This window comes from Typopeltis vanoorti, chromosome 10 (genome assembly GCF_054136105.1).
Source record: "Typopeltis vanoorti isolate ZY-2024b chromosome 10, IOZ_Tvanoo_1.0, whole genome shotgun sequence".
In the NCBI taxonomy this organism is placed as follows: domain Eukaryota; kingdom Metazoa; phylum Arthropoda; class Arachnida; order Uropygi; family Thelyphonidae; genus Typopeltis; species Typopeltis vanoorti.
Genome location: NC_143558.1, coordinates 56,371,199 through 56,432,146, shown reverse-complemented (window position 1 = coordinate 56,432,146; position 60,948 = coordinate 56,371,199). Strand labels below are relative to the sequence as shown.

Genomic DNA, 60,948 nt, shown 5'->3' with positions numbered 1-60,948 from the left:
TATGTTTTACAGTTCTGTAATACATAAGGATACTAAGGATATGAAATGATGAATCTTGGGAGAGAAAAAAAAAAAGTTAGAACTTTCAACTGTTATATACTCAAAGTAGTATAGTTAAATTACCAGCTGCACTGCACCCATAAAATCGCAAAAATTACAGAAGTCACTTTTAAGATGAGAAAAGACTACTTAATATATTCCACAGCAATTTTAAAAAATTTATTATACAAGTATAGTTTCAGAAATGACTGTCAAATGAACAGTAAGTTCTGAAAGTTGTACATCAGGTTTAAAAAAAAAAAAAAAGAAGATTGTCTTTTAAGTAGAAATCACAATAAATTAAACACCTTTTGAAGGTCTCAAATTGTGAACACAAAGGATTTTTTTAAATTTTGCAATATGTGAATTTCAATAAACATTTTATTATTTTTATAGTAAGAAAGCTAGTCTGATGGTAATATTTTGATATGAAAGATTTAAATCTTTAAGATCTTGCTAAAATCCAATTCTATGCAATAAAATTTATCTTTTTAACTAAAAATTTCCTATGCTCCAATTCTTGCAGTACATGAATACCAGTACCTTGACTGCTTCAACAGTAATGCAAGACTATTATTTCTAATCACTTGTTAGAAAATAACTGTATATTGCACAATCTTTAACCAATGATTAATAAATTTGCCTGAAAATTCAATTTAACAGTGCTATTATCTTCATCTGTTTTCTATGGAGATGGCCATATATAAGAAAGACTGATAATAATCTCATTAAGAATTTTCTACTAACTTGGAGAAAAAAAGAAAAAAAAACTGAAACAAGTCATTTACCTTATTAGAGTATATGATTAGTTTTTAAAATATATGATAATATTTGGTGATGACAGATAACCACTGACCCACACAAAGAACAGTTCCACTGTAATATGTTGAACACATACAAACATGTACTAACACATGACACTTATTTATAGAATTTAACAACTGTTACAAACAAAACAAATATGATATATGTTCAGAATATGAAATCAAGAGCAAGATACACCATATTTGTAATGCAGTTGGACACAGACTGAAGTTAGTTTTATCTAGTGCAATAAAAATAATAATAAAAAAAAACTTTCAAAATCACTCTTCAGTAGTTATCCAATTAAGCAATTTGATGTGAAAGCTACAATGCTAGTAGCCCCTGTCTGCACAACTAACAAATATGGGAAGGATTTCATAACTTCATATAGTATCTGTATATAAAAACAATATCAACAATGTGAGTTCGGCACATAATCTTATAAGTGCTTTGTAATTAATAAAAACTACAGAAGTTTTGAACTATGAGATTATTTAAAAAAATGGTGATAACTTCTAAGTACCAAAAATAGCATCTCTTTTCCTTGTTAACATACTTAAAAATTTAATATAATTTATTTTTCATATAAATGAAAATTGAATACAATTCAAAACTAAATATTTCTTTTTCTGTTTTTTTTTTTTCTTTTTCAAAATGAAACTGCTCCACTGCTCTGTAAATCAGCAACAGCAGCATGTATGTAGCAAGGTCAGAACACCCTTTACACAATCTGGAACACCTGCATATTTAAACTATTAATAGTAAGGTGACAGAAATTCATCCATCAGAATAATGAAAATAACTATTAATAGTAGTATGACAGAAATTCATCTGTCAGTATATTTAACTGCAAGTTGTAGCATGTTTCCAAGACATACTAAATATTTCTATCAATCTTCTCCATTTGGTTCATCAATCCTATCACTTTCCGTAACAAGTGCCCTTTCCAAAATCACTCTTCCTTCTTTGTATCGTTGATTTTCTTCCTTAGCAAACTCATACATCCAGCCAAGTTTAGTATCACAATTTTTACAAGAAACATCACGTACCATGTGTCTTCCAGTCAGCATAACACGGTCTTGAACTTCACTATAAAATTAAATTTTGTGCATATAATTCAACAAATAATAAATATCAAGTATCTTTATAAATTAATCTCTGAAATAAACTATCAACTACTTACAGTGCCAATTCAGTTTAAACAGTTTTAACATATGCGTCGTTTAATAAATTTTTTTCTACATCAACTGCCTGAAAAGGCTAAAATAATTAACTTCTGCAGTTAAGAAATCCTAATGAGGTTCACTTACGGATCAAAACTAGTTAACTAGAAGGAGACCTCCACATTGCTTGTAAGGAACGTAGAGAATTGACAAGGGACTGAACTTCTTTGGTAATTTGGAACTAACCAAGCTATATTCTATACTGGTATAAGCCAGACAAATGAAATGAAACATCATCATCATACCAGTGAGGCACTAATATGACATCTGATCATGTCACACCATGACCTCACAATTTTCAATAGGAACCAGGCAAATAGTGAAAATTCAGCTATTAAAATGACCTCAAACATAATGGAACTGAAGATAGGCACCATCAACATAATGAAAATCAATGGAAAAGAAGTATAGCTAGCAGCAAAATTACAAACAAAAATACAGTAGACACTGCTTATTGTAATCACTTTGGTTCAGTCACTTTTCAATAACCGGCTGATAACATTAAGCAAAGGATATAAAAAATCGCTCATTTATTCCAATTTATTTTAAAAACTTATCTGGTGTTGTCTGTCGTGTATTTGAACATAGTAATTCATTAAAAAATTGTTCATGCTCATAATGCCTTTCGAAGTTTGTTGCTCTATGTTGCACACCGTGACGAAGTATTCGTAGAGCTTCTTGCATCTGGGCAATATTCTCTTGCTACTCTTGCAATTTCCACCTGCTAAACCAGTGTTTCTCAAAGTGTGGTACATGTATCCCCAGGGGTATGTGGCAATTTTCAGCTATGCATCATTAATGCATGGAATCATCATTAAGAAAAAAAGAATTATTTTAAACGTATATATTTCTCAAATTATATATCATGTATGAATTCTCCTATTCAAATTGTGATAACTGTTTCGTATGAATAGTATGCAAATTTGTGGGCAATCACTCGTGAATCTTCGTATATGAATGTACATTGTGAGCCTCCAACACTGTCTGCAACAAAGTGAACGCCACATTGGCAAAGATGAAGTCATGATAATGGAGAATTTGACGTGTTTCCATCTCTTCATGAATTGCTCACAAATTCAAATGAACAAATTGATGATGATGTGAAAATTACTATCATGCAGCATTTACAAAACTTACAAATGAATCTAAAAAGTATTTCCCTGAATTGGACATTAATATTGATAAGATACCCTTTTTATGCCAAAGGGTCTGTCACCAATAGAAGAACAACTTTCAGAACTAGTTTCTGATGGTTTCCTAAAAAATAAATACAACGAGAATAAGTTATCATTTTGGCTACAAATATAGAATGAATTTTCTGAATTAACAGATAAAGGCTCTACAGTTCACTTTTCCATTTCCAAGTTCATATCTGTGCAAAGCTAGATTTTCAGCCTTGTAGATATTAAGACGAAGAGAAATCACATTATAGATGTCAAACCACATCTGAGATTGAAATTAACAACTATAGAGCCAAATTTTGCTGAATTTTATCCCACCATAAGCAATTTCACTCCTTTCATAGATGATAAATTATTTAAATTAAGTAAAAATTTATAGTATCTATATAAATTTTGTTCTATTAAAAATAAATTTTTTTTTTCTTTACATCTAAATTCAAATAAAATAGACATTTATAATGAAATATACCAGGGGTGTTCAACCCATCGATCGTGGCGCGATTTTTGGTAGATCTCTTGTGTATTCCTCCTTACTTACAAATTTAATTAAAACTGAAAACATAATATTTTATTTATCATTATTTTGTATTATTTTTAATTCACTTTAAGTGTATTGCTACTGTTTATTTATTTTTCGTTAAAATTGTCAAATCAGTAATTTTCTTATAAGTCCAGGTAAATTAATTAATTTGGATCAATGGAAGTCAAACAGCGAGCTGAGTGAATACTCGGCTCGTGTTTTGACTTCCATTCCATATAAGCAAAGTGTAAAAACTCAATTGTAGCTTAAATATTCCAAAGCACATTACATCAATTTTTTACTTAGGTTAAGTCCCATGTGAATATTGTAAAAAAATAAACTTTGTCTCGGTATAGTTTGTATTAGATGTTTTTGTAAATAACTCTTTTGAAGACTAACTGTATATACTGCTTTAGTAAGAATATGTTAGAGTGTTAAAAACAAAGGCAATGTTTTTGTCGCCGAAGCTATACATGGCAGCATTAGAAAGATTGTTATTGAAACTTGTATGTATGAGAAAGGCTTGCAGGCTCTAAGTGTAAACATCTCCGAAGTCAGTCAGAAAGAATTCAAACAACTTTCAGATGGCCGGCAACTTGCAATCAAAAGAAAGCGGAGGAGAACAAAAGGCGTGCCGAACTTGAAACTTAAAATGAAAGACTCATACAGATTTTTTGGGAGTTGCCAAACTTCATGCGAGATCTCAGAGGAGGCCTAATAAAAAGGGACCGACAGAAGGGGTCCCGGTTCCAGAATTGCTGTCAGAGAGGAGTCCGCCTGGTCCAGAGTCGCCGTCAGAGAGACTACCCGGATCCACGTTGCTTGAGAGAGGAGTTTCCCGCTTCCAGAAAGGAGCTTCTCGGTTCGAGACGTCGCTAGAGAGAGAGAGAGAGACTACTTCTAGGCAGCAGAAAAGGTTTCAAATTGCCAAAAGGAAGAGTTCCAATTGCCGGAGAAAAGCTTCCAGGCCAGGTGAATGTCAGACATTCACCAGTGTGTTGTCATTACAATTTGATGAATCAAACGACTTCACTGATATTGCTCAGTTAATGGTATTTATTCGCATGGTATTTCAAGATTCTTGAAGTAAAGAAGAACTTTTAAAAATTATACCATTATTGGGAAGGACTAGGGGAGAAGACATATTTTCGGCATTCGATGAATTTGTGAAACAACACAAACGTCTGCTTTTTTTTTAACTTGTGTCTATTACTACTGAGATGATGGTGCTCCTGCAATGATAGGTAATAAATCAGGCTTCATTTTATTATGTAAAAACGATGACAAATATATAGATTTTTTTAACATACCACTGTATTATTCATCAACAAGTACTGTGTAGTAAAAGATTAAACACAAAAGATGTTTTGGATATTACATTTAAAATTGTAATGTTCGAGGAAAAGCCCTGCAACTGCAGTTATTTAAATTACAGGCATATGATGATAGGGAACTTCTGTTGTACAATAATGTTTGCTGGATAAGCAGCAGTCAATTTTTAGAAAGATTTCTTGTATTAATTAACAATATAAAAAATTTTCTTGATGAAAAAGGAGATATTTATCCACAAGTTAGTCATAAAAGATGGTTGTTACACTTATCATTTTTAGTAGATTTCTGTACGAAATTAAGCAATTAAAATTTAGAGTTACAAGGTAGAGATAAAAATTTAACTGACATGTTAAGTTCAGTAAAAACTTTTCAACAATACTTACTTTTATTAAAGAAAAATATAAATGACTGCGAATTTAGACATCTCCCATATTTATTAATATTTTTTTGAACAAAATCAAGAAATGCTTCGCTATGATTTAAAATAATTTATTCGTGAAATAGAATTATTTGAGGAAGAAATAAATTCAAGATTTAAAGATTTTAATAAAACTGAAATTATTGTATCTTTTATCAATAATCCATTTCAAGAAAACTTGAACATCACAGAAATTTCAAATAAAATTAGTCGGCTGTTTGATATAAACCAAGCTGAAGTAGAACTTGAGATAATAAACATTCAGAATAGTTTACATTTAAAATCAATAAACAATGAAGCCATTTGGAAGTATGCACATGAAAAATTCCCAATATTAACTGATATTGCCTGAAAAATTCTGTCATGTTTCGGATCGACATACTTGTCAGAATCCGCTTTTTCAAATATGACCATCATAAAAAATCAATTAAGAAACCAAATTACAAATGATCATTTGGATGATTGTCTGCGATTGGCCACTTCTTCATATCAACCTGACTATGAAAATAATGAAAATTTAAGAACGGGTACATGGATATCTGAAGTTTGGGAAACACTGTGTTAAATCATCCATCAGTAGGGGTGAAATTTTCTTTGCCCATTGTTTTTGCAAGTTTTGCTTTTTGATGCATCAAAGCATTCTTTTCAAGGACATTACTAAACGAAATTTTAAATGCTGATTAAACTTGAGTATCCTTACCAGATTGTGCTCTCTTTTGATCCATGTTCTCATTAGTAAGGGCTGAAGTTTCAGTGTTTGATCTGTTTTTTTAAGATCTCACACAAGAGTGGTTGTGAAATTTTTAAATGTACAGCTGCAATATGCTGACTCATTTTGGGCAACTTATCATAGCGCTCCAAAATTCTTTTCTTGAAAAGATACATCTTTACGTTTTTTTACTTGCTTCTGCCATAATGCTAAGGACTGTTTTAATGAGCACTTAAAGTCAAATTCACTTATTGAAAGAGAGCACGAAAATAAATTTGAAAAAATCACAATCTGACTGTATTTATGTCCACCTGCATTTGCCTGGAAGATTTAAGATTTAACAAAAAATAGGATTAAAAGAAGATTAAGACAAAAGTCAGATTTCGACATACGTTCTCTGTCAAATTCCTTCCTGATTAATCCTTAAAGTTTTTAATTCTGAGATGCAAAAGGCTAAACATTCGAGGATTTTGATAACAATAACGGAAAACTTTGATTATAATTAGACTGATTATTTTTAATTCATTTTAAATGGTGTTGGGACCGACTGATTTTGATAACAATAGCCGATTGATAATGTTATCCATGATCACAATAAGCAGATTCTACTGTACTATGATATGACAACTGGCATTACCAGGACAAAGAAGACTAAGCTAAGTAAAATACTTCTAAATCATAATATATCATGTTACATTTGGGCACAAGTGATGCGGGAGGGAACAGAAGAAGTAGCAAAGTATTCAACACTAAACACAAAGTTAAACTTTTTGAATGGCAGGCAATTTTAAGTAAAGTGAAATGGGCAGATTTTAAAATGGGAAAGTGGACAATCAGACTTTGTGACTATAGTCCCACAAGAGGTTCTAGTAGGAAAGAAATGGAGAAATTTTTAGAATCAAGAAAGCATACTGATGACAAACAAAATGGAAAACTTAGCTTTAGCTCTTTTGCCTCTTCTACTTCTTGAGTCCAGTAGGGAGTTGTGATTTTTCTATCCTTGTACACAAATTCATCACATAAGTCCTTGAGTGAATGAATTGCTGCTTTCTTCAGATTTTGCTATTAGAGATTGATGGCTTGTTTCTTAGAGGTTTTTAAATTCCATATTCAAGTCCCAATGATAAAATCTGAAGAAAGCAGCAATTCATTCACCCCTTGGACCTATATGGTGATTTTATCTGCAAGGATAGAAAAATCAGAATTCCATGCTGCATCCAAGAAGTAGCTTTTCTGGAAAAGCTATTTCTTTATTCTTAGAATTGTTTAATTATTGTTACATAATTGCTAAAATTCACTCATAAGACATTTTTTTTAATAATTATTGACAGAGGACATTGTTTTTTGATTGTTCCATTGTTTAAGTAAGAAGTGAGTAACACAATTTCAATGTTCTTGTAGAGAGGCTTATATGCTGGTTAAACATGATAACTAATAATTAAGGAATTGACAGTGTACACCAGAAATATAAATTAAATAAACTTTAATATATACTTTCCGATATTTCAGTAAACGTCATGTTGCCATCTTCTTGGGAACTTAATACAAGTGCACGCAAGTATTACATAACAGCAAATGAGAATCAAAGCTAGGAAGCTACTAAAGTCCTGATGGTGCCCCCTGGCAGGCTATATTGATAGTTCTTGGCCTTTGGGCTGAAGTTCTTCTGATAAATGTTTCCCAAATTTGGGGCAGTCTCATGCATCCGAATTTATTGAGGTTTGGCATATTCTTAAGGGCTAAGGCTGATTCCATGAAGAGTCTTTCATATTTGAATTTGCTGCGGTGTATTACTGTGGCTTTCTTCCATCTTATTCTGTGGCGAGTATCCAGAGCATGGTCCGCAAGCCCAGAATGGCTGTACTGGTGAAATCGGATGTAGTCCTTGATATTTGCTGAGAAATTCTGAGATTCTGATATTTGCTGAGAAATTCTGAGATTCTGATATTTGCTGAGAAATTCTGAGATTCTGATATTTGCTGTCCTGCCTGTTTGGCCAAAGTAGGACAATTTACAGATGCAAGGGACCTGGTATACACCAGGTAGGTCTAGGAGAAGTGGTTGGTCTTTAGTGGAGCAGATAAGGGATGCCAATTTTCTATATGGTCTGTAACAAGTGGTCAAGTCATGTTTTTTTAAGATTTTGTTTTATTTTTTCCGAGGTGCCTCGGATGTAGGGAATGGCGATGGATTTAGAGTAACCTTTTTTGTGAAGGGGGGGGGGGGGTAGCCATTGGCTGAGAAAGTGTCACAGATGTGATTTAGTTCAGTGGTTACGGCTTGATCATTTGAACAGATTATTTTTGCCCTGTTGAAATGTGTCTTAATAACTCCATATTGTTGTGGGGGGGGGAGGGTGATGGGATTGTCGGTGAATGTATCTGCCTGTATGGGTGGGTTTTCTATAAACTGAGAAAAACCAAGGTTCCATCAGGTTGGTGGGTGACTAGTGTGTCTAGGAAGGGGAGGTTATTGTTTTTCTCTTTTTCCAGGGTGAACTTGATTCTAAGGTGTTGGTTGTTTAAGTGTGTTAGGAAGGAGAGGAGTGAATCTGGGCCATGTAGCCAAATAGCGAACACGTCATCAATGCAGCAAAGCCATATGGTAGGTTTTTGTGGGGCTGAGTTTAAGGCTCTCTCTTCAAAAGTCTCCATAAAGAAGTTGGCCAAGGGTGGGGAAAGTGGTGAACCCATGGCTGTCCCCTCTATCTGTTTGTAGAATTTTTCCTGAACGAAATAGCCTGAGTTCATTGTAAACTGAAATAGGGCTGAGATATCGGGAGGAAATTTAGCTTGGATTAGCTCTATAGTTTCTTTGACATTCGTGAATAAGGAGGAGACGTCAAAACTGACCATTATGTTGGAGTGCAAGGTTTTCGATACTGGCTTTGGAAGTGGGCCGAGTTTTTTTTATGTGTGATGGTGTGTTGCCAGTATAGTGTGAGAGCGTTTTGGCTAAATGCTTGGCTAGTTTGTAAGTGGGGAAATCAATGCCATCCACTATGGGACGTAATGGCATATTTTCTTTATGTATTTTTGGGAGCCCATATATGCGGGGGGGGATCTAGAGTTATATGGTTTCAGTCTGTTGGTAATCTCCACGGGCCAAGAAGTGACCTTCTTAAGGAGCCTACGGAGTTTTCTAATTTGAGAGTTGGTGGGACTGTATTCAATAGGGAGGTAAGTGGCTCGATCTAATAGTAAAGCCTTAAGCTTACCTGTGTAGTCATTAAGATTGAGTACCACAGTGGCGTTCCTCTTATTCACTTTGGTGATCACTATTTCTTTGTTTTTCTTCAATTCTTGTAGTGACTTGTATTCACTAATGGATATGTTGGTTTTTGGAGGTTTTGCTTTTGTGAGAATCTAATATCGTTGGCGATGTGGTTTGGAAGGTGGCGAATCCCACGTTCAATTTGGATCATTAATTCCTCGGCCAGTAATTTCTTAAGAGCAATGGCGAAGTTGTGACCACGTGACAGAGCGTTGAGTGTTTCAGCCTTCAAGATAACTGAAGAAAGGTTAACTACAGTGTTGGTTTGTAGTTTAGGTTTGGACGCCGAGTTCTTTATTAATTTATCAAACTTGTTGATATGTCGGCTCCGTATTCATTCGAATTCTTTATTAGTCGCTGTAATCTGTTCAAATGATCAAGCCCCAACCACTGAACTAAATCACATCCATGACACTTTCTCAGCCAATGGCTATCCCCCCAAAAGAATTCATCCACAACCCCCCCCCCCCCTTTCACAAAAAAGATTATTCTAAATCCATCACCATTCCCTGCATCCGAGGCACCTCGGAAAAAATAAAAATCTTAAAAAAACATGACTTGACCACTTGTTACAGACCATATAGAAAATTGGCATCCCTTATCTGCTCCACTAAAGACCAACCACTTCCCCTAGACCTACCTGGTGTATACCAGGTCCCTTGCAGCTGTAAATTGTCCTACTTTGGCCAAATAGGCAGGACAGCAAATATCAGAATCTCAGAATATCTCAGCAAATATCAAGGATTACATCTGATTTCACTAGTACAGCCACTCTGGGCTTGCAGACCATGCTCTGGATATTCGCCACAAAATAAGATGGAAGAAAGCCACAGTAATACACTGCAGCAAGTTAAAATATGAAAGACTATTCATGGAATCAGCCTCAGCCCTTAGGAACATGCCAAACCTCAACAGAGACTGCCCCAAATTTGGGAAACATTTATCAGAAGAACTTCAGCCCAAAGGCCGAGAACTATCAATATAGCCAAGCAGGGGGCCAAATCAGGACTTTAGGAAAACGGTAGCTTCCTAACTTCGGTTCTCATTTGCTGTTATGTAGTACTTGCATGCACTTGTCTTTGTACTAAGTTCTCAAGAAGATGGCAACGTGACGTTTGCCGAAATATCGGAAAGTATATATTAAAGTTTATTTAATTTATATTTCTAGTGTGTGCTGTCAATTCCTTAATTATTAGTTATCACGATTTCAATGATAGTACTAATAAAGAATATTTCAAAGAAGAAAAAAAGAAAAAGTAGAGCACTAGTCTCAAAATAGTTGGGAATTACTGGTCTAAAAACAACATGTGATATAGATAACTGAACATTTAAAGACTATTAAAAAAAAAGTATCTGAACTGGATATATGCTTATTTATATGGTATCCAGCTAGTGTAGTGCACACCAATAAAGATAAACATATTCTGTTTCATGGCAATTTTATGTTGAAAGTACAAGCAAAATGTGTTTGTATCAAGTTGTTTTAAAGTTAGCAAAGCAACTATGAAGCATATGAATAATTGAACATATGCTGACATACTGCTGCTATGGGATTCCACTGATTTAAACATTTAAATCTTAATTCTACAAACTGAACAAATCAACGGAATCATCACTGTGCAATTTCATATGTCTCATCTCGAAACACTTGAAATTTCTCAAAATGTATCCACTATTTCACAAAATAATGTGAAATTTTTTTGCTTCAGCCCAAAGCACTCACATACAATTACTTATTGTATGTAAGTGCAATTACATACAATAAGTAATTGTATGTGAGATATGCAGAAGAGGCTGGAAAGTCCATAGTTATGAGTCTCAAATTGTCCTGAATTTTTTGACCAAAAACAGAATACCATGAGTAGAGCAACCTTTATGCTGGCTCAGTACAATGTTTCCCGAAGAGCTCAAAAAATTAAGTCAGAGATTTGATAATGGTAAGGTTACAATTTAAAAAAAATTTATGAAGATATTTTGGCATAATGAATATGATTTTTGATAAAATGTTTTGCAATGACAGAAACAATGCACAAAGTATAATGCTGTAAAAAGGATATACGGGTACCTTGAAGGTAACTATACAGTAAATTTCTTATTTTCTGCACAATTGCATACAAAAGCTTTCTAAATAATATTGTCAGTTAATCAGTTGAGTATAACTGGTTATGAATCTATGATTTTATGTAACAACTGTTTCTTGACACCACCACACAGCAGTGTAAGAGCACTAGTTTAAAAAACTAGTCAGAGAAGCCATATAGTAGAATTCTCTGCAAGCTACAAATCTATTCATTGGCCTTACACCTTGCACATGTTGCTTTAAAAAAAAAAAAAAAAAAAACAGTGGGTACAGAATTTTGTAATTTCTATTAAAAAAAAAAAAAAAAATACAAAGTTAAAATGAAAGTCTGCATTACAAGACTGAGAGGGACACCAAGAGATCCCAACCGAAAGGAGAAGAATGGAAGTATACATTCATTTAATTAAAATCTCATAAAAGTAGGTAATAAAGCTTTTATATCTAAATGAGAGTCAAGCTGCCAAAGCATATTACAAAGTACCATAGATACTTGGAAAGAATGATAAACAATATAGTGATATCAGGTGTTTGTATTTATCAAATTTATCAGAGATCCTTATAGCATGCATGGAACATGATAAAACTGCTAAGTCAAGAACTTCCTCAACATGAACTGACTGCATATTCTTTATTTTGAATTTGTAAATGAATGTGTGTGAAACACATTTGTTGTTTCACACACACACATGCATTTATGAGACAACAATTACATGTGTACTCTGCACATATAATTTTTACCATTCAGAAGTGTCTGCAACATGATATAGTACCCTTGGTAAAACATTTATTTTTCTGTATAGAACCTCAATAGCTCAGTCAGACAATGCCCTTTGGTCAGAAAGACCTCATTTTAAATCCAGTTTAGGATGTGAAGGACCTTAATTGTGGATTTTCAAGTGAAGATAAGTTAGCCAGTCTCACACAGAAGTGGAATCCTTCCACTTCTGAGTGAGACTTTTAGCCTAACATGAAAAAGAAGATAAGATGAGATGAAAGTTCCCCACTTTTGGCATGTGCTAAAAAGACATGATCTCATGCTTAACATCCATCTCAAAGATATGTGGCCTCACAGGCTTCAGGCATGCAGGAGAGCAAAAGTGGGGATCTTTCAAACACTGAGTGTTGCTATATGCACATTATATATGTGGTTTGTATCTGCTGAAAGCTGTAAATGATTTACTGATATATTAAAGGTTTATGTGCCATTCAAGTTGTAACAGTATTTATGGTTAGACTAGATATTCACACAATACTCATCATACTTCTCCTTAAATTCATTTACTGATGAAGCACCCACCACCACCTCTGGAAACTCATTCCGCATATTCACCACACTCCAAGCAAAAAACATATTCCTAATGCTCTTACACAATTTCCAATGGTGACCATTTGTTCTCTTCTTTCTTGCCATGTACTGAAGTCTTCAGCATCAATCCTATAAAACCCCTTTAATAAAGGATTCTATTACGTCTCCTCTTTTTCATCCGTCAGCTAATTTTTGAAGCCTACAGACCGTGAATTATTTTCATAAGGAGCATTCCACAGACCTGATACAATCTTTGTCACTTGCTTCTGGATCCTCTCCACAACCTTCATCACCACTGAATTCAGGAGTCCAGATAGGCAAATTGTGATAATAATCCTTCTCAAATCGAAATTGGTTCCTATAAATTTGAAATTGTACATAGTTTTATATGCTTGGGATTAGAAGTTAATTGTAAAAATAATATCAGTATCAGATGTATTCTTTCCAAATATATGCTTTTGTGGACTTAGGAAACACCTAAAGTCACATCTGATCTCAAAAAAAATAAAGATAATGATGTACAAAGTACTTGTAAGACCAGTGTTAACCACGCTACTGGCCAAGACATCTATAGATGTCAAGGTTATCAGGGATGTGAAGTGCATATTAAAATTGTAATACCATTGATATTACATCGAAATATATGATGGATAGGAAGTGTATGAGGATGCATATTTGATCCATAATGGCCAGTAAGGTGGTTAACCTATGCCTCTGAAAACTGGGTATTATCAATGGCAGATGAAAGATTGCTAGGTCTGTTTGAAAGAAGATTCTCATATATATTTTTGGAGCAGTACAAGAGAATGGTGTGTGGAGGAAATGATATAACCATGAACTATACAGATTTAATGAGCCAGACATTATTAAGTACATAAAAATAAATAGATTAAGTTGGGCTGGACACATTATATGCATGGATAGTAATAGAATAGTTAAGATGTTTAATGCTAAGCCTGAAGGAAAGAGAAAAATTGGAAGACCTAAATTAAGATGGGAAGATGGAGTGATGCAAGATATTAAGGTTTTAAGAGTCAAAAATTGGAGGAGTTTGGCATTGAATAACGAAGGCTGGCAGAAGTTTCTAAAGAAGGCCAGGGCTCATGTAGGGCTGTCAAGCCAATGAGATAGGCAAATAATAACCTCTCTATCTTAATAGTGTGTTCTTCAACAACCACATAATCTGATGTGGTGTTTTGGTTACCTTTGCAACATGTCCTCTAAACTTCAACTTCTTCACTGCACCAAAGTCCCTGGCATCAGTTTAGTTCCATCAATATAGTACGCAGCTTCTGATCTCTTCTCAAAGTGAATCACCTTATGCAAGGCCACATTAAACTGGCAGCATTTACCTTTTCCAAACTGCTAGTCTGCTTAAGTCTTGAAGGTAAATGAAGGTGGTGCACAGATCCTGCAGATTTGTGCACCACCTTCATTTACACTTGCTCTTCCCAGTTTAGCATTGTCAGCAAACAACTGAATATTTCCTGTAAAATCATTTCCTATATCACTGATATATAAATTAAATGGAGGACCAAGTACTGAGCCCTGTGGTACACCACTGGTCACTTGCCTTCTCATGGAACCAACTCCTCCATAAAGCACTAATATCTGTCCATCAGTCACCCTCTAAATCCAAATCACCAGACTCGTATTAATTTATATCCATCCCCATTTGCTCCAATTTATACAATAGAGTTCTATGTGGAATCTTGTCAAATGCGTCTGCAAAGTTCTAGCAATATCACTTGATTTTTAAAAGTAAGACAAGACACCCTTCACAAATCATGTTGTCCCTTATAGAGTATCACATTCCTATCCACTCAGTCCAATATCTTAACCACAACATCTGAGATGACTGGTCTATAATGCTACTTCTGTCTTGGAGCCTCCTTTATGCAATGGAACTGTTTTGCCGTCTTTCCACTACACTGACACCCATCCCACTAATGAAACTTAAATTAAACAGCTTGGTCAGAGGAGTTGTTAATTCCTTTGCACATTCTCATATAATACACAGGCAGATATGCCTCCATTTCTTCAATTATTTGGTTATCTCCCCAACATCAGCACTTCATAGTCATCTTTCCATAGTCATTCCTCCTTTTACTTGCTACATAGTGAAAGAACTCGTTAGCGTTTCTTTTGACCTAATCAACTAGCTTTCTCTCATAATTAGCTTTGGCCTTCCTTATGATACTGGTCACCCTTCTTGCCAGTGCTTTATACTGCTCATGAGCATGCTGATCACCAGTTTCTTTATAATCCTTCCACAACCCCTGCTTAATGAAGCTATTCATCCAACTAACTCCTACTTGATTTATCCTTTGACTCTAGATATACATGCATTCAGATACTGCGCTTTCTTTAAACACCCCTTGACTACATCCCATGCACCAACATCTCTCCCCCGTCTAAATTCTTATGCCATTGCTCTGTGAAAGCTGTCTCTCAGCTTGTCATAATCATCTGCTTTGTAGTTCCACATATATTCCTTAATAGAAAATTTTGCATCTCTGCCAATCTCCAGGTGAAGACTAAATGATCACTTTCTCCAAGCAGAAGCAGAATAACTAGATTGGTTAATGTTAAGGTCTCTGATGCAATGATCAGATCTAGCAGTCTTCAACCTCATGTCCCCTCCATTACATATTGCATATAAGTTTAGACTACACAATGCTCTTATACAGTCTACAGAGATTATACACAGAGCTGTTTCAATGCTACAAAATAAAGTTTACTATTACCAAAGACCTCCAGGGAGTTAGGGACTCATCAACAGAGGTGACATATCACTCATATGAGTTTTCATACCTTTTTCTTGAGTTCGTTCATACTACTGGCACTCACCATCTCCAAAGGCAGGCAAGCCAATTCAATCACATACCACTCTATGAGAGGAAAAATATTTCTCACCCCTTAACTTCCATGAATAGCCCCTCATCCTCTTCCCACCCTCCGGCTCAGCCAACCAGGCTGGCCTGGTTGGCCAAGTAGTTAGCATATCCGTTCTCCAGCCAAAAGGCTGAGGATTTGAATCCCGCAATGGACATAGATGTTTGTGGTTGTCTGTGGAAATACTAGTGGTGGTGATCGGCAGTAGATGGCATTGGTGTAGGTGTGGTCAGTTGGTGGATTGAGTGGTGGAGACAGAGCTGTAGAGTCCTTGGACTCCCCGGAGGCAATAATAATAAACTTTTGGCCAGCTTGGTTGGCTGAGTGATTAGCGTATCCACTCTCCAGCCAAAAGGTTGCGGGTTCGAATCCTGCATTGGGCATGGATGTTTGTGATTGTCTGTGAAAATAATAGTGGTGATGGTGGACAGTAGATGAGGCAGTTTGTGGATGAGGTTGAGTGGTGGAGACTGAGAGTAGGTGCCCTCCCTCGATGAGTCTTAGGGCTCCCTGGAGGTGTCTAATAATAATAATATAACAAGATCTTTGTTATATTCCCATGCTTTCTTGACTATTTCTCTTAAATAAAAATCTAGTCCTGACAACCACTATCTCAGTTGAATATAGTTTGCTCTTCAATTTTTCTTGGTCTCTTTTCAAGTATGCTTGCACACTAGGATTAGTCTGTGCAAATGCACAGCAGATAAATCCCTGTGTAATTTTAACACTGAGTTTTATTATTTTTCTTTTTTTTTAAATATGAATGGGTAATATGAAGTCTGTACTCCAATCATTTAGAATTCAACCTGATCGAGCATTCTGAATTATGTAAAACATTTATATGAGCATTTCTAGCTGAATACATCTACTACAGATGTTTTTCACATTTCAGGTTATTTCTACCTCAAGTACTAATATCCACTCCCGATTGCCATTCCTCCTAGACATTTTTTTTTTTATAATTGTTCTGTCACTATTTCTCTGATTTAATATTTTTTCAAAATAATTATTACTCCAGACATCCAGGTTATTCTTATCTTCAGTTTTTTTAAATTTTTTTTTTTATTTTTTAAATGTACCCTTTATTATCTTTCTTTTCTCTTACTTTTTCTGCCATTTCTAAGCTCTTGCAATAATCTCCAGAACAGTTTGTCTTCACGATATTTATCATCTATCTGTTCTCATTCCATTTTTTTTTTAATGCTACTTCTAAATGAAACTTACTTCAATATGATTTCTTTTCATGACATACTCCTGTAACTTACAGTATCTCTAATTTCTATCCATACAGACAACTGCCTCAATTGAGTAATGTTTTCTTCAAATTCTGCCATGTGGTCTCTAAGATCTACAATTGTTTTTATTTGCATTATCTGAAACTACAGTTCTCATTTGAGAGCTGTTCAAATTTGATTATTTTCAAAATGTTTCTACACAATTTTCTTTTGAATATAATATCCATTTTTATCCTGTTCAAAACTGGATGGTAATCGTTTATTTCAAATCCCTGCCTGTATATTTCTGTATCATGGAACAATCTGAAGGTATATCACTGACTACCCAGACCAATTTTGACCTTTATTATTATTGCCAATGGATCCCCATGGAGTACAGTCATCATGGGAGGTCCCACTGAAACACAGTAGATCATAATTAGCTTTAAATGAATTCACTGTCTCTGCATTCACCACACTCTCAAGAAGTGTATTCCAACCAACCACCACTCTCTACAAAAACCTACTTCTTGCCTCTTTTGATTTTTTAATAATCAATTAACAGTTTATATCTCAACCATATCATCCCCCCCCCCCATCCTATCCACCAGAATCTGCAAATTGCATTCCTTCAATCTGTCCTCATACTCAACATTCCAGAAATCAGCAACACCTTAGTCAATCGTCTTTGGCCTCTTCCCAATATTTCTTCATCTGTTTGAAAAGCAGGTGACCAAATCTGTGCACAATAGTTCAAATGTGGCCTGATCAAAGCTTTTCACAATGGAATAAGAACAGGCCACATATGGACTAAAGTGTACAGATTTAATTACCTACTTTTCAAATGGATGAAGAGATATTGAAAAGGGTCCAAAAACAATTGACTAGGGTGTTACTGGTCATGTAGAAGTACACTAACATACACTTCTATATGCCAGTGTCCTTCGCATTATTGCCATATTTCATTTGGTTGTCCTCACAATTTTAGAAATTGTCTCCAAACTTCAGGTGCCTGTCCTCCATCACTCCCAGATTCCTCATCTCCCTCACCAAATGGATAATCTGCATTCTCTCTATGCTTCTAAATTTTAAACCTTACACTTTGTAACACTGAACCAGCAACCTTACTCATTTGCTAATTCAGCCAATCTATTCAAGTTCTCTTGCAAAGCTATATTTTCTCTACTCCTCATAGTTCCTCCCAACTTTGCATCATCTGCAGTCTCCGTAGCTTGTTTAGTTTCAACAATGCCTTTTGGTTGGAATCCCATCTAGGATGCAAAAAAAAACCTTATCAGGGCTTTTGAACTAAAGGTGAGTAAGCTGGTCCTCATATGGAAGTGGAAGGGTTTACCTCCACAAAGCAGACAAACTAGCCATTACAATACAGGCAATTGACATAATACACTGAGCTCATAACCTGAGTTGCTATGGCTATAAATCCAAATAAACCAAGCACCATCTACAAACAACTGCATATCACCATTCAAACCGTCCTCAATATTGTTAACATACAAACAGCAACAGCCTCAAAAGATCATTAGGGAACACTACTAGTGACTTTCCTTTTTTGGGATATTGCTACCCCAATACACAATTTACTGATAGCAAACAGAAAACTTATCTAAATTCCAGCACACTAATCTGCTATCCAATTCCATATTTTCCAATTTAATCAAAACCTTGTCATTCAACAATTTATCAAAGGCCTTTGCAAAATCTAATATACTATTAGGTATGCATCTCCCCTGTCCAATGCATCTGTCACCTTGTTATAATAAGTAAGCAGTTGCTAAAACACAATTTTCTTTTAGTAAACCCAGGCTGTCAGTCAAGGAAAATATCACTGTATCAGCCCAATTCTGAATCTTAGTACTGACACTCTTTAACACTTTAACTACAACAATGCAGATTAGCCTATAATTGAAAGCCTTAGTCTTATTTATATTTTTTTTGGAACTTGTCCCAATCTAAGACTCATGTTAAGAAGGTACGGTACAGAAATGCTGTTGTAAACCCCCTAGAACATTCCCTCTAAACATGCAGCGATATATCATCAAGTCCTTCTTCACATCCAGCTTACTCAATTCCTCATATACTATATTTACTTGAATATAATATCACGTATACTTCACACCCCTGATTTTACTTTACAAAAAAAGCAATTAAAAAGTTTTGCATATAGTTCCCACATGAAAAAAAGTTTAAAACTTTAAGAAATATATAGCGAATGTTATCACAATTTCAGATATTTTTGAATTTGGTTGTTGAACAGAATCAGCATTTCAATTCAAAACCGTCGGCTTGCCATTGTCATCGAGTCGTATGATCTTTTATTAATACTGCACCAGTCATATGCATAAAGATGGAAGCAACCAGTAGAAGAAATGTGAGAGTGTGGGCATTGACTTCTTCTCGATCTTGAATTGCGTGGGGGGTGGATTAAGATAAAGAAACCATCATTAAAACTGGATTTTGAGAGCTCTTGGGACATGATTTTACCAGAAATAATTAATTTAGTTACAGAAGCATTGTCGCTAAAGATTCAAATATATCGCACGATGAAGGTGAGCGGCGATCGCATAAATAATGCTGAGAATTAAAATTTAAATGCATTAATTTTATAAATAACATGAGAAATTATAAATTATAATGAACACTGAGGATTTAATTATAAACGATTTGGTTTTTTCCTGAAAAACTTTAGTTTCTGAAAATCCCTGCACATATCTTGCACTACGATTTTTTAACTTTAATTTTGAGAAAAAAGTGCAAGTTATATTCAAATAAATACGGTACTTCCTGTTCACTCATTATGAATGCCTCCTCTCCTTTTTCCAGTGCACTCAAGTTCTGCATGATGTCCACATTCACAAGGATAAAATATATCTTTATGAATTGCTCATTTAATATGACCTTTGTTGAAGTCTCATCAATGGGAACTAGACCTAAGAAGATACCTAGGTTTAATTAATGCAGAAGTCATATGTTTTCCATATACAAGTAGCAAAAAAGGTGTATCACATTATTAAAATACTCTGAATCAGAGATTGTGGAAAGTTTTTTTCAACTAAGCAGCCAAGTAAAACCTAGGTCTTGCTAGGTCAGGTTCCCACTGATGAGACCTCAAATAAAGGTTGAATCTGGTCTAGATAGTGGCCCTTCTCATAATGCTAAAACATTATGGGATAATGAGGCAACTTCTACATACAAGTAGCTTTGTCACAAAGATATTTCATGCACAAACTGTCTACTTGTACTTACATAAAAGATTAAACAAGAAGTGAACTTTTCTCCAAATTTTCCAAAATATTTTTGTGAGTCAGATTCATTTCCTACCCTAAAGTTTAGATTTCCAGCAAGACTGCTTTTCCTAATAACTTGAGAAATTCCTCTTTTTTATTAGTACCTTCACAGTGGGACCTTTTATTGGTACCGTCATAGGCAAACAGTCATATTTCCCAATTTCTCATTTGGAAATTTGCCCTTGTTCAGAATATTTAAAACTGCCATCTATACTTTGTGTTCAATGTCAAATGCTATGACTACTCTAGTTATTCCCTCATCACTATTATCTGAATAAGCCATCTTATATTTTATTCAGAAAGATCTGATCTGTTTTAGTTTTCTTTGTCTTGGTACTAATGTTAGTGTGGTATAGTTGTCTGTAATGATAGAAAAATCAACATGGTAGTTAAGAGAGAATCATGGAAAAGAGGTATGCAGATCAAAAGTTTTCTAAGTAAATCAGAATGTGCTCTGAGAGAATAGAGAACAATGTAAGAAAGCAAAGTAAGTAATGTTTAGACTCAGTTAAGCAAAAGCCATTTGTAAGAATATTATTATTATTTGACACCTCCAGGGAGTCCAAAGACTCATCGAGAGAGGGCACCTGCTCTAAAACTCTGTCTCCATCACTCAATCCACCAATTGACCGCAACTACACAAACGCCATCTACTGCCGACCACCACCAGTTTTTCCAGAGACAATCACTACATCCATGTCCATGGCGGGATTCGAACCTGCAGCTTTTAGCTGGAGAGCGGGTGTGCTAGCCACTCGGCCAGCCAGGCTGGCACATAGAAGATAAATATTCTGAAGGCTATTGAAAAAGCTTAGAAATGGAGAAAAGAACTATAAAAGGAATCAGATTTTATAAAGGTGATATTATACTGCATGATTCAGATGGCATGGTCACAGGGTTGAATTCCAATGAACAATTTGGTTGATTCCAAATTTTAGAGCTCTACTCCAATGATGATTGGAGTAGAGCTCTAAAAAAAACAACTGAAAGTGAAAATTACAGAAGAATTTCCTTACTGAGTAAGATTTATGCAAGTATACTTGTTTAGAGGTTGTCAGGATCAGATTTTCACTTTAAGACAAATAATTGAGAAATCATGAGAATATAATAAGAATTTGTATTTGAGTTTTGCAGATCTGGAAAAGGAATATAACAAGGGAAGAGAAAAACAATTCAAAACACTACAATTATGTGATGTAAATAGTATATTATATTGATTAATACACAGTCTGTTTGAGTTGTAAGCTAGCAGTTAGAACTGAAGAAGATACAGGAATATTTTTGATAATATTTTTTTAGTCTCCTATTTAATGATAATAAAATTATCCTTCCAATGGAAAATGAACAAAAATGATTTTATATCATGAAAGCATTTTAAACTGTTTGCTAAAAACAATCCCACCATTAGACAAAATGCCAGCCTGGTTGGCCAAGTGGTTAGCATATCTGCTCTCCAGCGAAAAGTCTGCAGGTTCGAATCCTGCAGACATGGATGTTTGTGATTGCCTGTGGAAATACTAGTGGTGATGGTTGGCGGTAGATAGCGTTGGTGTAGTTGTGGTTCGTTGCAGTTGGCGGACACAGCGTTGTAGACAGGGCATGCTGACAATATGTGCAATGTATGCAACGCACACAGGTGCCAGGATAGTAAAGGCGCCAAAGATTTCAGGCGAGGAGGAAATACTTAAAAAAAAAATATTATTCATTAATTATATCAAAATAAATTACATTTTTGTTTAAATTTTAATTATATTTTATAGATTTGTCTTAAACAAATTATTTATAATCACTTATTTGTTATTATTCCTTAAGATGTTATTTTATTCTGATCCTAGTTCTAACAAGTAGTTTAGCATAAACAAGTAAAAACTTGAACTTGCGTGAGTTTACTGTTTACAGGATGACGTGTTTGAATTTGTTTAATCTTGTTCACACTTGCATTTGCTCTAAACATATATAAGAAAATCTGCTGCAGTTTTTAATTTTATAATATATTCTGCTGCTATCAGCAGAAGATAGGCAATATCTTGCAATGTACCTGAATCGTCATGAGAAAAATTTAAATCATTTGAACAATTACAAAAAATGGACAGAATTAATTACATCCTTAAAAAATAAAACTTATACTGATCATTTGCAACAAACAGTTTTAGATAATGAAAGGAAACGTTGGTATGAAGTTATAAAAAGAATAATTCTTGTAGTACAGTTTTTAGGCAAACAAAATCTAGCTCTTCATGGTAAAAGTAATAAACTTTATGATCGCAACAATGGAAATTTTTTAAAATGCATTGAGATGTTAGAAAAGATTGATCCTTTTATATCGGAACACACACACACGACGTGTAGCTAATGATTCTGACTTTAAAAATATGCCCTCCTATTTAGGAGATAAAATTCAAAATGAAACACTCACTTTATTGGCATCAAATATTAAAAATAACGTTTTTATAAAGTGTTTTTTTATTGGGGGGAGAGGTAAAGGGGTGCCAACTAAGTTTTGCACATAGGTGCACCCCTGGTTGTAGAGTAGGTATCCTCCCTCGATGAGTCTTTCGACTCCCTGGAGGTGTCACGTAGTAATCATGATGCATATCAAGGATTTAGGCCAAGGGTGGCCTGTTCCGGCTTTAGAAGTCATCTTTGAATCGTTTAAGAGGATGTCCTGGTTTTCTTTTTCCTAATGGCTTGTACTTTAAGGTTTGTTTTGGTAATCTTTATATTTTCATTCTTTGAACGTGTTCCATCCATTTATGTTTATATTTTTTAAATTTTTTCTATTATTGGTTCTTGGTTTAATTCTTTCATAATTTCTTCGTTTCTTTTGTGATCAAATAGAGTATACTTTGCAGTTTTTCCTCATAAACTTCATTGCTGCTGTTATTAATCTTTGTTTGTCTTTTTGTTTTATTGTCCAGATTTCACTTCCATACAATAAGACTGGTAGGGCTAATGTATTGTATACTTTTAGTCTGGTTTGTTTTTGAACTAGGTTTGGTTTAAATATAGAGTTAATTACACCTGTTATTTTTATATATTTTGCAATTTTTATATTTATATCTTTTTCATTTTCATATGTGATCATACATCCTAGGTAGTTAAATGAATTCACCTGTTCTAAGATCTTGTTATCTATTACAATCTTAGTTCCAGGTGGATCTTGTCCTTTAAAGACCATAGTTTTTGATTTTTCTGTTGATATAATCATACCATAATCTTTGGCTATCTCATTTGGATCTAAAATAGCTTTCTGTGAGTTATCTTCAGAATTTGCAATTAGTATTTGGTCATGGGCAAAAAGGAGTGTTTAAGTTCACAGTAGGAGAAAGTTTAATACCTTGATGGAAATTTTTATTCCATTTTATTATCTCATTTAGGTAAATATTAAAAAGAGTTGCTGAGAGGGGACATCCCTGTAGATCCCTTGGTTTATCTCTCTCATATATGATAGCTCATGATTTAATCTCATTTATATTTGATTATTTTCATATATAATTATGATAGCTTTCAGGATATTATTTGGTATTTGTCTTTCTTTTAATATGTTAAATAAAATGCTTCTTTTAACTTTGTCAAATGCTTTTTCAAAGTCAATAAATGCAATATGTGTTTCTAAATTGTATTCTCTTCTTTTCTCTATTATTAATTTTAGGCAAAAGGCGAAGTCTATATATGATCATCCTTTTCTACTACCTTAGGGTGTCATCTCTACTACCTTTTTTAAAGATCAATTGCTTTTTTCCATTCTGTTGGGGATTTGAATACATTTTATTTAAAAATAATAGGAGTCTTTCTTTGAATATTGTTCCTGCATATTTATATAGTTCTGAACCTAGCTTATCTTCTCCAGGTGATTTTCCATTTTTTGTTTCTTTCAGGTTGATTTCTAATTCTTTAGTTATTTCTTTTTCATTAAATGCTTGCCAGTTGTCTTTTTTAAAATATTTATCTGTCTACAATTCTGTGCAGAAATTCTTCTAATTTCAATTTGGCGTTTATTTTTGTTTTCTTTAGTATCTACATTTAAGTGTTTCAAAATCTTATATACATTGGGTCTTATTTTATATAAATAATGTTCAAATTTAGAAACAAATTTGTTCCATGATTCTCTATGTCTTCTCTTTTAGCTATGGCTCTCATTCTTTTATATTCTATTTCATCTTCTAATCTTTTACTGCTTAACCATTTATGATAGGCTTCTTTTTTCATTTTGATTATTTCTTTGATTTTATCATCCTATATCTTCAGTTTTTTTCTTTTATTGAATTTTTTGGTCTTTCCTAAGCTTTCATTTGCTGCTGCATTTAGTATCGTTTTTATATTAAGCCATTTTATTTCTGTTTCTTCATTTTGTTTTATATTATCTAGATATTGGTTAATTCTTTGTTCATATAGCCATTGTATATTTGTGTCATTTAATAGTCTAGTTTTATAAACAAATGTTTTAAATTTTCTTTCTGTTCTTGTTACTCATAGCCATTTAGGTGGTAATCTTAATTTTATTTTAAGGAGGAAGTGGTCACTGCTTATTTCATATCCTCTGTGAACTCTAACATCTAACGAAAACTTTCAATGTCTTTTCATATAGGATAAAATAATCTAATATTGATTTCCATCCTCTTGCTGCCCAAGTATATTTATGTGTCTTTCTGTTTATAGAAAGAATTCATTATTTTTAGGTTATTATAAACTACAAAGTCAATCAATTTTTTTAACCATTCCTGTCTAGAGTATGTTCTCCACATATTCCTATATTATTATTAATTTTCGTGTTTCCAATTCTTGCATTTAAGTCTCCTGCTAAAATTACAGAATCATTTTTATTTATTTTATTATATATATTTTGTAGCTGATTATAAAATTCAATATCATCATGTTCTCATCCTTCTTCTGGGGCATATAAACCAATTATTGTTAAATAACCTTTATCTATTTTTAATCTAGCTTCTATTATTCTTTCATTCCATAATTTATAATGTTTTAACTGTTTTGAAAGGAAGTTATGAATCCAAATCATGACTCCTGCTTGTGCTCTTTGGTATCTGTCAACTCCACTGTATATCACATTAAAATTCTCGATATGGTTCCTTTTAATTTCTTTTTTGTTTCAGTGATTACTGCCATTTTAAAATTTCTTTCATTTAACATTTGATCTAATTCTATTTCTTTATATGCTATTCCTCTTACATTCCAGTTTGCTATATGTATTATATTTTGTCGTTTCCATTTTAACTTTTTCATTCCAGGATTCGTTTTCCATAGATTCATTCCAATTACATTTTTCTATCAGCTTAAAAGTAGAATTATGTTCTCCATGTCAGGTGACTAGCCTGACAATGGAATACTTCAGTGGTAAGGTTGCTACCTTAAGGCTTTTGAACTAGCCTTCTTCCCAAATTTAAACCCATAGGAGGAATAGGGTATATTGAAGGGGGAAAGAGTGGATAGTGTCACGTAATAATAATATAGTTAAATGTTAAATTGGGTTTGAGAGAAGGATGAACATTATCTGTGCTGTTATGTATATGGATCACATTATGAAGGAAAGTAGCAGTGACCCTGTAAACCTCTATGTAGCTGAAAAATACCAAAGAGCTTTACATCAATTTTATAGAGGTCGAATCTCATGAGAACTGTTGTAAAAATAACCTTGTTTGTCTCTATGTATTTTATGTTTAAATATTAATGTAATTAGCCCTATGGGAATTGATTGTATTTACTGTTTTAACTAAAATTTGGAATGTCAAAAACAAAGGCGATACTTTGCCATCGGAACTTTGTATATAGCTATGTATAAGAGCACATGTGTGGGAAAGTTGTTTGCGAGCTCTGTGCATTAACACCTTCAAAGTTAGTATCAAAGAGATCCGCTAGGTTCAGACAACTTTCTGCTGTCCGGAAAGATTAAAAAAAAAAAAAAGGGGGAGTGCAAGGAGGAGAAGAAAGAACGGGTCGGCCTTATCAAAAAGATAAAGGAGAAGTGCCAGTTTCTTCGGGGGTTTACAACCCTTGGTGCAGGGTCCCAAGATGGCAAAATAAAAGGGCACTGAGCCAAACATCGTATGGAGAGGCAGTTGGAACCACAGCGGAGGTGAGGTCCAGTTACCGAGAGACCCGGTTACCAAGAGGAGAGTCCAGGTCCAGTTGTCGACAGAGGAGAAAAGCCCATGTAAACACCCGAAACAGCTTCACTCGGAAGTTTTTCCTTTTGCTGCGGGACATCAACCTTTTCCCGGAGCAATACGAGTACCGTAGGTTGCAATCCACAGCCTGCCAATTCCCAATAATATACTGCTGATGCCAGACACTCCTGAAGGAAGCTTAAGATCTAAGATGAAAGAAATGCCATAGAGATTTTAGTGCAAGACTTTTCATTGAATGTGCAATACAGAGCCTTTGTAAGTTCCATCCTTTTGTACATTTCCTCTTATAATCTAGGCGATATGTTATAGACGGACTGTCAAGAATTAGTTTAAATAGTAATAAGTAAAGTTGATATCAAATTTGTAAAATGACTTAACAGAGTTAGCTAACCTCTTTGCGAGTAAACTAGAAGTTTAATAAGTTGAATTTGTAAACAGAGAGTAAATAAGTTTTTGAATTAGAGATTATTTAGTGTTGAAGTGAAAAGGTTCTAATTTTATGCTAAAGATTTCATAGATAGTTAGAAAAAGCAATCTCCCTATCGTTTGATTCATGTATATTTCATACTAATGTAAATAAAAGTGTTTTGTTTTATATGTCAATAGAGTGCCATCTGATCTTTCTAATTACAATGCACTGTTCCTAAAAATAATCGGACTTGTGAGTGGGAAACAACTAAGGCATTAAAAGCGCAGTTTAGGTACTTAAGAACCAAGACTGTTTATATAACCTTTGTTGAAGGAATTTATGCTAGTAAGAGAGAGAAATCTACTGGACGTTTTACTGAGTCTTGTGCCGATATAGAAATACTGGTGGTGCAGTCTTTTCGAATAAATTTTCCAGTGTTCATAGGCATGCGACTAGCAAATACGAAAGGCGGATAAACATAGTACATAATAGAATAAGTAAGAAAGGTTACAAGAGAAAAAAGCACGCACTGCTAATAAAGCTTAAAAGAACAACACTAGATATTACAATAACGCAGCTGACAGCCTTCGTTACAACCCAATCACTGACTAAAATGAGTTAGCCAGTAAGACTAACTAACTCACTCCAGTCAAAGTCCTTATAAATATTCTTTTCACACTATGATGGAAATCAAACTTAAGTGTGTGCCCATCATCAATACCAACTGTGCTATGAACATACTAATATAAAAAGTATGTCTGGTATAGTGTACATATTTACTAAATTAGAAATGGAATTTCATGTGTTTACACTTAAAATTCTATCTTTAATTTCGAACATTTTTTGATAATTTTTTTTAGTCTCCAATTTAATGATAATAAAATTATCCTTCCAATGGAAAATGAACAAAATTGATTTTATATCATGAAAGCATTGTAAACTGTTTGCTAAAAACAATCCCACCATTAAACAAAATGAAATCAAAAGAATCTTTTTAATAGCAGTGGAGTTATGGCCATGGCAACTAAGCTACAAGGCCAGCATGTCTGTAAATTACATGTCTTCTGCTGGTCTATTTTGTGGGATGAAAGACCTTAGTTTGCAGGATGGACTCTGCACCTCCATATTAAACTGACTAACTCATCTGCAGTTGAAAGTCCTTCACATCCTGGATGGGATTCAAACTCAGGTTTTTCCAAACAAAGAACACTGTTGATACAAACTGAGCTACAGAGGCTTTTAGTGCTAGTGATAAGCACAATTAGTTACATGACACCTGATGTCCCAGTTCTCTAGGTGGATGGTTATCTGACATGTTAAGATTGGGGGGGGGGGGTTCAATATTTAAATAATTGGTAAAATTGCAAATTACAGACATAATGATCAACTTTTCCCCCATGTTAAATGGGGGAGGGGTCAACGTTTCATATAATTAGTAAAACTACAAATATTGACATCATAATCGATTTTCAGACATCATAGATGATAGGTAGTGATTCAGTGTTCAGAACAATAATTTTTTATACATTATATAAACATGTGGATCAGAAAACTGGAAGGTCAGATCCCATGTAACTCATTACTTTCAAATATGAAAGTCATGTCTAAATGCTAAACATAAAATAATTCTATTTTGTTTTAAATGGGATTGAAACAAATAAGCATCGACTAAGAAAAAACTGCTGTGGTTGATTTTTAAGATATTCACAACATAACATTAATAAAAAAATGAAAGCTGATGTGTTCAATAACTCACATGACACTGGCAATACATTTTCCAAGTTTGTCCTGCAAACTGGTCATTTGTGAAAGGTTAGCAATGAGTGAATGTCTGTAGTATAAATCAGAAATGAACTAATCATGTGAGTTACAGTTCATCAACAATAAACAGATTTTTAATAAACCTACCCTCCTGATAGAGAACAGCAGTAAACATACAATGCTTGGAAAGAAGTCAGACACCCCATGGACAAGGTGTATCATGCCATGTAGTGAGTTGCGTGTTTGTAGCTGGTATAAATTGGAAGAATATGATACTCTCAAGTCAATGCAACTGCATCTGAATGAAATGGCCATGAGATGGGAACTGACGGAGTTTGAAAGAGGCATTGTGAAAGAATGACATGTTGTAGGCCTATCTGTTCTGTAAATTGCTGACAAATTGGGTGATCTCAGGTCAAATTTAGTGATACAATACTGAGGTGGAAGAATAGGAAGCCAACTACAAGTGCTACCCACAGTGGACAACTCATCCCACTCACATAAATGACTGTAGGGTGTTATTTATGATGAAGTGTAAAAACTGTCATTCGTCAGCTGGCACATTGAATACAGAGTTCTGGGCATCAATTAGAACAAATCTGCACAAAAACATTCAGAACCAGGCTCACAACATGGGTTTCCATGGTTGGACAGCAACATGCAAGTTTCACATTACCTGAACCAATATGCAGCATTGTCTTTTGTGGTGTAAAGAGCATGTACAGTGGGACATGGAAGTTTGGAAAGCTGTTATGCAACAAGGAATCATGCTACAACCTCTACCAAGAAGATGGATGGGTGTTGCAGATGCCCAGCGAACATCTCTCAACAGAGTGCTTAACCCCAACTATGAAATTCAGAGGTGGTGGTATAATGATATAGTCCTGTTTTTCCCGTTTCTCCCCCCCCCCCATGTGGTGCCACAAACATTGAACTCTGCAATGCTTCCCTACTTTGTGGCATTTCTATGCTATAATCATTTTCTCTTTCAGCAAGACAATGCACTGTGTCATAAGGCTGCTGCTATAACTGCGTAGTCTGTGGACATGAACATCACCACACTTGACTGGCCTACACAGAGCCCTGATCTCAACCTTACTGAACATCTGTAGGATAAACTGGAGTGAGGTCAAGGGACATTAGTCACACAAGAGTTCAGGACCTCATTACATGCCTACAGGAAGAATGATAAAAAAATTCTCATTGTTTGCTATCATACTGTGGAAAGTATGCCCCATAGGATTGCTGGAGTCATCACAACAAAATAAGGTCTTGCATCTTATTAAAGTGGGCGCTATCGCTGTTTGTACCTCACACAACAGTCTCCACTGATTTCTTTCCAAGCAATGTATAGATAGCGCTTATTGAAATTTACAACCTAAAAAAAATAAAATAAAATAAAAAAGTACCTGTAATTCAAATTCACAACTCTGTTGAAAAGAAAAGCTCTCCCTGTAGCTCCAGTAAACCGAGTGCTAATCAGTTCATTTCTGTTTGTAAGAATAGTATCACAACTGGCACATGAAAATAAACGAGATCCACCAATATGATCCAGAAATATCCTACCCATGGTGATGAGTTGCCCTGTAATAAAAGTGCACAAAAGAGAAAGGATTTATCAGTAAAGATTCAATTTAGGATCACTATATAATTATGGAATTAAAGTACAAAAAAAATATATACACCCTCTGTCCAAAAAGAAACCGAACTTTTCGAAAATAGAAGAAACTAGTCACGCCATCTGTTGTATCTTTTTGTTATCGAAAGCGGCAACCTTCATTAGTGTCTTGTCAACTGTTTATGACATTTGTTTCATTAGAAGCCGAGTTAGTGCCAACAGTGACTGTGTTTTGACGAACGGTCAAAAATGAGTTTCAAACAGAGAGCTGCAATTGACTTTTCTGTTAAACTTGGTAAAAGTTTTACCAAAATGCATCAAATGCTTCAAAAAGCATATGGTGATTAATGCTTATCACATACTCAAGTTTACAAGTGGTTCAAGCGATTTCAAAGTGGTCGTGAGATGTTTGAGGATGATGAAAAGCCGGGCTGTCCAAAAACTGGACTGAGCGAAGTCAACATCCAAAAAGTGAATGATTTCATCAAAGAAAACCTGAAATTGATTGGGGATTTCCAAAATCAACTGTGCACAACATTTTGACAGAGAGTTTGGGCCTTTGTAAATTGAATTCGCGATTTGTTCCCCACAAGTTGACCGACAACCAAAAAATGTATCAAATTGAACAGTGCAAGGACCTCATTAAAACCGCTTGCAAGGACTCAAACTTCCTTGAAACGATCGCTATTGGTGATGAAACGTGGTGTTTTGAGTATGAGCCCAAAACAAAGCACCAGAGTGCTGACCACCAGAAGAGGGGCATCCTAAAAAAAGTCGCTCGGAGAAGTCAAAAGGAAAGACAGTGCTGATTTGTTTTCACGATTCCAAGGGCATCGTAATCCACGATTCACCTGATTTAGCACCCTGTGACTTCTTTCTCTTCCCCCACTTCATTTGCCGATGAAAGGAAAGCGATACAACACCAGTGAAAACGTTCAAGTGGCAGTAACCACGACCCTCAACAGCATTCCAAAAACCCAGTGGTGTAGCTAGAGCTTTTGCTGCCCGAGGCAGTCTCCAAGTTTGCCGCATCTCTCAACACACATCAAAAATACTACAAAAAGTCAAAACAACATATAGGGAAATAAATTAAAACATTATGTTTATTTTTGAAGTAAAACTTTAATTTCAACATTCTAAAATGTTATTTTTCTAGCTTTTCTGTTATCAAAATCTATGAGATTGGCAAAGTCTATTCCATAGTAATGTAGGTAATCTTTATCAATTTTATTTAAAAAAACTCCTCTCACAACTAGAAACACTTACAGCAATTGTGAGGATAATTCGTAGTAGTATTACAATATTTGGAAATCAGTTCTCGAGACTGTATTTTAGAATTAACTGCAAAAGTTGAAAGTGCCACAAAGGGTGGACCGCCCCACTGCTAGCCACGCCTCTGCAAAAACCGATATAAAAAACTCATTTAACGAATTAATTGCAAGTGCTAAACGCTGTATTGAATTTGAGGGAGAGTATATTGATTGAAATAAAATGATTTGAATAATTATAATTGGCCTGTGTTTTATCATCATCATCAAATTCCTGACATGTACCCTCAAGGGGGTGTACAGGATATGATAGTATTACATGAAAATTTACATCATTACCAACTTCCTATCTACAATTTTCCTCCAAATCAGTCTGTTACTTGTAAACTATAACATTATCAGATCTTATATTTCTATTATCTCAGGCACATTGTACCGTATCAATCCACCTATATCTTGGTCTTCCTCTGGGTTGTTTTGCTGCCGACCTGGCAGAGAAAACTTGTTTTGCTAATCTTTCCTCGCCCATTCTGCTGTTCAAGTGACCATACCACGTGAGATTAGCTCTGCAAACGCATTCCTGGATGCCTACAATGTCAAGTTCTTTCCTAATATCCTCATTTTTAATCTGCCATTGATGCCATCTGTTCACACCTCTAATCTTTTTCAGGAGTCTCAAATCTGCAGTCTCTAGTCTTTGGTCAAGTGTTTTACTTCTGACCCAGCTCTCAGATCCATAAGTTAAAACTGGTTTGTACACTGTCTTGTATACAGCTAATTTAGTGTTCCAACTAATTTCTCTCTTATTCCATATGAATTTATTCAATTGACTGCCTACCATACCAGCTTTGTTGATTCTGTTGTCTATATCCATATTTAATTTACCATCTTAACTAAAAATCGTGCCTAAGTAGCTCAAATGTTTTACTTGTTCCACAGGTTCCCCGTTCACAACACAGTTGACATTTTCAACAATTCTACCTATTTTCATTGTCTTTTTAATGCTGACCTTCATACCATATCTATTACAACAGTTATTCAATTTAGTCTGGGAATTTTGCAAACTTGTAGCAGATTTATTCAGAAGTATAACATCTTCCGCATAAAGCAAAGAGCCGACATTAACATCTCCAATTCTGATATCATGTTTAATACCACTTTCCTTCATAATGCGATCCATATAGATAATGAATAACAGAGGGGATAATGTACATCCTTGTCCCACACCAGATTTAACATTAAACCATCTTCCTGTACATCCTTCAATTCTAACTGCCGACTTACAACTCAAACACAGACTAAGTATTGCTTGATATAATGCTCAATTGACACCATATAACTGCAGCATATTGAATAGCTCCTCTCTTGGCACCTTGTCATATGCCTTTTCCAGATCAACAAAACTTAAATACAGATCTTTGTAATATTCCCATGATTTCTCCACTATTTGTCGTAAAGTGAAGATCTGATCCTGACAGCCTCTATTTGACCTGAATCCAGTTTGTTCTTCACCAAGTTTTTCTTTCGTAATTCTTCTTAAGCGTTTCTCAAGTATACTTGCATAGATCTTGCCATGAACACTCATTAGGGAAATACCTCTGTAATTCTCATATTCAGTTTTATTTCCCTTTTTTATATATGGGCACTATTAGAGCTCTACTTCAATCATCGGGAATTCGTCCCTCTGTCCAGGCTTTCTGAACTATGCCGTGCAACCACTGTAAGACTTTTATACCAACCATACTTCAGCATTTCTGGTTGAATATCATCTACTCCTGCTGCTGCCTCTCCACATTTCAAGCCTTTGATAGCTTTTTCTACTTCAAGTATGGATATGTATTCCTGACTGCATGCCTGGTCAGTGTTTTTTTTTTTTTTTTTTTTTTTTTTTAATCACTGCTTGTTTCATTTAGCAGTTTTTCAAAGTAATTACTCCATACTTCACGGATATCTTTTTCTCCTGTTTTCATGTCACCTTCATCATCTCTAACTCCTTTTACAGCACTCTTTCCTCCATTTCTAAGTTTCTTCAACAATCTCCAGAATATCTTACCTTCTTGATATTTATTTTCTATGTTCTTGCCAAAGTCCTCCAATGACTTTTGTTTAGCTAGTTTTACACAGTGTTTCGGTTTCTTACATTTGTATCTGTATTCTCTAAGAGCAAAAGCTGACTTATTTGCCAGGAACTTTTGATATGCTTTCTTCTTTTCCTTCACTGCCTCTTTAACTTCCTGTGTCCACCATGGAGTCCTGATTTTTCTATCCTTGCAAACAACCTCATCACATGCCTCTCTGGCTGAATCAATCAGAGTTTTCTTCAGGAATTGCCACTGAATCTCCAAGGTTTGGTTCCTGTTCTCAAACTCTTTCATTTTTTCTTCAATAATCTTTGTGTATGTTAGTCTACAGTTCACATCTGAGAGCTGCTCAACTTTTATTCACTTTAAAACTTTCTTACATGTTATTCTTTTCAATATGAAATTCAATTTTATCCTGCTCAAGACTAAATAGTGATCACTTCCAATTTCAAATCCTCTGTACACTCTGGTGTCCTGCACCAGAGAGAAAACATCGCTATCAACAAAAACATAGTCAATTAGACTTTTGTGCACATTTTTATGTTGGAACATGGTGTTAGTAATAACCAGTCCATGTCCTGAGCAGAAATCCAACAGATATTTGCCATTATTATTAGCTTTGGTCTTTTCTCCAAATTTTCCCAAAATATTTTTGTATGTCTGACAATCATTTCCTACTCTGCTATTCAGAGATCCCCCAACAAGGACCAACTTTTCCTTTTTCATTGGGTCAGTTGCTTTTTCTAAAGCATCAAAAAATTCCTCCATTTCTATCTTAGTAGAACCTTCTGTGGGATCATAGGCACAAATAAGTCTCATTGTCCAGTTCCCCATTCTCATATTTGCCCACATCACTCTACTTGAGACTGTCTGCCATTCAAGAAGATTAGCCTCGTATTTTGCGTTGAATACTATGGCTACTACTTCTTTTCCTTGATTGTCATTACCTGAATATAACATTTTGTATTTATTGCTTAGAAAGATCTCACCAGTTTTTGTCTTTTTTGTTTCAGTCACCCCTATTATGTCGATCTGGTACTTATCTAATTCCTCAGCTAGCTCCATTTCTTTGCCATTCAGGCTTCTTATGTTGATAGTCCCGATTTTTAACTCTGGTGATGCTGAGTTGGGGTTTGTTTTCAGATTTGTATCAGTAGCTGACTTTTCGCTGTTGGCCTTGGTTCCCTGGCGAAAACAACGGGGGCCTTGTTTAACCGGGCGACGCCCCAGCCGGCATGAAATTTTGTCATGTTGTACCATCACTTTTTATTTTGGTTTTAACCAATAAGGAAACAATTTGGTCAGCTAAATCCCAAATTGCCAGCCCATCCTCGTTCGTTCAGTATCCAAGTAGATACCCAACAGGGTGCACCACGAGAAGGTGAGGATTGGACATTAGGTCAGAAGCCCTGGTCGATTCTCCGCATTCCTTTAAAGGCTATGTAAAGGTCTCCTCTCAGTTATACAGCTTTGACCCTTAAGCACCCGTGTTTTATTTTCTATCAAAAGTTTGGTTTCTTGTTGGACAGAGGGTGTACATATGAATTACAGAGAAAACACTTTATGTTTACTTGTCAATAATGCTGGTGGTAAGTGAGGTTCATAATGAGATAGCAAATAATCTTGTCTTTTTTTTTTTTTTTTTGAAGACTGAAACAGCTAAAAATCATGTTTCTTGAATTCAACAAATTCCTGATTAAATTTTTCTCGATTTCTTCCAGAATGCAATTTAGTAATGTTTTCACGGTTATATCATGCATCATGGAGATATCCAATATTTCTTTCTTTCAAAAAGGTACAGATGTAAAACAACTATTCAACAGATGGCTGCCTCATAATATGCTAGACTGAACGTAATGGTAATGTTTCAGGAGGCTTTAAGATTAGCTGGTGCTAATCTTAAATCGTACTGCCTCTTTTCCAGGCAGGCATGACTGGAGTGAATCCAAGTAGGCAGTTTTGGATGATTGGGGTGGGGACTGCTTCTTAGGTCACATTTGCTTGGTTTGAGCTTTATTAACACAGTCATCCACAGCTATAATGCTGTCAAATCCAAGGTTAAAATAACAAGTAAGAAATGTAAAAAAAAAATTTCCTAAGGTACACGTAATAATGAATAAACTGGTGTGTGTGTGCACATACATACACAGAATGATTTAAAAATCCTGGATAAATCTGATGATTGACATAAAATCTGCCTGAGTGTATAAAGCTTGGTTTGTAAAAGTATCAGAATAATGACTGCATTAAATATTAGTGAAATAGGAAAAATCATTATAATAGATAAAAATATGATAAATCATTAAAGTACTTCTTTTTTTTTTTTTTTAAATCCAAACCTTTCCATGGAATGGATTCAAAGATGTATGATGTAGGCCAAGAGATCTGTGAATCTAGATTGGCAAATCCTGGTTCACTAATTAGATGACAGTTCTCCAAGTGTTCAAGGTGATTGTTGATAACCTTCTTCATTACTCTGGACAAAACTGAGGTAGGACATAGGTCAATAGCTTGATAGTGGACATTTATATTTTTTGGGGGAACAAACTGTATATAGGCTTTCTTCCATGTGTAAGATAGATGCCAGCTGAGTACAGTTTAGTGAATAGATGCCCACCCATAGATGGAATCCCACCCATTGTGCTCACCTCATGAACACAATGGGTGGGATTCCATCAGGATCAGCTGCCTTTGTGGTATCCAAGATTCTCCTGATTCTTTCTGGAGAAAGGTCACAGGAGGCTTGAGATGCAATGTTATAGACAAAGGAAGTAATTTTCCATGTGCATCTATGGAAGAGCTGAAAAGAGAAGAATGAAGTCTGGATGTCAGCCTTGTCTTTAGGTGATGATACAATGCTACTGTTATGATGAGACAGAGGAGAGTGCACAGATGGACAAAAGTTGCACCCAACAGATTTGATGAGGGACCAGAAGGCACAACTACCAATGGCACAAGCAGAGTTTTCTACAATTAATTTTGTTGAATTTAGACTGCCCTTTTTATGATGATAAATGTGCTCTGCAATACCCTGCCTCAATGTTATTATGTGCATTACTCCAGTGTTCTGGTCATTTGGATCTCCCATAATGATAGAAGATAGTAACTGCAAAATGAGATCAAGGTAATCCTGGGATATATCTGCACAGGTGGTAAATGGATGCAACATACTCTGATAAAGGATCCTACTGAAAAGCAGATGACAACTATCCAGGTAGTACAGAGAGGAACTACCAGTATGGGATATGACTATCTACAGGGGACAAAATCCTGAATGGGACTGTTCATGGAGAAACTAGTGGGCTTTTCCCTGCCAAGCAGGCAAAAGCTCACTGACCAAACCTACTTCCACTTCTTTTGAATTTGGACAGTCCTATTTTACTTTTACCCATTGAAAAGCAAGTCTATTGACTTCTCAGTTATCCTCCAATTATGTAAATTATATATCCTACATCATCAGTAAGACAACTGAAGATGTCCTCCTACTTATTCCAAGATGCAACATACTGTCCTGAAGACAGTACTCTGTTGTTTGGAAGATTTCTGCTCAGTAGCACCTTTATATTCTTTTATATTTCACTGGTATCTATCCTGTAGCTTTATAATTCACAGAAGTGAATATTCAACTCATTCTCAAGGGCAACAAATATCAAATTCCTGATATGTACCTTCAAAAGGTATACAAGATACTAAGACAGTAATACATGATTAAGATTACATTACTACTAATCTTTTAATAGCAATTTTAATCCAAATTAGTTTGTCACTATCAGATCATATATTTCAGTCTTTTAGGGCCCTCTGATTGCATCAATTCACCTAGCTCTTGGCCTTCCTCTGGTCTTTTTCCTGTCATCATGACATCAAACACTTGTTTAGCTAACCTAACCTTTCCCCATTCTGTTTAAGCAACCTTACCACTTTAGATTAGCTCTGTTCACACATTCCTAAATACTATCATTAAGTTCCTTCATAATATTAATCTTCATTTTTAATGAGTCAGCCATTAATGCCACCTGTCCACTCCCAAAATTTTCTCAGACCTCTCATATCTCTATCACTGTTCAACTATTACTAACCCAATTCTCAGATTCATAAGTTAAAATTAGTCTAAATACTGTCTTGAATACTGCAAGCTTAGCATTTCTCTCTTACTCCCTATAAATTTATTCCATTGGATCCCACCAGATCATTTAGGTATTAAGGCTTTAAATCAGCACCTAAGCCTTGAGTACTACTGGTTTAAGTTCATAATTACATTTAGCAATGAATACAGCACAGAGAAATAATCAAACACAGGTTCAAGATAAGCTACTGTGGTCTTAAATGCCAATAATATTATCAGAAAACAAATATATTGCTCAGACTGTCACACTTATAAAACTGCTAGGTTATTACCCTGCTAATTCCCAAGGGAAAAATGCCTCATCTAGACCGGTTGAATCAGTTACAAAACTCCGATATTTTAGCCCCCCCCCCAATATATGGTTTGCTTAAAATTCATAAATTCAATAACCCTGTCTACCCTATAGTAGATGCTACTAACTTCTCCACTTTTAAACTAGTCAATTAGTTAAATCTTTGATCCCCTTTACTGATCATACTCTTATATAAAAAAAATTTCATCCACTTCAAGTTGTTAATCCAAAATTTAGTTTTAAGTAACACTGATATCATAGCGAGTTTTGATATCACTTCTTATTCATTAATATCCCCTTTCTGACACTAGCTTTATATAAGAATCTCTCTCTCTCTCTCTCCCCCTGACATCACTGATCTCTTTAATTCTGCTATCCACACCGATTACTTCACTTGGCAGAACACTGTATATTATTATTCTATTATTATTCATGACACCTCCAAGAAGTCTGAAGACTCATCGCGGGAGAACACCCACTGTACGACTCTCTGTCTCCACCACTACACCGAACCTCTACTACCAATCATCTACATCAACGGCATCTACTACCCACCACCACCACGAGTATTTTTTGTCTGTAAATTGCATGTGTTCTGAAGGGCCAATTTGTCTTATTTTCCAGATTCCAGGTGAAAAAACTGTATGAGATCAGCTAACTCACCTTCAATTGAAAAAGCACATATAAAGATGCATAAATATTGTAATAACACATACAAATCCCGTCACAATGAGAATCAAACTTAGGCCTTTTACTAATCGAAAGGCACCACATACCGTCGTTCTTCCAATTGCGCTACAAAGGCACTTAAAAAGATAGAGGGTAGAGCATAGGCTTCCCTCTCTTTCATTCTCTAGTCAATTTCTAGATGGAACATTTTGAAAAACATGCTTTCGACACTGCCATTTTTACTAAATAGCTTAAGGAAATTACAACGTATACATTAAAATAAATTTTAATACACTTCCAATATTTCGGCAACATCACGTTGCCATTTTCACAGGAACTTAAAAAACAAGATACGTGCATGCGAGCACAACAAACAGTAAATGAGGACAAAGCAGGAAGCTATTATTTCTCCTTAAAGTCCTGATGGTGCCCTCTAGCAGGCAATGTTGGTATTCTTGGGCGATTGGGCTGAAGGTCTTCTGATGTAAGTTTCCCAAATTTAGGTCAGTCTCATGCAACCAAATTTGTTGAGGTTTGGATTGTTTCTTAGGGCTGAGGCTGATTCCACGAAGAGCCTTTCGTATTTGAATTTACTACGGTATATTATCGTGGCTTTCTTCCACTGATTTCTATGGCAGGTATCCAGCGCATGGTCTGCATGACCAGAGTGGCTGTATTGGTGAAACCGGATGTAGTCCTTTTGTTCTGAAATTCTGATATTAGCTGTCCTGCCTGTTTGGCCAAAGTAGGACAGCTTACAGCTGCAAGGGACCTGGTATACACTAGATAGGTCTACTAAAGACCAACCTCCACCCCCAGACCTTTTGTCCTCATTTACTGTTTGTTGTGCTTGCGTGCACGTGTCTTGTTTTTTTTTTAAGTTCCTGTGAAAATGGCAACGTGATGTTGCCGAAATATTGGAAGTGTATTAAAATTTATTTTAATATATATATACTAGTATACGTTGTAATTTCCTTAAGCTATTTAGTAAAAATGCATAACCAATGTCTAAACCTTTCCACGAGAATTTGACACTGCCAATCTCAAATCTACCTGGCTAAGATACATTGATGATGTGTTCTCCATTTGGTCACATGGCTCAGACATTACTCTTTCCTCCTCCACCTCAGTCAGAATGAGTTCACTGTAGAAAAAGTAAAAAAGAAAACAATAGTCTGCTTTTTCTGGAAACCAATCGTATATCTTCTCAATGGCATTCTTTCCTTCTCAGTTTACAGAAAACTTACCTATAGATATACATAAATTTTCCCCATCCTCACCCCACCTAACAATATGATATTATTAAAAACCTTTATCAACAGAACCCCGAACCTCTGTTCAAATCAGGCTTCCCTCGCAGCTAAAGTCACCTTTATTTGCCATACCGTACTGTACAATGGCTACAGTGTCAAAAAGATTAACAAAGTAATTGTTATTCCCATCACTTCACATTCCTCTCAACATACAGATTATAGTAATGCTATTACTATTCCCTATATCTGAGGCACCAGAGAAAAAAGAGCCAGAATCTTAAAGAAATACAACCTCTACATTACTTTCAAGGCTCATTTGAAACTGGTAGCCCTACCCACTCTCTTAAATATGCCCCCCCCCCCCTCTGTTCCTAGTGTTTACAAGGTTCCTTATTCTTCCTCGTTCTCCAGAACTTGTCATTATCAACAAACTGAGAGATCTCCTCCTTAGAGAACACAACAAATACACCCACTGCCCAAAATTATGGTCAGTCAGGTCTAGCTGATCATGCCTTGAATATCCAACACAGAACTTATTCTTCACTACAGCAAGCACAATCTTAAAATACTATTTTTAGAATCAGCAGCAGATTCAAAATAAAATAAAAAAAAAAACCTAATCTAAAGAAATATGATTGTGTTAAATTTCCCAGGATTTGGGAAACTAATTATTAGACCTGCACAATAGCCAAGGCTAGCCAGCAGCACCTATATAGAGAACCCATCATAGGACTTTAGTCTTCTAGTATAGCTTCTTCCATTTACTTCTTCCTCTTCCACTTTTTTGCATTTTTGTATGTGTTATTACAATATTTATGTATCTCAGATGTCCCTGTGACAGAGAAAAAAATACTGGAATGAATAAAGCTGTGTTAATTTTTTCTCTGTGCTGTATTCACTCCAGCATACACAATTATGAGGCTCCACCATGAGCCTGCGTAGCTCAGTCAGTATAGACCAGTGATGGCGAACCTATGACACGCATGTCAGCACTGACACACTTGAGGATTTCAGGTGACACATCTTGGATGTTAAAAATATTGGTATTCTGATGAAAAAAACTGTGATAAATCATGTAAGATTGCTCTCAGTTAAGGCGAAGGTAGGTTTCAGTTCATTGAAATAATTTTATTTTATAGTTAGCCTATTTCTATTTTATTTTGTAGTTAGAGCTAAAGCTCTTCTAGCAATTTTCTCTTCTACATACTCTTGTGAAACTCTATTTCTGCCTTAAATAATATCACATCAAAAGGGAGAAATAGATTGAGCAATGATATGAGCACTGCCTGTGTAGCATTAAAATGTACACACTATAGCCCTTCTATAAAGGGACTTTCTTCCAGTACTCAGCAACAGAAAAGTCATTAAATGTAATGTAAGTTTGTAATTTCACTTTATTAAATTAATTGTATAATATGAATTCATAGATTTTATATCAATGTCCTATTAAATAAATAGCAAGTTGCACATCAACAACGTCAATGTTTAAAAAAAAAAAAAAGATGTTTGACACACCTGGATAAAAAGGTTCACCATCACTGGTATAGACTGAAGCCCTTTGGTTGGAAAGACCTGGGTTCGATTCCTGTCAGTGACGTGAGGAACCATTATCTGGTCTCTTTCGACCAAAGGTGAGTTAGCCAGTCTCATACAGAGGTAGGGGATTTTTTCACCTGGAAACTCAGGTTTTTCGTTCTCCAGAACAGGCAAACTAGCCCTGTGAACACATATGGATTACAGTCACGAATATGTCCCAGTCATATGCCAGTCCTGAGCCCAGATAAAATTGGGAGTTGGGGAAAAATTTTAAAGCAATGGTGAACTACCCTGTAAAAAACCTCACCAGGAATACTTTGTGGGCAATGCCTACAAAGTCAGTTACAGTCAGAAACGACTGAAAGGGAAAATCAGTATCATAGGTTCTCCATTGAAAATGCAGTTAATGTCTTCCCATGTTCATGCCTATTTTCATAGTTTGATTTTTTTTAAATCTAATTTTCATACTTTTTATTTTTACGTTGTTCCCACCAATGAAAGGGTATTTGCAAACCTATAGTACATTTTGTGCCATGGGTGAGCTATGGATTTTTAATTTATCAATTTTATATTTTTTTTGTATTTTTAATTTCTTTTTTACATACTTGTAATCCAGAAACCCTGCTCTAGAGACCAAACATGAAACTTTATCAAGCCACTTCAGACTTCCAATAAATGGGGCAGTGGTCTCACATCAGACAATGAAATACATTACACCTAAAGATAGTCACAAACATTCATGCCCATGGCAGGATACAAACTCACAGCCTGCTGGTTGGAGAGCAGATATGATAACCATTTGGTCAACTATGTCGACAAATTTGTTGCAAGTCTTCAGGATTGTTTAACTAAACAATCCTGAACACTTGCAATGGATTTGTTTAGGAGTATAACATCATTTGCATAATATAAAGAGCTACGTCGATATCTCAAATTTCAATATCAGGTTTAATGCCACTTTCATTCATAATGTGATTCATATAGATGATGAATAAGAATAGAGAGTGTGCATCCTTTCCTTACCTTACATCTGATTTCACTTCAAACTATCAGCTGTACTTCCTTCAATTCTAACAGCTGACTTGCAATTTAAATATAGATTATGTATTGCACCATATATTCCATTTACCCCACATAATTATATGTTATGATATGTTATATTGGGAGTAGAGTGACTGATGCAGAAGATATAATGGAGTTGTTTAATGATTACTTTATTGGGGTGTTGTATTTCCAGAATAAAATACAATGGGAGTTTTACTACCAGGGAGATAGGGATAGTTTTACGGTTTAGAAGTGCATGTGCATGAGGAGAGTATTTCAAATACTAAGTACTCTTGATGTCAATAAGCCAATGGGATGGGATGGAATTTCCCCACATTTTAAGAGATGGTGTTAAGAAACAGACAGCTCCATTGACTTGGCTTTTCAATGTCTGACTACAGGAAAGAAAGGTGCCCAAAGGGTGGAAGGATCATAAGACAGTATCATTGCATTTCTTCAGTGCTTGGGTATTTCTTGGGATACTAAAAGGATGTCAATACACAATTATATAGCCTCTTGCAGTTAAGTCATCCCTACTTTCCTGTAGTATAGCCTGTTTCCACAAACGGCAAACTTGGTGAGCAGTGCCTCAACAAAAATACATCTTCCTTAGTTGGAGGAAATCCTGTCTAGACCTCTAGACTACTAACCTTTGGAATTTGGAGTGGAATAAAGGCTTTCATCCTTTATTCCACTCCAAATTCCCAATAATTTTAAGTCTTTGCTCTTAAAAAAAATTGTGTCAAGGCAGTAAAAGAAAAAACCTCTGTATACCATGAATTGCTTAAGACCAGAAGTCACTGCTCACTCTGTGGCTTGCAACAGTTGTAAAAGAATCATCATTAAATCCAAATCAAACTTTGAAAAGGCCAAATGATAGAAATTCACTTGTCCAAATGGCTATCACTCCTTCTGATCCCATGTCAAGGCCACTGGATGCAACTTTTGCCCACTCAGGTTTCAACACCACTTTAACATCCAGATCGTACTGTAGTCGCCTCACCTAAAAACAAGGCTTTCTTGCATCACTCTTCTCTTCCAATTCCTGCATTGATGACCTGGGCAAAGTTTCCTCCACTCAACCAAGAATGGCTCGCTCCATATGAGCCAGTCTTCTGCCAAAAAGAAATCTGATGAATCCTTAACCTGAACACAAACAAGGCATTTGTTCCTGATGGCATCCCACCAATTGTGTTAAACTGCCCCAGAACTAACATTTATCCTATATTATTATTATTCGTGACACCTCCAAGGAGTCCGAAGACTTATCGTGGGAGGACACCTACTGTACAACCCTCCTTCTCCACTACTACATAGAAATTCTACTACCAATCACCTACATCAACGCCATCTACTGCCCACAACCACCATCACCACAGCTAGTATTTTTTGTCTGTAAATTGCATGTATTCTGAAGGGCCGATTTGACTGTATGCGGGATGAAAACCCGAGTTTCCGGGAGAAAAACCCTGCTACCTCTGTACGAGATCAGCTAACTCACCTTCAATTGAAAAAGTCCATATAAAGATTCCTCCCATCATGACAAGAATCGAACCTAGGTACCATCATTCTTCCAATTGCATTACGGAGGCGCTTCTCCATATTGCCTTTTCAATTTATCCTATTCAGCTAGAATCGACCCTACAACATGGAAACAGGTCCACATCCAGCCCATCCCAAAGAAGGTGATAAAAGTCAACCAACAAAATACCATCCAAATGCTCTCACTTCTGTTCTCTCTAAAATTATGAAGGTCATCAACAATCAAATCTTTAACTACCTAGAGACCTACCAACTAATCAGTGACCAGTAGTACAGATTCTGCAACTCGCAACCTATAAATGATCTTGCTTTCACCACCCACCTCTGGATTCAAGCTATGGAAAAATTTGGAGAAACTCACATGGTTGCCCTTGGCATTTCAAAGGCATTTGATTCCAGTTTGCCACAGGAGCCTAATTAACAAACTGCCATCCTATGGTCTGCATTTTACACTCTGCAACTGGATTGCTAACTTTCTCACTGGTTACTCACTACGTGTCATGACGGACTGCTTCCTCTTTTCAGATTTCCCCACCAATGCAGGAGTACCCCAGGGTTCTGTTCTTTCATCCACTTTCTTCCTATGTACATAAATGATCTGCTCTCACAGACTTCCAATCTTATCCATAGCTATGCCAATGACAGTACATTCAATTCCTCATTTTCATTTGACAAACCTCATAGTGCTGAAGTATTTAGAATCCTCAAGATCCCCACAATCAATGAGCTGAACTCTGATATCCTGGCTATATCCTAGTGGGGCAAGAACAACCTTGTAAACTTCGATGCCACCAAAACTTAGTTCTGTCTGATCTCTCACAAGAAAGAGCTTGTATCCCTCCCTCCTTACTTTCTCTAATACTGAGATATCCAAACGCTATCAGATTTCTCTTCTTGGACTGACCTGCACCCCTGATCTTTCCTGGTACAATCACAATCAACACTACTATAGCTTCTGCAGCGACCAAAAACTTAATGTACTTTTTCACACAAGACACTACACGCCTTCACAGTTGCTAACTCTATACAAATCTCAAATCCACCCAACCATGGAATATTGCTCTCATCTTTGGGGTGGTGCACCAAAATCTTCTCTAAGATTGCTTGATTCTATCCAGAAGAGGGCAATCCAACTAATTATGATTCCCCCCCCTCTCTCACACACACACACTTCAATCCCTCACTCACAGATGTTCAGTTTCTGCCTTGTGCCTCTTCTACAGCTACTCATTGTCAATGCTCTGCTGAACTGGCCACTATTATTCCTCTGCTCCCATCCCATCATCAGAATAAGAGCCACTGCTAACCAACATCCTTTCACATTCTATCTTGAAACTCACCAAAACAACTTCACTGCCTCCTTTTTCATTCATGAGCATGACTCAGTAAGGAAAACAAAAGGTTTGGTGTAAGGTTTTAAAATCTGATAAGCAAAGATGGGTTGCAAAGTATATACTTGGTGAAGAAACTTTAAAGGAGATAGAGGAGATGAGAGATCTGAAATTCAGGATTACATTGCACGAGCTGTGAAGATGTCACATTGAATAATGGCAATGATGCAGATGACAATGATATGCAGAAATAAACAGTTATGATGCCATTGTATAAGGCCTTGATCATGCTTCATATGGATTATTGTGCATAGATTTGGTCACTGGGTTTTCATTAGAAAGGGTTCAGAGAAGATTCACAAAAGTGGTCAATGGTCTTTGGAATGTGGAGTATGAGGGCAGATTGAAAGAATGTAACCTGCAAAGCCTCACGAATAGGAGGGGGAGGGAGATAAGATTGAGACATAAGGTAGTTAGGGGTAGGAATGAGTGAAGTTAGGTGGCCAGGATCAGGCAAAACTCAAGTCAATGACATGCCAATGTATCACTCTGGAAGTTGTGAAAACAACCATCAAAACGGAGTTGGAATAATAATAAACAAAGAGATCAATAAGTCACTGTTGAGCTTCATCCCTTACTCAGATAGGATGATGTTATTAAAACTGAAAGGACAACCACTAGATGTTAATCTTATACAAGTCTATGCCCCTACTGCTGACAAGAGTGATACCGAGATTGAAGAATTTTATGATCAATTAAAAGAACTAATGAAAAATACAAAAAAGCATGATATTAACATAGTCATGGGTGATTTCAATGCTAAAGTTGGGAAAGGTAGAAGTGGAGATGTAGTTGGCGAACATGGACTGGGCACAAGAAATGAGAGAGGTGACCGTCTTTTTCAATTCTGCCAGGAAGAGGAGCTAATAATCACAAACACATGGTTTAAGCTACCACCTCGAAGATTGTATACTTGGCGATCACCACAGGATAATAATGGGAATATAGTCAGAAACCAAATTGATTACTTACTAATTAATCAACAATTTCAAGTTCTATAAAGAGTACAAAAACCTATCCTAGTGCAGATATTGCTTCTGATCATAACCTACTGGTGGCAGAGTTACAACTTAGACTGAAAGCTATGCTTAAGAAACATCAACAAAAAAGGTTTGATTTGGAAAAATTAAAAAACACAGAGATAAGAAGCAAATTGAGTCAAGATCTGAATCAAGTGCTAGCACTTATCAAGAATGATGACATCATGAGGGTTGATGAATCGTGGGACAAATTGAAATCTGTCTTCATAGAGAAATGTACCAATACCTTATGTCCTAATAGAGCAGTAAAAAAGAAAGATTGTATGACTGATGAAATTCTTTCTCTCATGGATCAACGCAGATCATATAAAAATCATAATCCAACAAAATATACAGAGGTTCAGAAAATTATTAAACACAAGATCAAAAAAGCAAAAGAAATCTGGATGAATGAAAAATGTAAAGAAATAGAAATTCTACAGGAAAAACATGACAATTTTAATCTACACAAAAAGATGAAAGAGACCTCAGATATATATAAGAAAAAACAATTCTGTATCCTTCGAAACAAAAAGGGAGAAATTATATCCAAAAAGGATGACAAAATACAAGAATGGGTGAAATATATAGAACTCTTTACTGATGACAGACAGAACCCAGAAAATACTTATGAACATATGGAAGGTCCATGCATTCTAAAATCAGAGGTAGAATGTGCATTGAACTCAGCTAAAAATGGTAAAGCCCTAGGACCAGATAGAATACCGGCAGAAATAGTAAAGTTATTAGAAGGTGACAACATTAACATATTAGTAAAGCTATTTAATAAGATATACGATACAGGCATAATCCCTCAAGACTGGTTACAGTCGACCTTCATCATGCTACCTAAAAAAGTAAATGCGAAAACTTGTAATGACCATAGAATGATCAGCCTAATGAGTCACGTCCTCAAAATGTTTCTGAAAATAATTCAAAAAAGAATATACAGAAAATGTGAAGACACCATCAGTGATACCCAATTCGGCTTTAGAAACGGCTTGGGAACAAGAGAGGCTCTTTTCTGTTCTCAGATCTTATTTCAAAAATGTATTAACCAAAACAAGGTAATATTCATTTGCTTCATTGACTTCGAGAAAGCATTTGACAAAGTCCAACATGCTAAAATGATTGTACTATTAAAAAGAATTGGATTAGATGGTAAAGACATCAGGATCATTGAAAACTTATATTGGAACCAAAAGGCATCTGTTCAAGTTGATGACATTATTACAGACTCCATTAACATCAAACGAGGAGTAAGGCAAGGATGTGTGCTGTCACCTCTTCTTTTTAACATCTACTCAGAAGCCATATTTCAAAAAGTCTTGGAAGGAAGAAAGGAAGGGATTAGTGTAAATGGTGAAATCATCAGTAACATCCGATATGCCGATGATACAGCTCTTCTGGCTGACAATATTCAGGATCTTCAAAATCTTTTGGAGCTAATAAATGCAGAGAGTGAAAAAATGGGATTAAAAATAAATATCACCAAAACTAAATTCATGGTCATAAGTAAGAAACCAATTCTTAATTTAGCACTTTCTTTAAATAGGAAACAAATAGAAAGAGTGGCAAAGTTTAAATATCTCGGATGCTGGTTAAATGAAGATTGCAATCCAGAAATGGAAATAAAAGTTAGAATTGAAATGGCAAGAAAAAATTTCTCTTGATGAAATCAACACTGTGTAACCACAGTTTAAACTTAGAGCACGCATGGTTAAATGCTATGTATGGTCTGTACTGCTGTACAGTGCAGAAACTTGGACCTTGAAGACAACATCAATAAAAAGACTTGAAGCCTTTGAGATGTGGTTACACAGATGAATGTTAAAAATCTCATGGACAGCAAAAACGTCCAATCAGGAAGTACTGAAACAAATGGGGAAATCACGTGAACTTTTAGATACCATAAAAAGAAAGAAAACTGCATATCTTGGTCACCTACTTCGTAATGAAAAATATAAGATACTTCAATTGATTATAAAAGGGAAGATAAATGGAAGAAGAGGACAAGGAAAACGAAGAAAATCTTGGCTGGCAGATATCAGACAGTGGACTGGTATGAACTCTGAGAGACTGCTCAGAATAGCTGAGAACCGCTCAAAATTTGCCAAGGTGGTCGCTGACCTCCGATAGGAGATAGCACTCAAAGAAGAAAGAAGAATTATTATATGACACCTCCAGGGAGTCCAAAGACTCAATGAGGGAGGGCACCTATCTACAACTCTGTTTCCACCACTCAATCCATCAACTACTACGACCCGCAACTACCATCATCATCTACACCAACGCAATCCCGCCCACGACCACCACTAGTTTTCTTTTATTTTTTTTTAATTTTTAATTTTTTATTTTTAATAACAGACAATCACAAACATCCATGCCCATGGCAAGATTTGACCCTTTTCGGCTGAGGAGTGGATAAACCAACTGCTTGGCCAACCAGGCCAGGTATAATAATTATAACAACAACAATAATAATTCCATCTACTTCTTTTCTTTGGAACAGTCTCCCACATTCTGCTTTCCCGAAAGATTCTTCCTTTCTTCTATTCCTCTTGCCCCATTCAGCACTAATGTGCTTGTGGCCTTTCATGAATGGATCAGATAAGATTTTGGAGAAATTAGCGAGAGATTATATACAGCACTGGACAGTGGAGGAGAAGGTTCTGTGAGAATCAACAATTGTCTTTTATAATGAAGGGGATACAAATCCTTTGATGTTTATCTGCCAGTAAGCAAAACTCTAAAGAACTATGAATTTCATACCGAAAAACTATCAGCAAATCCAAGTGTAAGTAACCACTTGGTAGTACAACACCAAGGCAACTCGTATCAAAGGTGGAGCAAGCTCCCTCACTATCCTTGATATTTTCTCATAATGTAAAAACACAGCCCCTAGGGGATGTAATACTGTAATCACATTATGAGGAGAGGTCACTACCCAGACCGGTTTCAACCTTTTTTGAGGTCTCATCAGTGAGTAGGTAGACCTGGAAGTTAACAAGGTAGGACACAGGACATATATGGTGCAGAGGGTGAAGCTTGATGCTTTTCATATTCCCTGTTGTCTCTTTCGGGAGCAGTGATGGGAGAGATTTGCGAGCTATTTTAGCTCGCCCTGAGTGGGGAGAAGTGGTTATTCGTCATTGGGTGTTAGGATGGCTTTCGGTCATTTATGTTTCCAGTGGACATTACCGTCATAGTTTCTGGCTTGTTGTATTAGTTGGTTTGGATGCATAGATGTTTTCAAAAAGAATTTTTCTACAAGGGAGCATAGTGGAGAGATGTAGGGGATATTTATGTCCCGGTGGAGCTGGGCGTTCCTGATGAACTACGGGGCGTCCAGTATTATTCGCAGGCACTCGTTCTGTAGTCTTTGTAGCTTAAGGATGTTTGTCTTGGAGGTATGGCTCCAGGCTGGGGAGGCGTATATAACTGTGAGACGGATCACTGTCTTGTACAGTAGAATTTTGTTTCTTGAGGTTAGTTTGCTGTGTCTGTTGATCAAGGGGTATAGCTGGGTGATAACTTTTGAAGCTTTGGTGCATGTGCTCTTGATGTGGCTGTTGAAGCATAATTGCTTATCGAGAATTATTCCGAGGTATTTTGCTTCAGTTTTCCAGGGAATTTTAGAGTTGAACAGAGTGATGTCTCCCTTGGGGGATGCTCGTCTTCTTGTGATAAGTATCGTTTTGCTTTTCTGGGGATTTAATTGTAGTCGCCAGTCTTTAAACCCTTTTTCTAGATTCAGGATGGTGTCTTGTAGTTTTTTGGTAACAAGATATGGTTGACGAGATCTGGCTAGAATAGCCGTGTCATCTGCATAAAGGGCGATGGTGGATGCGAGAGGATTTTGAGGGATGTCTGCCATATAGATGTTGAACAGGATCGGGGTGGGGGGGGGGGGTAGCAGTGATCCTTGAGGAACTCCAGCAAGGATTTTCCGTTGGGCTGAGACTGTTTCATTGATTTTGACTTGCATCCTCCTGTTGGAGAGGTATGATTTGATCAGGTGCATCATGTTTAGTGGAAGGTTAGCGATGATAAGTTTGTAGAGGAGGCCTTGGTGCCAGATCTTATCGAAGGCCTTTGAGATGTCTAGGAAGACGGCTCCAGTGTGTTGATTCCAATTAAATCCTGTGGTGATGTATTCTACCAGTCTATGGATCTGTTGGGTGGTGCTGTGATTTTGACAGAAGCCAAATTGTTCTTGTGGAATGATATTTAGTTGGTTGACATGATCTTGGAGTCTGATGAGGATGATTTTCTCAGCTATTTTCCCTAAATTGGATAGCAGGCTGATGGGACGATAATTTTCAGGTAGGTGTGGGTCTTTGCCTGGTTTGTGAATTGGGATGATGTCAGCTATTTTCCATGACTGGGGGAAGTGCTGCCATTTGAGGATGGAGTTTATGATGTTTGCCAGATGTGCTATGGCTTTGCGTGGTAGTGCCTTGATGACTTGGTTAGTGATGCAGTCATGACCTGGGGCTTTTTTGATCTTGAGATGGTTGAAGCCGATTATTTCAGTAGGTGAGGTAGGTATTATAGGGCTTGGATTGACATCGGGACGATTTACTGTGAACCTGACTTTACGATGGATCTTGTATACATGGCTGATGTTTAGGTTCTCATATGCAGGACTGCATTGTTTCTCTAGGTTTCTTGCTATGGCTTCGGCTTTGTCAGCATCTGTGCATGCAAGGTGCTGTTCTGCTTGCAGAGGGTGGGGGTTGTGCTTGTTGCTGAGGTTGTTTAGGAATTTCCATATGGAATGATCTGCTGTGGAGATGAAGGTGAGCTTGTTGTCCCATTGTTGGTTCCTGTGGTTCTAGAGAGCTTCTCGGACAGATCTGTTTAATCTGTTGAGGGCTGTTTTGTCCTGGGGAGCACGAGTGTTGTGATATCTTTTTCTTTGTCTGTTTTTTTCCCTTATTAAGTCCATGATTTCTTCCGGGAGACGATTTTGTTTGTGGGTAATCGTGGATACTGTGGCTGCTGTTATGGGCTTTATTGATTTGATTGGTGAGGTTCTTTATTGCCGTGTCTATTTCTTCCTTGGCTTTTATATGGGGAACCGGACCAAAGTGTTCTGATGGCACTTTCCTAAGTTTCTCCCAGACAATGGAGGTTTGGGGGGGGGACTGGTCTTTGTTCCCTAAGTGAAGTAGGTTGGGTTGTGGTCTGATGATAATTCGTTCAGTGCTTGAATGCTGTGCTGGTATTTGATGTTGTGTAGGATGGCGATGTCTAGGATGTCGGCTGTGCCAGTTGGGCTGTGGTGGGTTGGTTCAGTGGGTCCTTTTACGACAGTGTTGTTTAATTCTGTGTAGCTGAAGAGGATACGGCCATTTTTATTTGTGGTTCTGCTGTTCCAGGAGGGATGTTTGGAGTTTAAGTCCCCAGCGACGATGATGGATTCATTTGTGCCTAGTACAGCATCCAAGTCAGAAAATAGCAGGGTCTTAGCAAGGGAGTTGTAGGCGGTGTAGATTTTAAGTCTTTCAGTTGAGCTTGTGTGGACTTCGACACTGGCGAGTTCTAGGTTGGAGGTTGGGGTGAGTATTCCATTGTGCCTGATGCAGTTCCTGATAAATATGGCTGTACCACCACCTCTGTAGTCCAGTCGGTCATTTCTATATAGTGTAGCCTCTCAGTTTTGGATTGTCTGCAGGTCTTAGATGAGTTTCATTAATTAGGATTATGTCAGGGTTGTAACTGTGAGAGAATTCTTGAAGTCCCACTGTTTTGTTTTTTAGGCCATTGGCGTTCCAAGCAGCGATCTGTAGCGAGTCTGAGAGTAATCTAGTTTTATTCATTAACAAGCATTGATTATATGGTTTGAGTTTCTTTTAGAAATCTTTTTGTGGAGTTTGGTGAAGGGTTTGACTTACTGAAGTCTTGAAGCATGTTTGTCAATGAGGCTGTGATGACTGTTGTCATGTTTTGAAGAATTTGGTCATGCTGGATATCTTTGGATGAGCGGGCTACTTCGGCGTATGTCCTGCTTCGACGGTGGTTTTCCAGACTGTTGGTATCTTCCATTTGTGAGAGCTGGTATTTTGTTGTCTTTTGTTGGGTGTCAGTCAACTGCGCAGCTGTCAACTCTGGTGCCTGTGGGCAGGGTTGAGAGATCTGCTTCCTTTTGTTGTCTGTTATATTCTTAGAGTAGTGACTGCAGTCTCTGTAGTTTGCCGGGTGGGGGCCCCCGCAGTTCGCACATTTGGCTGGCGAGGTCCTGGGTTTTGAGCAGGTTGCTGTGGGGGTGGTTTTGCCCACATTTGAGGCATTTGTAGTCTGCTCTGCAGAGTTTCTGTGCATGTCTGTACTTCTGACATCTGTAGCACTGGCCCGACGAGGCTCTTTTCTTCAGTGGTTCTGTTGTGATTTTCCGACCACAGATCATTGTTATGTTGTATATGTTCTTGTGGGTTTTGGGTATCTCAACGAGTACTAGGAGCATTGGACTCTTGTCAGCCCGTAGCATTCTGCTAACCTTGACAGGTGGGAGATCATGGAGGCAGAGGGCTTCAGTAATTTCATCTGTGCAGATGTTTTCTGTTACTCCCCTGAGTACAACTTTTAGGTTTTTTTCCGACTTCAGTGAGTAAGCATGATATTTGATGTGTGACTCATCCATGGTTTTTGTGAGGGGCATGTAGTCGCCTACTGTGGCAGGCTGGATTTTAACTCTGTTGTCTATGTTTTTTGCCCATGAATAGGCAATTTGGTGGTTTTGCATAATAGGCCTAAGGGCTGTCCAACATTCTTTTTCCCGTAGAAGAACAATTGGAGGAACTTTTTCGTTGTTGGGTGTGGGGAGGTCAGTGTTGGGGTTATCTTCTTCCATCCCCTCGTTTATCTGAGTCTCTGCTGTTTTATGTTTTTTCCGAGCATGGGTTTCTGTATCATGTTTTGGAGTGGGAGCAGAGCTTATCAGGTTTGTCTTCCCTTCTTCCCCTGGTGTTGAGTTGTCCTCTTCTGTGGAGTAGTCTGTCGCTGAATATAGGTTTAGAAACCCTGGCCACACTACCTCAAATTTCTTCAGTTTTTTGAGGAGGTCGAGCACCAGCATCTTATCCAACGATTGGATAAAGTCATCGGGACTTAAATTGTTCATGTTTAAAATATTCAAATATATGCTTACCTGAGCTGGATCTCAAGGACTTCCGTATATCATATAAGCACAAAATACATCACACAAAAGGACTATCGTGAGACTGCAATCAATACTCAAAATACACTCGAATCAAGATAACAAGGTTTAAGTGAAAAGAACTTACATACCTTCACTATACGAATGCCATAAAAGTGTGCCTGTATATTATAAGATAGAATAAAAGCCAAAAGGCTATTTTTCTGGCAACCTTAATAATAATGAAGGGGGATACAAATCCTTTGATGTTTATCTGCCAGTAAGCAAAACTCTAAGAACTAGGACTAAGATCTATGAGTTTCATACCGCAAGACTATTGGCAAATCCAAGTGTAAGTAACCACTTGGTAGTACAACACCAAGGCAACTCGTATCAAAGGTGGTGCAAGCTCCCTCACTATCCCTCCCTCGCTTATTGGCAGATAAACATCAAAGGATTGGCATCCCCCTCATTATTATTAAGGTTGCCAGAAAAATAGCCTTTTGGCTTTTATTCTATGTTATAATATACACGCACACCTTTATGGCATTTGTATAGTGAAGGCATGCAAGTTCTTTTCACTTAAACGTTGTTATCTTTCAGGTCTACCTACTCACTGATGAGACCTCAAAAAAGGTTGAAACCGGTCTGGGTAGTGACCTCTCCTCATAATGTGATTACAGCATTACATCCCCTAGGGGCTGTGTTTTTACATTATGAGAAAATATCAAGGATAGTGAGGGAGCTTGCTCCACCTTTGATATGAGTTGCCTTGGTGTTGTACTACCAAGTGGTTACTTACACTTGGATTTGCTGATAGTTTTTCGGTATGAAACTCGTAGATCTTAGTCCTAGTTCTTAGAGTTTCGCTTACTAGCAGATAAACATCAAAGGATTTGTATCCCCTTCATTATTATTAAGGTTGCCATAAAAATTGCCTTTTGGCGTTTATTCAATTGTCTTTTATAATAAAATAACAATGTCGAAGGCAAATAATGCTTTTTTTTTTTTTACAAAAGCATTTGACAGGGTGCCACATAAGCTGATATTTAAGTTATAGTATATGGATGTAGATATCAAATTAATGAACTGGATTGGAGAGTGGCTGTCTGAGAGATATCAGAGAACTGTGTACAAGAGAGTGGAATCAAGGAAGCAGGTTACAACTGGGGGTTCCATAGGGTGTAGTTCAGGGATCATATTGTTTAATCTTGATATCAATGACTCTGGCAATGAATTTCAGGGGGATATTCAGTTGTTTGCAGATGATATGAAGCTAGGAATTTCATCTCATCTTCCTTTTCTCTCTTTTACCTTGCGGTGTCAAGGGTTTATAAATCATCGGACTTCAAACCATTCACAGGATAAGGTGGTCAGCTCTACGCCCTGGTGCATCCTATGTCCGTAGTGTTGAGTTCTCAAGGCCAGTTTGTCTGCTTTGTGGGATGAAAAACTCCAGGATAAAGTGGGGAAAAACCCTACTGTCCATGCCCAAGACTGGCTAACTTGACTATTGCTGAGGAAAATCCTTCAGCTCCTTAAGTCACCGACGGGAATCGAATCTAGGACACTCCTTCCCCAGGCATATGGTTGGGAAGCACACAGCCACTAGGCTAACCATGCAGACATGAAGTTAGGAATGGTTGCTAGTAATAGTTCCAATGTGGTAGCCCTTCAGGAGATTTGAATAAGTCGAACAGATAGGCAAATGGGGATATCACAGTAATGCAACTACATGCAAGGTCTTGAAGTTTGAGATTCACTTATGGGAGGCCACATACTCTATTGGCAAAACTGTACTAGAGGAAGTGGAGAAGGCAACATACCTCAGGATAATAATTGATAGAAACTTAAAGTTCAGGGGAAACATATCACCAAGGTGGTGAAGGTAACTCAGAGGATTGCTGTAATAATGAAAAGCCCACTGACCAGCAGAGATAGAAGAGTGGTGAGTTCCTTGTACAAAGACCTGATTTATACAATATATATATAAGCCCTGATCATCATTTACTACTGATCATCCTAGCTTTGCATCATCAGCAAGCAACTGAATATTTTCCATCAAATTATTTTGTATATAATTGATGCACAAATTAAACAGCAAAGGACCACCAAGTACTGAGCCCTGTGGCACACCACTAGTCACCTGCCTTCTCAACGCAACTCCTCAATTAACCATCCTGTCAAATGCCTTAGTCGAGTCAGCAGTATTACTGAGTAGCCATTTCCCTTATCCACCTCTACCGTCACTATTATAAAAAGTAACAAATTACTAAGGCAAGACCTACCTTCACAAAACTATGTTGCCCCTTAAGTATCATATTTCTGTATCCCATTCGTGTGCCATATCCTATCCAAAAAGATGATATTTCTATCTACCCACTCGTCAATCTGTTTTTTTTTCCTAATTACTCCTATACCTTAATCACCACTCCTAAAATACTGATAAGCATATAATTTGCTACTTCTGTCTTGAAGCCTCCTTTATGCAATGGGACTATTTTATCCTCTTTTCACTCCACTGACACCTTCCCAGTACTGAGGCTTAAATGGAAACAACCTGGTCAGAGGAATTGATAATTTCCTTGCACATTCTCGTAATATCTGGGCTGATATGCCATCTAATCCCATGGCCATGTTCACATTGAGTTTCTGCAATATTCTAAGCGCTTCCATTTCTTCAACCTCTATTCCGCCATCAATGTCACATCTGGCATTGCACTATCACTACCTAGATGGTATATCTTTGCAAAATGATCCCAAAACTTTTTAAATGTTATTCTTCCATAGTCATTCTCTCCATTTACTTGCCACATTGTGAGAGAACTCTTTAGGATTTTTTTTTAATGCAGAAGTCATTTATTTTCCATATACAAATATGTAAAATGGTGTGTAATAAAAATAGTAAAATGTGGTGTATCACCACCTTCCCACATCTGACAGAAGGATATGATATTATATATATTCTGTATGACACATTCTTGTAATCAGAATTTATATGCTGTTACCAGTTCTTCTACTGTCCCCCTGAAAGAAGCTCATGACATACTGAGTAAAATATATGAGTAATAAATTATATTTAATTTTCTGTTACATGTGTGAATTCATTATTTAAAAATTATACTATACCATATTCTGGATCAAAAACAGTTGTGGTATGTTTCTGTCTGCTCATGAAATATGTTATACTTGACAAATTATATTCTTCTTTCAATCCTTTAACCAAGTGTAAGCCAAGTGTCAGGCTTACTAATAACCCATCTCTTACCAACTCACTCCCCGAACTTTCGCACAGATAATTGGTCTCTGCACTGTGTATTCTACAAATATTTCCATGAAAAATTTTCATCTGAAATAGCATCAATAATTCCCTCACTTCGTACTAAGCTCATTGGAACACATGTAGCTGCTGCTCAACATCCCTTCACAGTGCACCTTGAAACCCACAGAACAAGTTTCCCTCCTTTTACTTTAAGTATAAAAAACTTTAGAACCAAGCAGAAAAAACTCACCACAAATAAAAGTTGCAATTATGCTAATACCACTTTACAAATTCTCCAAGGCCACCCTATCTCACTAATATTTTCATAATAAAATCATCATTTACCCACAACAGGAATTAAGTTATATGAAACTTAACAAGACAAGACGTTGTCATAATATAAATTTAGTTTCAAACTTGACACTAGAGTTCATTTGGCAGTATATCCTTAGAATAATGACAAATTTGCAATAATAGTATACAATAGCTACTGCTCTCTGATAAATACCTGAAAAATCAAATATTAATATAATAAAAATAAAATCAAAGTAATATTAAAAAAATATTCAATAATTAAAACATTAACAGCAATATTTGTGCTAAGGTGGCTGACAAGCAAACTAACCTCAAATTTGAAGTTACATCAAAGATTATTAATTAATAAAGATTAATAGAGTTGAAAATTATTAAATATTTAAATTATATAATACACTTCTGCATGTGAATAATGCCCTTTGTCATATCACAGTTCATACATAGGTTTAATTTTTCTCACTGAAAATTAATCTTTTAGGTTATGCAATGCTATAAATTATTATCCTAAGTCTTCCATGAAGCTTTATGCATATAAAAACCAATGATATGGCAGTAATTAAGCCAAGCACTGTAGAACATCAGTGACTTATTACAACAACCATTAAGGCCTAAATTCCAACTGCTGTAATTATGATTCTACATTGAATATTAGTGAGCCATTACTTTTCAGTCATATGTCTTCAGTGAGACACAGGGTATACAAATTTGAAATCCAATTAATGAATCAACGAACCGAACCTAATCTGGAAAAACAATTGTTTGTCACTATCGAGGGAGACCCCACTAACCTTTATACACACAATACCTATCATACCTCTCTACTTAAACTCATTTACCATTTTCAAGCAAAAAATCTGGTCTGCACACTCTTGCATAACTTCCAGGAGTGACTCATAGTTCATTCTCTATTCATCATATTGAAAAATTCCCTTTGTATCAATCTTATATAACCCCTTTAATAATTTAAGTTTCTATCATGTTCCCTCTTTTCTGCTATCAACTAAACTTTGCAACCCACACGCGCCTTCAACCTATCCTCATGGAGAGCATTGCAGACACCTGTCACCAGCTTGGTCACTTCGAATCTTCACTACCTCCTAATCCCCAAGAAACTCAGGTGACCAAATCTGTGCACAGCAATCACATAATATCCCTGAACTATGTAAGAGCAGTTCTCTTACAATTCATTTTTAGTCCAATTATGCTAAAATGAATCGTAAATGAACCACAAAAGGGATTACTTTCTTCACTGATACCTGTATAGGCTGCGTTCATTTCAACAATTTTAATGATATGGAAAGTAGTGTTTCTTGTATTGCTTTTTTTAAATTTTTTTTTTTTTTAAATCTAATTTTTATGTAATCAAAAAACCTACTCTGGTAACTAAACATGGAACTTTTTTTAGAGCCACTTCATCTCATCTAAGGACAATTACAAATATCCATGTTCATAATGGAATTCGAATCCTCAGTCCACTGGTTGGAAAGTGGTATGTTAACCACTCCAGTCTGGCTTGACGGTCACTTGAGAATTCTGGCACAAAGACCAAAATGAAGGTAGGCTTTAAAGAAGAGGGATTAAAAAGCAATATGCCATGAATACATATTCCATCATATCATTCAACCAGTTATTTGTTGACTGTTCTTTAGCAACAGTGGGAAAAAATCGATAGATGTAAATGTAATAATGAAAACACCCCAATACTTGAGAAAGCAAGAAACTTATTGCAGTTGAGACGTGCCTATTTGGCTAACTATGTGTGGTAAATGTAAATTCCCTTAAAAAAATTCAACATCCCTGGTAAAAATGTCAGCACAGGTACTACTACTTCTGAAATTATTATTAAGAGAGACCTTCAGGGACTCATCGAGGGAGGCCGCAAACTACAAGTACTAGCTACCATACTTGTTCTTGAATTCATTCACACTGCTTGCACACAACATCCGATGGCAATCCATTCCAATCACGCACCACTCTGTCCTTTCAAATGCATTCAGCTTCATGTTTGTTCAGCATTAGCTCACTTTTCTGCCCATAAGACATTTTTAGCAAGTCATAAAAATATAATGAGTAAATAACATACGTATAAACAAGATATACCTTCTTTCTGCAGTTTAACTTTATTCATGAAATACGCACTCTGTTTCATAAAATAAATTAAAACTGAAGTATTGCCGAATCTGCAAAGAACATGTGAATTTAAAATGTTAAAGAATAATAATGGCAGTTTTATCTAATGAGAAAGCTCAGTTGTACAGTCAATTTAGAGGATCACTTCTAACGTTCCAACATTTCTATTTACGTTGCCACTTCACATTACATATGTTAGGAATTATAAAAGAAATAATCATACCTAGATTCAAAATCAGCTGTTCTTCGTCTTGATCTTAGCTTTCTATTAGGAAACTATTTAGCTTTCCAAAAACGACAGCAAAATTCCATAAGATCGTTGTTAACACTTTAACCTGTAACACGTTCTACAGCTGACGTCAACGGACAACAATTTTAAACCTCTCAAAACCTAAACCCACATTAGGCTTCGAAATTTTGTTGTTAAATTTTCCCGAAATCTATGAACCTATACCTTGCTTTGTAAGAATGTTTTGGTTCGACTCTAGAGACACCTACGGTAACCAGCTCCTGTACACGTGTACATATAGAACCATATATTTATTTAAAGGTCGAAATGTAGAGAAAAAAAAAGAGAAATTGATTGGAGTTGAAAATAATATAGGTATATAATCGACCGTGACATCCATTCTAGTCCATTAATAAAAATAATGATAATTATTATTATTATTTGTAATTAACGTACATAACCATTGGTCTCATAACCTTAATTGTTTCATATTGTTTCCTTTCTAATTCCAGTAACATTACAGTAACAAGTTGGCCGGCTGCGGCTTAAACACACCAAAATCATCCCAATAGTTATAGGTGCACTTGGTGAAATTTCAAAGAAGCTATCCAACTATTTACAGCAAATAAACATCAACGAAGTGACTCCATATGATGTATAAAAAACAGCATGATGTATTATTTTATTCACATAATTGATACACAGTCAAAACAAGATATCATTTAAACAACAATCTGACTGGTGATTCAGAACAATTCAGATTCCACCCAAGAATCTAAGAATACTCTGTCAGGTAGCATATGGACTATTCCAAGAAATGCTGTTTTTATACATCATATGGAGTCACTTCGTTGATGTTTAATTGCTGTAAATAGTTGGATAGCTTCTTTGAAATTGCACCAAGTGCACCTATAACTATTGGGATGACTTTGATGTGTTTAAGCCGCAGCCGGCCAACTTTTATTATTATTATTATTCGTGACACCTCCAAGGAGTCCGAAGATTCATCGCGGGTGGACACCTACTATTATACAACTGTCCACTACACCGACCCTCTACTACCAATCATCTCTAGCAAAGCCATCTATCGCCCACCTCCACCACCACCATAACTAGTATTTTTGTCTGTAAATTGCGTGTGTTCTGAAGGGCCGATTTGTCTGTATGCTGGATGAAACACCAGAATTTCTGGGAGAAAAAACCCTACTACCTCCGTATGAGATTGGCTAACTCACCTTCGATTGAAAATCGTCCACATGAAAATTCCTCCCTTCGCGACGAGAATCGAATTTAGGCCTATTCCAATCGATGGGCCCAATGTGCCGTCGTTCTTCCAATTGCGCTACGGAGGCTTTAAATTATGTCTTCGATTGCCAGATCTCGATATTTAGTAATTTTTCAAGTTCTTTGTTGTTAATGT

General features: G+C 36.2%; 1 protein-coding gene across 1 annotated transcript; it reads right to left on the bottom strand.

Annotated features, from left to right (window-relative positions):
* Positions 1–204: 204 nt before the first annotated feature.
* LOC150102432 (protein yippee-like 5) lies at positions 205–59,757 on the bottom strand. The gene is made up of 3 exons (XM_090398652.1): positions 59,523–59,757; positions 30,022–30,196; positions 205–1,932 (listed from the first exon to the last, which is right to left on the bottom strand). Exons 2-3 carry the CDS (start codon positions 30,180–30,182, stop codon positions 1,734–1,736), a joined length of 360 nt encoding a protein of 119 aa, XP_090254778.1. The 5' UTR covers positions 30,183–30,196; positions 59,523–59,757; the 3' UTR covers positions 205–1,733.
* Between the last annotated feature and the right edge of the window lie 1,191 nt (positions 59,758–60,948).

What these genes read in the sequence shown, in the direction of transcription:
- LOC150102432 (XM_090398652.1), bottom strand. Translation starts at nt 30,182, where the DNA reads ATGGGTAGGATATTTCTGGATCATATTGGTGGATCTCGTTTATTTTCA. An exon ending in GTTGTGAATTTGAATTACAG is followed by an intron (nt 1,933 to 30,021) that starts GTACTTTTTTAT and finishes TTAATTTTATAG; the next exon opens with TGAAGTTCAAGACCGTGTTA.